The sequence below is a fragment of the Leptosomus discolor genome, chromosome 9, assembly GCF_034619465.1.
Source record: "Leptosomus discolor isolate bLepDis1 chromosome 9, bLepDis1.hap2, whole genome shotgun sequence".
In the NCBI taxonomy this organism is placed as follows: Eukaryota; Metazoa; Chordata; class Aves; order Leptosomiformes; family Leptosomidae; genus Leptosomus; species Leptosomus discolor.
This window is the reverse complement of record NC_141399.1, coordinates 48,090,319-48,159,351: the sequence shown is the minus strand read 5'-3', so window position 1 is coordinate 48,159,351 and position 69,033 is coordinate 48,090,319. Positions and strand designations below refer to the sequence as shown.

The following is a 69,033-nucleotide window of genomic DNA, read 5'->3' as shown; positions in this document are numbered from 1 at the left end:
CAGATGCAGACATTTGAACTGCTGATGCCTAAAATTACAGGAGATGAATCCCACCCAGCACAGTGACTGCTTTCTGGAGAAATAACTGCTCTCCAAAATGACCTAAGGAAACTGTTAGGGAATCTTAAATCCAGAGGAACTTGAGTAAGATCAAGTTTCAAGTGCTTCCTCATCAGTCTCCGTGGTTAGAAATGCTGATTTAATGAAAATGTTTCTCTGCAGCAGGAATTAGATCTGTCAGATCAATCAACCCAGTGAGGTGGAACTGCCTTGGTCAGATATACAAGATGGTAGGAAAAGTTTAAAGTTAACAGATACAGCGGGGAACTCTCGCTGTCCACTTTGGGAAACTTTTAACTCCCTGCTTCCCTGCCCCCAAGGTCACGGCCTTTAAAACATCAGCCTGTCAACAGTTTTTGGATCGGGGATGGCTAATTCCCCAAGACCGTGGAGACAGGCATTTTGGAGCAGGTAGGAGCTTTGTAATGTCCCTGCCCTTTCTCCAAGTTTCCATACGTGTTATTCATAAGGGAAGTGGGCTCGTTTTCAGCTCATAGCTCCCGACAGAAATGCTGTGACGAGGATTTCAAATGGCACTAAGGGATTCAAAGGAAGGGCATTCAATGGAAATTTGAACTCCCTTAGGCAAAACCAAAGACCTCAGGATATCCCTCCCGACCAGGGAAGCTACACCATCATGCAAAAAAAGTCTCTTACTGTGAACAGAGGGGGTCCCATCATCATGAGGTCCTTCCCAAACATACTGTTCGCAAGAGATGCTGTTGCTCCGTAGAAGCAGATGATGCTGAAGATGCTTAGCATCACAACTGGAAAAGAAAAAAACCAACAACCCAGAGAGTCAAAGGCAGGAAGGGCGATGACAAAGTTTTATTTTCTTCTATGTCTCATGACTTCCCAGCATTGCAAGCTTACTTCAGCCTTTCCTGTCACACAACATTTGCGCTCCAGCATATTTGTGGGTCTAGAAATTCAAGGCATTTCCAGGCTTGCCTACCTGTGCATCTTTTGCCATATGGCTGCTTTTTTTCTTTTTTTTTTTTTTTTTTTCTTGGTGGAAAAGCTTCTACAAAGCATCTTGCTAAAGCTCTTTGCCGTTACAAAACTCTGTGTAATTACAAGTAAAATTGTCACTTGCAGCAAAGCCGAAGCTTCAGCAGAACTACAGCCATTCACCCCGGTGGCACGTTTAGCTCATCCCAAATCTTAGCTCACTAAACAACTACTAGAAACTGTACTAGACCAGAAACTAGAGCTACTAGGACTGTACAGAACCTCAGGAGGTTGTCTTGATCCAACAGGATCAGCCACACCTAAATGCTGACTAGGAAGCTCGAGGACCTGGGGGTGATGTGAGGAAAGATTTCCTCCTCCAGTCACGGAGCCGAAAGGCTCAGCGTCTGCAGCTTGCACACGCACCAGTCTTCTAGGGAAAGACGACACACTCCTCTACTTGCTTTTTTCCATACTGAGCTTCTGCAGAACATTGCTCCCCAAACAGGGACCCACTCACTGCACTCTGTGGGTGAAGGTTTGATGACCACGTTCGCCTAAAACTCACTTTCCAACGGCAAAGGGAGGTTCTCCAATGTGAAGAGCAGAAAACAAATGGTCAAGAGCTCCATTGCAAGGGTCATGCAGAGAAGCACCACGTTAAAAGAGGAAGCTGCGAAAAGAAATAGAAACAAGAGGGACCCACGTCAGAGAATGGCCCATAAAAACGTATGTGAAACTGCAGAAGTGTCCCTAAATCAGCTTAATCTTACGCGATTAAACTGAGTGGTCCGTGATCTGACTTCCCTGTTCATGGAGGAGTGGAGAGGTACAGCTATGGTTTGTTCAGCCCTCAGCTTTCAAGAGACAACCTGCCAAACCCTTAATCTGCCAGTACACTGTGCTCACATGGAAAACACTTCTTGGGCAGCCAAGAAGATTCTGATTTACAGCAGCTGGGCTGGAGGGTGACTGCGGACATATGCCAGTGGCCCAATCTGTCTAACACTTTCACCTTATTTGAACCTTTTATTTTCTTTGAAATGTTCTTCCGTACCCTTATGACTTCTTCTAAGCCCAACTCAGCTTCTGTGACTGGCTGCAGGCAAAACATTTCAGTTCTTGCTTAATCAGAGCGAGAGAGCTGAGACTCCCTCACTTGTGTGTCTCCACCGCAGATGCGATTAATGATCTGACCCCAACTCTTCCCCCAAAAAACAACCACGTAGGGTACTGAGGCTTACCTAAAACCATTAGAAAAGCATTGAGCACCAAAAAAGCGACAGAAGCAGCAGTGAATCCTTCACCGCTCCCCGCACCGATGTTCACCAGGTGGCCTGAAACAGAACCAGCAGATTTGGTTGTGAGCAAACCGTTCAGTGCAGCGTAACGGAAGAGTGACGTCACTTGCAGTTGGAATGACTGCGACTCGAATTAATTGATGTTGGCCGCTATAAAGAGCATCTACCGCATCCGAACCCGTTGCTTCTGCCATGCAAAGCATTTGAGGTATTTCTGAAGAACAGGTGATGTTTATCCAGAAAAGCTGATGATTTTACCTCCAGCTTGTAATAAACAGGCTGAAAACATTAGTAACTCCTTGCCATACCTCTTAATTAAGAGCTTTAACTTTCCCCACAGGCGCTCATTTTAACAGGAGCTGGCATGGAGGCTGTACAAACATGCTGCCCACCTGGAGCTCACTAAGGCTTTTTAAAGCCCTGGCTCATCATTCTGAGATCTTCTTTCATGGCTATGACCAACTAAGATGAATTGCTCCAGGCTTCTGAAGGATAAATCCAGAACCTGGAGCCTGCCACTGCCTAAAAAGCATCTCCTGAACTGTTATTCTGAGACAACAGCCTGGAGACAGTCTGAGTGATGTCTCACAAGTTTCACAAGGAGATCTTGACCTTTGTTGGAGCTGAAGACACAACTTAGACTCCTGTAGCTGTCAGAGTACCGAGTGACTGCAGCAATGGCAATCAATAACATGAGTACCAGCTGAGATGTTTTGGTCGTGATCTTTTTACAGGGAGGAATACTGGTATACCCAGTGTGACTGAATCCCCTGGGAGAAGGAATTACGTTAGAGAAAGCAACCTGGAATTTCCTAAAAGCATCCCTTCGAGTAAGCAAAATAGTGATCCTGACCACACGTTACCTGCAAACCGAAGCCAGGTCCACGCTCCCCAGAAAGCAGCGTAGCAGAATGGGAGAATGCAACCAAACCTTCTCCCTCCTTGAACCTGGATCCTGCAGACATACAGCTGCACTATGGCTCCTGGGATGAGCACGGAGGGTATGGAGAGTTGCTGTCTGCTGGGGTCACTGAAGGTGCCCTGGACGGCAGAGGCTGCAGCCAGGCCATTGCAGATGTAGAATAAGGCATCTGGCACTTCAGCACTGGTGCTGCTTGGGAAATTCTTGGGCCTCGTGAAGAAGGTTTTGGCAGCCATCAGCGTGGTTTGAAGAGCCGAGCTGGACATAGCCTGGCCACCAACTGGAATCAACACCTTCTCCCCAATGGAGTTGATAAGGCTGGCAAAAGTGGCGTACATCGAGAGAGCGGTGCAAAGGCTGCAGGCAGCCCCGAGGAACAGGTGAGCACCTGGCATGGGGATCTGATGGATGGAGGCGGTTGTGAGGATGACGAACGAGGCATTTTGCAGCATCTCCAGGGTATCTTTGTGGGTTGACATCAGAAAGAGCATGCAGGCAACGGCCAGGAAGAACCACCCTCCAAACATTCCCAGCCTGCTCTCCTGAGCCTTGGACAGCCCAAGGAAGGTGGTGAGCGTCAACTCTTCCCAAGACATCACTAGCCAGTAGAGGCTGTGGACCCCAAACTTGGTGGTGTAGTAGACATCACCCCTCAGATAACTGTAGAAGCTGGACAGCAGCTGGCAGCTGGAGATGATGGACACCCACGCCACTCCAACACAGAAGTTCTTCATGTACCCGAAGAAGTAAAAGGCAAATAAAAAGGGAGAGACGGTATCGCAGATGTTGCCCAGGGCCATTGGCTCGGCGTACTTTGTGTTCTTTTTCTTTTCCTCCCCAATGGCCCTGGAAGAGCTCTTCTGCGCTGACCCCAGTAGCAAGACATTGAAGAGAGGGTGCCCAAAGCCCGGGAGGACGTACCGTTGTGTGATGCCCTTGAACAGGAGAGCCACCGCGCCGTACAACCCGCACGTGACGATGATGAGCTCAATGACACCTGACACTACCAGGGCCCACTGGCCAAACAGTGCCACCGCTTCAAACACCAGGGCAAGCGCGATGGCCCCGAATATGAAGGGCATGATGTAGTTTACTGTGGCTGAGCAGAAGGAGAGGATAAAGGAGATGGCAATGTAGGCCACCAGCCCGGCCACCGCACTTTGGCTGGCAGAGAGGTGGGCCATGCTGGTGGGCAGGAGGTGGCTGGCATTCCCTGAGGGCAGCGTTGCATTCTGCAAGGAGGGGTAAGTGGCCGCAATGATGCGTGTAGCCCCGTAGCTGCTCCACAGGGCGGAGAAGGTGAGAAAGGCTGCGCCTCCCAGGTGGTCGTACTTCCGGAAGGCAAGAAATCCTGCCAGGATCTGGACAAAGCCTCCGATTAGGATGAGGTGGACACCTGAGAGACAGGTAGGAAGGAAGCCACAAAAAGGCTTGAGTTGCGGGAAGCAGTGCTGCTTCTCCAAGCTCTGGGGGGACACCCCACTGCAGGTCCCACAGCTTTCTTGTGACCAGCCCTACGGCCTCTGTCTTCCCCTCTCTTCCCACCTTTATGACAAATTTCTGTGCTGAGCCTTGGTGTGTGGCCACTGAGCCCCTTGGTTTGCTCAAGATGGTGAGCAGGTCCAGCAGAGGTTGGGATCTATGCAGGTAAAGGAGTGGCACATGAAAGGTTTGGACCAGATTCCCAGCAGAGTTGTTGGGGAAGGAGGAGCAGCCATCCCAGGGGGCACACAGACCTTCTGTACGTTGGAGAAAGCCCCAATTTCCCCACCCATCCCACCAATGCTGTCCGTTGGCCCATGGGGAGGATGACTCTCAAAGAGTCCGTCCCACCTGGCGCTCTCGGGGGAAGTTCACCTCCGACCAGCAGCCCCAGCGTCCCCCATGAGCAGCATCACCCACCTGCGAGGATGTCCTCCGCTCCCTGTGGCCTGAGGCTGGTGTGCACCACGGCGAAGTTCTGCAGGCAGAGGAGGAAGGCGCTGACCACGTTCGCGAGGAGCCCCAGCACCGCCGGCTCGCTGTAGAAGACGGCCGCAAAACCCGCCGCGCTCGCCATGGCCCTTCCAGACAAAACAAGAATGTCGGCGGTCGCCCCCACAACCTCACCGTCGTCGTCGTCGTCTAGACCAGCGCTGCTGTGGCTCGGGCGCTCGGCCAGCCTTCAGAGCCATGCCCCTGCTCCAAGGAGGGAGAAACTGGTGACAGGCTCAGGTGTTTCCATGGTGCCTCCCCGCTCATTGCTCCAGACAAAGGCTCGATTCAAAGCAGAACTTTAGGTGCCTACTTTCCAGAGTCCTATCCAGAAAAAACACACACAACCTATTTAGGCTACAAGGATTTCTGGCAAAAACATGTTTAGGTGCCCCAAAGCGCTGCAGGTGGTGGTGATGGTTCCTGCCCCCTCTTCTCCGGGCTGTTGGAGATGGAGAGGAATGAATAGCCTAACACACATGAACAAACATTCAGACAAAACCCACAAGGTATTTTTGAGCCATTCCAGGACATTTCTTATCCACTGTTACAGACAAACAGGCAGGCACGACGCACACATACACAGTCTCCCTTCCAGATGGAATTTTCCAGCTCCATCCCTTTCTTGAAACCCTAGTGACTAAATAGTCTATTTTCAAACCCTTCATATTTCTACCATTAACTCGTCTATTTGCAGGCAGCCCCCACATTTCCATTCCTCTGCACTCCTGGGTACCATGAGCTGGAGTTTGTCCTCTGGAGGTTTTTGTTAGGAAACAAAGATGAAAATAAAACAGCAATGTTCTTGTTATTTTGGTATTTTTAGAACATTCTATGACCTAAAGGAGCTGGAAAAGGAGAAGGTGATGTATTATGTTCTCAGCCATTCCAAAAAGCCTTTTTGGAAAGAAAGGAAAGCAGGCGGCACTGCTGTTGATATGGGAAGTGAGGAGGAGTGAGGGAGCACCATCCAAACTAGAAATAAGTTTGTGAATATTAATGAACCTAAATCCCAGTGTCTGCTCTTGAACACACAGTATTCCTGGGCAGACGTACACATTTTGCAAACATCAGTGGCCTCTGGACTCTTTTGTTCCACTGAAAAACCATGTTTGCCTTCTTTCTGTTTATTCTAAAGGGTGTAATTTGCACCAAAATGAAGGATGAAGGATAAATTGACTCCTAACCACTCTGAACTGATGCAGCAACTTAAACTCTCATGAAATGCGGAAAGGGTAAAAACTTTCAAGTGAACCTTGGGGGACAATCAATTCATTCGATTATTTGGTTGTGCTGAAGGTCAGGGGTTTTGGTTCAGAGAGAGATGCGCCAAATCGCCATTCTGCAGGAGGAACACTCTCGCATCAAGCACGTCTGTAAACTACTGACTTGAAGGAGGCCCTAAGAAACGATGCACCCTTAGGAATTGCTGAGCAGCTACCTGTGGAGTCCGTGACGTTGTCTTTTTTTCTTTGAAATGACGTTCAGCTATAAATAAGCAGTTTGGTTTAAATGGTTATACTTGGAGGTGGGCCACAATATTAAGTTCCTCCAGATGTTTCGCTCTGAAATAGCCCAGGCAGCGGCTTTCTAGGCACGCTGCAACAAGACCCTGTTTTGAGTTGGTTTCTGGAGGAGGATGAGATGGGTTTTCTGGAGGAGGATGGGCTGGCCAGGTGACTGCTTGGCTCGCAGAAGCAGGTTTACGATTTGCCAAGGCTCACTTTGTCGGCGGTTCCTGCGTAACTAGCCGAGCTAGCGGTTGTAGAGCCTGTGACACACAGCTGGGGTTTGTGAAGGATGCAGAGACACGACTAATAGGGCTGGTTCCCTCTGCTTGCAGTGCGGTCCTTCATAGGACGTCTGAGAAGTGTGTGGGGATGGAAATACCAGAATATGCCATACTGGGCTCCAGAGGTGTAAAGGGAAAGGATGTGTGAGAGGATTTAGACCAAAATGAGGAAAAGGAGGAGGATGAAGGAGTTTCCCTTGGGAAGAGGAGGTTTTGGGGTTGGAAACAGCTGCAGACCTGCTCTGCTTTCGCCTACCCACAACATCCCCCCTGCACTGCAAATGCAGGCTGGTGCTCCCTGTCCTAAGAGCATTTCAGCATTTGGGCATTGCCTCCCCTCCTCTATTTCATGCAACACAAGGACGTGTCAAATAACTAATCCCCTCCTGTTCCTCTCTCAGGAGCAGCAGCACCAGTAAAGCTGTGGGCTGCGCCGAGACGTGGAGAAACAAGGGTCTGCGTGGAAACCCTCAGAGCTGTTTTGCTGTTCAAATCATGCCCAAGCCTCGTCTGTCCCTGGGATAAAACCGCTCACCGCCGCTGTCGCGATCCGTTTCATGCAGCTGCTGCCCCTGGCACGGCGCAAGGACCCGTCTCTCTGCGTGAGCTACAGAAAACTGGTGACATGGCACCTCTGCGCCCCGCTCCGTGCAGCACAGCGAGGAGGCGTCTCCCACCAAGGCTTTCCTTTGGGCTGAAGCCTGCAAGTTGGGCCTCCTCGGCTGGGACTGAGGCAAAGTGGCTCTTTGGGGAGAGATTGAGCAGGCGATGCAGGGCAGCGCGGAGGCAGAGGAGCAAATGAGAAGTCCCTTTCTTACTCTGTGGGGTTAGCAGCTCTCTGTACACACGGGGTACCAGCCAGCACAGCCACCAGGAAACCACGAGGATGGAGAGTTCCCCACAGTGAGGAGGCACCCGGAGACCTGGGGCGCTGCCAGGCCTTTCAGAGAGCCAAAGCCAACCCCTCGGTCACCCAACCTCCTCCGTCTGCTTTCCTTTTCCTGCTCTCCCTTGACGTTCTTCAGCCTGGGGTTTGCAGACATGGCTGGCGAGGTCCACCCTCCGTCCTGGCTCTTCTCCCCTCAGCATGACCTCTGAGCCATGCCCACGTGGCAGCTGGGCTGCAACCTCTGAACACCTTTTCCTCGACTTGCCGCCTTGCCCACAATAATTTCCCTTCACCCCCTCCAGAAAGGGTAATTCCCCTCTGCACCCCCTTTGCTGTTGTTCCTGGGCTTTGCAGACACCACTGTGTGCGTTTGCTTTGCACTGACATCTGCTGCCTGTGCTTCTATGCCTGGACTAATATTAATGGCTTCTCCTTGACTAATATTAATGGGAATATGCTGGTGTGTGGACATTGCCTCCACAGGAGGTTGGAGCAAGGCTTAACACGTCATGGGACATGTATATAAGTACCAAAATGTTAAATTTTCAGACATTCCCCAGTGGCATTTTGCGATTAGTTTTCCATCCCACGTTATTAATGATAACAAATGTTTACACAGCTCTGAGAAAACACTGCGTCTCTCAAGATAAACATGCTAAGAAAATGAAATGCCATTATTTTTTGGATAAGCACGCAGCAAGCTTAACAGTGCACAACAACGCTACGCAGCTGGATTAAATACCGCAACCCTGACTCTCCTCTGGTGAAAACCAGCACGAAGTTGCCTGAGATGCATTGCTGCAGTCACCGTGATCAAGGGTCTGCCTGGGGTTTAGTAGAAAATTCAGGCTGGTTTTAAATGCAAGGTCCCTCACACCAGGCTGTTGCTCTGTACAAAATACTACGCAGCATGTCAAATGTCCCCAGGCTTCACTGCTGGACAAAGCAAAAAGCCATGGCATTCCCCCAAAAGTCCAAACATTCATTCGGGAACGAAGGTCCCCAATGTCTCCTGGAAGCAACAGAGTTCACGTCTGCACTAATGTTTGAATGAACCAGCAGCACATGGCAGGCAACATCGCAGAGCTGGATATTTAGGAGGAGAGCTATGAAAAGACTCAGCCAAATGACAGAACACCGAATGTATTCAAGAAAAGCATCAAAGAAAAACACCAATGCCACGCTTCTCCCTCTGCAGCTTGGATTACCTGGTTTGGTGACACTTCAGCTCAATGGGAGGATGCTCTTGTCCCTCTCATTTCCTGGTTAGTACCAGTTTTATAGTCCTCCTCTGTGGGAGGAGCCCCGGGGCCAGTTGCTTCATGCATTGGCACCTGCGGCATTTTGGAGGCAGGAATTTCCTTGAACTTTGTCAGTTATTGTCCTGAATCTTTTTTTTATTTCCTGAAACCAGGGGGGGTTTCCCTTCCGTTCAGCAGAGAAAAACCACCCCTCCTCATCTATTCCCCCCACCCTCTCCGTCCCCAGAGGCTGATGTCATCACACTTGAAATTCAGTTGCAAAAAAAAAAAAAAACCAAAACAAAAAGCAAATTGCCTTTCAGAAGCATATATAAACCCTGACACCAAAGCACCTTTCAGACAGACACCTCTCCCATCCCTCGAATAGAGCAGTGCAGAGCTGGGGATTAAGCAGCCACCAAGCATGGTCTACTTATCCTTACAGGTAACTGCTATTCCTTGTACCAAACCTCTCCATCTCTGATCTTTCCTTTTTCCCTTTAAGGAGGTAATGTCGTTTGCCGGGCGGTTCCTCAACTGGTCAAAACTGTCGTGACATTAAATGGGAACCTGCCCCAAGACTAACAAAACCAGATGGTTTTCACAGACGCTTTGTTCATAGTTACTAACCTGTTCCTTCCATGCCTCTTCCTTCTCCGTGTCCCAAACGTGTTCTGTACGGTGCCAGGGCAGGGGGGTGTTGGTGTGGGGATGTGCTGGGTGGTTTTTTCCTCCTCGCATCCACTCTGAGCTGGTCGTGCTCGCAGCCGTAAGAGGATTTCATGGTAGGTCTGGAAAGGCTGTGCTGCCCCTTCTACTGTACCGCCTGCTTTCCCTGGCTATTCTTGGCACCCTTGCTGGACTGAGCTTTGGAAATTTTTTTTTTTTTTTCTCCTTTAAATGTGTAGTTAGTTTTGTCTGCTCGTTTGATCTGTGAGTGACTTGCAATGCCATGTTAGAGGCACAACCGGTAAAACGGCTCTGAAAAAGTTCAGGCAGCTCAGGCGACAAATGCTCTTTCTCTGTCTTTACTCTAGACAACCCAGAAGTTCTTGGCAAGCTCCCGGCAAGTTCACAAAACTGCTGCTCACGGTTCGTATCTCTCTGCAGAACAGCGTTCCCTATCTGTTTTTAAAGAGCATCCCAAAATAATCATGTCATTATTTAAAAAAAAAAAAAAAAAAAAAGCGCTGGGCAGAGCGCACTGAGATAAATTGCTCAAATTCTTGGAAGACAAAGCGTGCGTGGGGGGTCTTGTGGTGGTTATCACTCTTGGTTGGTAAAGAACAAGGAGAAAAGTAACAAGTGGTAAAAATGTTGATTGCCAGTCCTGCGCTAAACCAGAAACTTTAACTGGTTTAGAACCAGGCTTTCCGAATTCTTACTCTTTGACCATAAATGTGAGATATTTAAATTGTAGCTGTGTCGGATTGCTCAGATCCTTAACTCCTCTGTTTGTCATCACTTCTGTATTACACCTGATCTTGCTGTTCGCAGCGCTGGAAGTGATTCACGGATCGTCCTCCGTGTCTCACAGCCAGCCTGCTGTCTTCTCCAGCCCTGCACCTCTGCAGCTTCTCTGCTTCAGACAAATTCAGCACAACTTTGTTGTGTAGCTGGTTCATCTATTATGTCTATTGATTTGTTTTAAAATGTGTTATTAACACAATAAATGCAATGAACGTTACTTAATGAACAATCGGGAACAAGAGAAATCATAATAATCCGTGCTGATCTATTGGGTCGTGGACAGAGTCCTTTATTTTCAACCGCAGCGCAGCTGCCACACGAGGACAAAAACACCGGAGTCATGAAATGCTTTTAACCGAAGGGTTAAAAAATATCGCTGACTACCGCAGTGACAAAGAGCATTTGGTGACGGGAAGGAAGCAATCAGGATTTTATGGGTGCGGAGTGATTCGAGCAGATTTTCCTCCAGCCTCTCCAATCTGGTTTGATTCGCTGTTCCCTTCTCCGGGAGGGCGTCGGTGCTTGTGTTTGTGGGATACTGGAGATGCTCGCAGGGTACGCAGCGAGGACACAGATTTTTGTCAGCAGAAGGTTTCCAAACTGCTGAGTGTTACAGATTCCTATAGCAAGATATTTCATAGAGCCGCTGCAAGGGGGGAATTTTATTTCAGTGAGTCACGGCGGTGATGACATTCTCAGCTGTGTTTACAAGTGGTTTTTAGACTCCTAGGCTCGAGGTGAGCCCAAATACATCTGCAAGCAAACTGTGAGTCAGTAGACATGACATTTCAGAATGAATACAAGCTAGTGAAATTAGGGAATGGTCATTTTTTTTAATTGGGATATTTTCTGTTTAAAAAATAAAGTGTCATACGTACCTGCTGATTTTGATGAAGTTTCTGGCAAGATGTTGAAGCAAAGTATTTTTATTTTCTTGCTTCACTCCTCTTGACCTTTTCATGTGCTTTAATCACATCTTTTCATGGCATCATGGACATTAATGCCATCTTTTTTCTGTGTGCATGTGTGTGTGTGTACTCCCCCCATACCTGTACAGGTGTATATATATATATATATACATATATACGGATTCACAGTCAGGCAAATGTTAGCTATATGGAATTTTATAGTTTTCCTACTCTCACGTGCACCCTCAAAATTATATTATAAATTGAGATGGATCATAATAATTATAATTCTATGTATTCTAAATTCATCAAAGCAAAGCAATTTGTCACTGAATTTAAAAGTACAATGGCCCCAAGTTGGATATTTTTCACAGAATTATAGCACCTCCAAAGATTTGGAAATGGTGACTTCCAAATCCATCAGTGCCAGCAGTCTGTGCTGCCTGCCCTGCTCTACCTTAAAGGTCATAAATTCAGGCACCGATTTTGCGTGTTGCCTGGCAAAGGTGTTTTCAGAGACAGGAAAAACTTTTCTTCAAACACCAAGCTCAGGTGATCTCCTGGTGTAATCTCCTTCTGAAGCATAGCCTGAATCCTCTGATAGGCTGAGCTCAACTATGAAAGAATACACAACAGGCTTTTTTTTTTTTAAGTGCTGAAATTTTCTTGAGTGCATAGGGCTCAAGAGCTTTGCTGGCTAAGTCAAGACACCTCAGTGCCTTGTAGGACCAAACCTCTGGATAAATCCAGGCTTTGGGTCTAGTCCCACTTGCCAAAAAACGATGGAAGCTATGGGAAGTGTTGTTTTTATGCGATCCACTCCCAACAGGGCACCACTGGCAATGGAGCAAGGCACCAGCTCTCCCTTTTCTCCAGATAAAGGGACATAATTTGTGTTGATCCCCCAAAGGATGGTTTCTTGAAACCCAGGGTGGGGGGAGCCCTGGAGCTGCTTCACTTGAACCTTCTTGAAGCCATGCCAGGAGGCTTCACAGCACGTGAAGGCAGGAGGAGAAAGGACGTGCTGTAGACCCTTGAAAACCCATGGAGAGGGACAAGATTCCCACCAACCTGGTTGCCTTGAGCTCCTTGTGCGGCAATGAGGGAGAAATGGCACCTCCCCTCAGAGGAGATGCCAGTCCCCTCTCCAGGAACACCTCTCCGCTGTCTGTAGAGGGAGCCTGGAGCAATGGTGCTCCTCTCCTGGACTTCGCCACGTGCCTGAAGCCACAGAAGGTGACTCTGGGCCCAAATGGCATCCTCAGGATGAGGCTCCCAGCCTGGGACAGCACGGGGAAGCTGTATGTAGTGTCCCAGATCTGCAGGGCTGTATGCAGCCAAGTGACCGGCAGGACATGCCGGGGAGATCCTGCACTCTCCAGCTGCCTTTGCCCTTCGATAAATTCAGTGAGACCAGAGAGTGAAGACCCGTGAGCTGTCAGCACAAGGCCCACGTGTGTCTTTACCCCCTCCCCTCTCTCTTGGTGCTTCAGTGGTGGCCAGGAGTGCTCCAGAGGAGACTGTGACCAGCAGCTTTGCCTCCTTCATCCACGCGGTGCGACCTGAGCACTTGTCCAAGACCGTCCGTCACAGAAGCAAGAGGATGATCCTCGATAGCATCGGCGTTGGCCTCGTGGGCAGCACAACGCACGTGTTCGACATCGCTCTGCAGTACTGCCGGGTAGGAACAGCCCCGTGTTACCCTGTAGTTACGTGGTGCCCACCCTGACGCCACCCCCGCAGCCAAGGCCTTACTTCACGGCTGACGTAGGAGTAGAGGGGTGTTCTGGCATCGCACAACCGCTGCTTCCCTCAAGGTCCTCACCTGAATTTCCCTCCCTTTCACAGGAGCTGTACTCCTCAGTTGCCGTGAGCTCTGTCTATGGCAAGCCAGGCATAAAGCTCTCCCCCACCCTGGCTGCGTTCACCAATGGAGTGGCGGTAAGGCAGGCTCTTCCAGGGGCAGCTCCGCTTTGCGGCGCCTTCAAAGACACTAGTTAGTGTTACAGGACACAGACTGGTGACTGGGAGGGGTAAGAAGGGGCGAGAAGTCACAGGCTCCCCTGCAGTCTTGCACACTGCTTTTAGAGGGACCAAACAGCCACCGTGGGGACCATTGGGTGACCGGGTGGATGCTGTTACAGACACAGCCTCAGCGATATCAGCAAGGACCCCTAGCTCCCTCAGCTTCCCATCTGTTTCTCCACATCTCCGTTTCTCTGGCAGACTCACTCTATGGACTTCGATGATACCTGGCACCCTGCTACTCACCCATCAGGGGCTGTTCTGCCCGCTCTCCTGGCAGCCTCCCAGATGCTACCTCCAAGCACCAAACCCAACGGCACGGATTTCCTGCTGGCATTTAATGTGGGCCTGGAAGTGCAAGGAAGGCTCATGCATTTCTCCACTGAGGCTCACAACATTCCAAAAAGGTAAACCCTCCTTTTCTTCACCGAGTAGGAAGAGGGTTGATGAGGTCTGTTAACAAGCCTTCTCAGGGTTGCAAAATGTTAGTTTAAGTTCAGCTGGACTCAGAATCAGGATAAAGCCCTGCTGAGAGCCAAATGCCAGTTCTGCCAGAGCTGATGAGACACCACATATTCATTTGGTGACCTCCAGTGATCTTGCCTCAAAAACAGCCATCAGGAGGACTACCACTGAGTCTGCAGTGTCGTCATCTAAACAAACCAGGGCAAGAGCACAGGACAGGCAGTGGCCCACAGCCATGCAGGCAGCTTAACTATGGGCACGGTCCCTGGCACTATTTTTGCCTGTGCCACCTGCCGTTCACCAGGGAGTGCCCTGGTGTGCCCCAAGGCGTAGCATCGACCCAGAACTGCTGTCCTTGGGCATGCTGGGTGAGGCCACTTTGTTTGTCTGGGGGGAGAAAGTTTGGCTGTGTGGACACAAGCCATGTCACTAACTTAGGGAAAATTAAAAATTGCTTTCTGGAGATGCTGAGCTCACTCTGTTGTCTCCAATGAAGTTTGAAGTAGACGCTCAGTTTTCCAATGGCTAAATTTTGAGCTGGGTGAATCCCACCTGCACCAGAGCCACGAGGGTTGATCTGACTTGACAGCTCATTTCCAGTCCTGCAGGCAGGTGAGGTGCTTGGGTGCTCCCTGTGCTCACACCTGCAATTTCCCCTTTAGGTTCCACCCTCCCTCGGTGGTCGGTACCATGGGCAGTGCTGCGGCCACGGCAAAACTGCTCTCTCTCAGCCCGGCCCAGTGCGCACACGCTTTGGGCATCGCGGCGTCGCTCGCAGGAGCGCCCATGGCAAATGCTGCCACCCAAGCCAAGCCATTGCATCTCGGAAATGCCACCCGCCTGGGCTTCGAAGCAGCGCTGCTGGCCGCCCGAGGGATGGAGGCTAACCCCTTGATTCTGGATGATATCCCTGGTTGCTCTGGATTCAGCGCTTTCTACGGTGTCTATCAACCCAAACCACTGTCCGCACCCAGTGACCGTCATGAGTTCCTCTTGGAGAAGCAGGATATTGCTTTCAAGCGATTCCCAGCCCACCTGGGGATGCACTGGGTGGTAGATGCTGCCTTGTCTGTCCGGAACCTCTTCGTCAACTACGCAGGGTCCTTCTCTCCCTCTTTGATCCGCACCATTGTGCTGAAGATCCCAGTGTCCAAGTACATCAATCGGCCTTTCCCCAGCTCCGAACACCAGGCTAGGCACTCCTTCCAATTCAATGCCTGTGCTGCCCTGTTGGATGGTGAGGTGGGCCTCAGCTCCTTCGCAGAGAGCAACATCCACCGGCAGGAGCTGAGGGAGCTGCTGGACAAAGTGGTGGTGGAGCACCCTGAAGATAACGTGGCCAACTTTGACAAGATGTACGGAGAGGTGGCACTGCTCCTGCACAGCGGGGATGTCCTGACAGGCAAATGTGACACTTTTTATGGGCACTGGAGGAAGCCTCTGAGCGAAGAATCGCTCCTGAAGAAGTTTCGATCCAATGCCTCTCATGTGCTTCCAGAAGAAAAAATAGAAACCATCATCACGATGGTGGACAAGCTGGAGAATCTGTCAGACAGTTCCCAGCTGGCCTGCAGCCTGTGAGGGAACAGCACATGGGTTTTTGATAAGGGACTTGCCCCGGTGAAACTCAGATGCTTTTCTTCGTTGGTGCTTTACTATTGATTTCCAATGACAGGGAAGTTCGCACCCCTTGAGGTCAAAGTAGATGCTTTAATACCAAAGGAGCCCACCAGGCAGGAGGTCTGTCTGTGTCAGTAATTAGTACACAGATTAAATTTCAACTCATGTTTAACGCTGCCTGAGTAGCTGAAAGACCAACACAAATACACAAAAAAAAATCCCATGGAAATTTATGAGCATCCTGGGGTACCATCTGGAATCCGGTTCCCCAGAAGGAACTGTGTCTAGATATCTTCTAAAGCTGCATTCGAAGCTTTTTCTGTGCAGAATGCCTAACTGCTGAGCCTGGGAAGAAGGGGAAGTTCAGCTGCAAAACGTGTGCTTTTCTTAGTGCTCCTCTGGGCACTTTTCGGCCCATGGTTAGTTAGTCATTCTGGCCAGGTGAAAAATCCGTCAGTTACTGTAAACAGCCCTCCCAGGCAGAGAGGGACTTTTTTTTTCTTCTCCAGTGAAAATCTCCCGTTTCTCCAGCACTTGGGAAGTTTTGTCACTTCTCTGTGTACGAGCGATGGTTCCAGAACCCTTGAAACCTGTATGTCTTCTCTGAACGAAAGGCGATTGGTAGGTGAGGAGCCCTACATCAGTCCTACACCTACATCCTACGTCTTCTGTGAGGTGATCCCTGCCAATCCTAGGACTGTGCCACATCATCCCTCCTGGCTTTATGCCGGCACCTATTTGGAGCTGGCTCACCAGAGGTGGTCTCACCAGTCTGTGCAGAGATGGGCACCTCTGGGTGGTGACTTGGGCATATACATGCTGTGTCTCACATTGGGAAATTCCTGTTTCTGTCCCCTGAGAGGAGGGAAAGGTTACAGAGACTCAGTTCTTAACTTGTTTTTCCAGCTGGGATGGAATCAGAGCTTGTGCCCCTGCGTAGCCATTCAGTGAAAGGCTTCCTTACCCTGTGTCCTTTCTCAGCAGTGAGATGGAGAACTATGCGACGTCCCCCTGTACGTTAAACAAATACTGTGACTGCTCATCCAAAGGACTTGTTTCCCATGTGATCATGATATAGGTACAGAGTCTCTTGCAGAAGTGAGGGTTGCCTTCTGCAAGGGGGACCAAGGTGGGACTAGACGGGCAAGAAGGTATGTGGGACGGTTCCTCTTTAGCTTGCTGGTAGTGGTCTATGCAGAGAGCTTCCCATCCAGAGCCAAACTATTTGCCCACCTGTTAATCCACTCTCTCAGACTGTCTAGCATATTCACACGGAATCTTTCTGAATAAAGAACTGTACTAAATATATTTTCTGCATAAAGATTTAATGCTACGTTATGTAGATCATCGGGTTTTCAGTTTTAATCTGAACATATGCAATACGGAGGCTTTTCCCAGGAAAAGGGAAACCCAGCTAGAAGACTGGTCTGTGGCCAGTGATTTCTCCAGCCCCGCAGGCTCCTGTTTTTCCTGATAAGAACAATGACTATTAGCCAGCAAAGCCTGGCTGTGGTTAAACACGATCTCTCAACCAAGAGAAGTTACCCAGTATTTCTCTGTTAAGCAACAGATTTCGAATACTTGCTAGGTTTCCGTGACAAGCTCCTAGTTGTCCTTGGTTCAAGTCAGGTGTGAGCTCACCAAAAATGTCATTCCGTGTTTCACAACTCAATGAACTGGAAACCCACAGAGCCAGTGCCTTCCAAGTCAGCCTTTAGCTCAACATTTGTCAATAATGTGACAGAACCAAGATGGGCTTCAGTTGAGGGAACAATGTGCCTCAGTGGATTATCTGTGTCTCCAGTGTCCTAACATCTGTTCCAACGTTCTCATGTCCATGCCTTCTGCACTATGCTGCAGTGATGCCAAGTAGCAGTAAAGCTAAGCAGGAGAGGAGGGAACTAGCAGCTTTTACCTGTTGGTGCTGGAGCAGAAAAATGAGCTTTTCAGTTGGGTTTCGGGCTACATTTTTTCCCAGAGATCCAGAAACCCTTCTAAACCTCATTTATGTCTTTGCTGTCCCATCAGATGCAAAAAAACTTTCAGCAGATGATGTGTAAAATTAGGAAGGGAAGACACAGGAAGGCCGTAAGGTTCCAACTTTCCTTTTACTGGGCCCCTGATCAATGGAACCAGTGGCTTCTCCAGAGCATCTAGGAGCTAAAGGCATACCTATGATCTTTGTCATTCATGGCATTTCCTCTAAAAGCCTAGGATCCTGAAAACGCCTCCAGCATCCCAGCCCAAGAAAGTGTCTAACTCGTTATTTCCAGTTTCAAACAGCAAATGTTCCATATCCTTAACTAATTAGGAGGCCCAAACCCCTGGCAAGGGAAGCGAGGCCTTAAAAGAGCCAAGGAAAAAATTGCCTGTGAAAATTATAGACCAGCTTGTGTGATTGAGGGCGTTCAGTGATTAGTGTGGTGCCACCAAAGCCCCTAACTTCTTCTCTCAGGTGGAATAAGAAAAGAGCCACTGTCCTGCTTTCGACCACTGTTCCAAGGTAAATAACACTTAAAATTAAGAAAAGGAAACATTTCTCCACAAACATATTTACGGCAGCAAGCTCAGCGAGTGAAAGGACACTTGAGGTGCAGAGCCAGCCAGGATCCGTGTTCATAATCAACCAATAACTACAATCCCACCCCAGAAATTAATGGGGCTCTGCTGGCACATGCACTCGGTTGGGGAGGAGCCCTGACTGGTCAAGAGTGGGGGAGAGCTGAGGCTGGTGGGAGCAGGATGCTGCCATCAGCCCTCTCCCGTGGGCAGGACCCACCCGTGAAATCCCCACGAGAAGGACCCACCCATGGGGTCCCTGTGGGCAGGACCCACCCGGCAGGTCTCTGTGGGCAGGACCCACCCAGCGGGTCTCCGTGGGCAGGACCCACTCGTGAGGTCTCCATGGACAGGACCCACCCTTGGAGTCCCCATGGACAGGACCCACCCGTGGGGTCCCCGTCCCATCGCGGACCCCTCAGCACCCTGGACAGCAGCCGGCGGCTGGGACGGCGGGCTCTAGGACCGCGGGGGCTCCGCGCCCCTGGGGGTCGCTCCCTGGGGGTCCCTCCCCATTCCCGGGATGAAGGCCAGATCTCTCTGTGGCTTTGTCCCACGGCAGCTCCTGTCTCCAGTTCCCAGCCGTGGGTCAACTCGAGCTCAAAGCTCGTCCCCGACGAGCCACCAACCGGCACAAGCTGCTGATCATCTGAATTAGGGGGGGTTTAGGGCTTTGTTTTGTTGGGGTTTTTTCGCACCGTGGAGAATTTTGGATTTCCCACGAAATGCCAGCAGAAAAGAAATTAGTACAAGTCAGGGTTTGTTTCAGTTTGAGAGAGGATTTGGACTGTAGAGGTCAGAAGAGTCCTCTCTGCCTTCTGTGACGTTGCTACCGCAATGTGGCCAGCTGGGGAACTGCTCTCCTTGAAAAACCCCAAGTCCTTTTTTATGGTTTTATGCATTTTAAATAATTGAGGAATTGCTTTTTTTAAATAATTGAACAAAGAAGAACACTGAGGGCGGTCCCACAAGTATCCGGGTGCTGTCAGGCAGCGTCCGAGCGGACTCCGCTGCGGTAGATCCCTGCCCCAGCTCCGCTGACAGACCTTCCTCCTCACTGGGAAGAGCCCTGTCACCCTCCATGCCATGCAGGCAGCTCCATGCCAGAGCTCCTGAAGCAACTCTGGATGCTTCTTCTGGACAGAGGAAGGCGAGAGTGTTGGCCTTCCTCTCCCTGGTCCAGAGGCTCTCCCAAGCTCTGGACATGTTGCCATGGGGGGGGGTCAAGTTTTTGCAAGGAGGCTGATGTTCCCAAAATGAACGACTGAGACAAACAACCCATGGGAACGTGTCATGCATATGGGTGGAAAGGAGGAGCAAATCCCTCCCAGCTGCGGTATGAGGTTGCATGCTTGCCTGGACAGCCAGGATGTGCAGGCCGGACACACGCAGCTGGTGCAGGAGCCAGAGCAAAGCCCTGTTGCTGACTTACTGGGAGAGGGGCTGTAAGGGGGGGGGGCAATGTTTTCTGCCGGGTGCCAGCATCTTCTAAGCACCTGATTTCACCCTCATCCCTGCATAAACCTACGGGAACTTGCTGCCTTTAGACACCCTACCCCCACGCAGCCATCTCTCTGCTTTTTCCCATCCCGGGTGATGGGAACCCTATAAATATTTGTGCAGAGCTGAGTATGAGGCGCGGAGCTTCTGCCTCAGGAGTGCTTTGTGTGTCAGACACTGGGGCCAAGTTCCCAGCTAGGAAATGGATTTCAATGGTCCCAACTGGATTTAAACCACTGGCTTGGTGTGAAAGCTACCAGCGCCAGCCTGAGTCAAACCAAGCAGGCAGGCAGAGAGGAAGGGAGACAGAAATCTTCACCTCTGTAACAGTGACTATGAAGAGGAAAGGGATGATGGTTCTTTTGTGGACAGTGTAGAAATGAGGGGCTTCAACTGCAGCAAAAGTGGCGTCAGACATTAGGAAAAATGTCCCAACAAGAGTGGTGCAACAGCAGCAGGACAGATCTTCCAAGAAGGTCATGAAATCTCCATTGATGGTGATTTATGAAAGCAGGATTCACACCCAGGGGTGAGAGCTGAGCAGGGTGCCTTGGGAGAACTCTCAAGGTTATGGCTGGGATTTGAGACTTGTCCTGGGTTTGCAAAATAAGAGCTCGAACCTGAAAACTGGCCATCAGAAACCTGGCCCTCTGCATCCTGTCTCCTGCTGGGACACAGGCAGAGTATGGATAGTGGTTAGGGTTTGTCCTGGTTTGGCTGGGATGGAATCACAGCCCAGCCATATGGAGCAGGCTGTTAGCTGTTTTGAGCCAGCCAGGGCAGCTGACCTGAGTTAGCTACAGGTGTAGCCCATCCCATAATGCCATGGTCATTATAAAGGGGGGAAAGTTGTCTGGGTGTTTTTCTGCCTGCTTGAGGTCCTCCTGCTGCTCCTTTTTCCTTCTCCTGCTGCTCCTGAGGACTGTGATGGCTAGACTTTCCAGGCTGAGTATAACTTTATGTATTTTATTTGTTTTGCTGTTTCATTAACTCTGTCTTTGCTTCAACATTTGGGTCTCCTCTCCTTTTCCTGAGTCCCCTTCTCAACTGGGGTAGGGTCATCGGGTGATAGAATCACTGCTGTAGTTTAGCCCCAGGTACAGGCTAAACAAAGACAGGTTTCCCTTCGTTGGCTGCAGTCGTGTCTGTGCAGTACCTGGAAACCTCGATCAGGTTCTCATCAGGGTCTCGGAAGTAGATGGATGTTATTGGACCCATGGCACCAGTTCTGGCTACGGGACCTTCTTCAATAATCACCCCACAGGCCTGGGAGGAGACATAAGAACAGGGGTTTAATGCTTAAGGTAGTCTTATCAGGGTGTTGTGTGCTCCTCCCTCAGCCTTGAAAACACGAGCTGTTGGATGAGACAATTCTGACCTTCTTTAAGACACAGAAAGTGTCATTTGGAAGCTCTGGCTTTGTGCCTCTTGGGGTCACACTGCCCTATGGACACTTTATGCCTTCCTCACCTTCAGATGATCCAGCAGCTGGTCCAGGGGTGCCTGTGTGATAAGGCAGATATCTGCAGAGCCAGGGACCGGGCACCGAGCCTTGGGTTCAAACTCCTTTCCAGCCTCGTGCAGGTTAAACTTCTGGTTGCCAAAATGTAAAGCTTTGCGATTTCCCTGTCCCCAAAGGAAAGAATCAAAGTGCAGTGAGATTTACTGGGCTGGAAGCCTTCAGCATCCAAAACAGGCCAAGTGGCCTGAAGCTTGGGCAGGAGATGAGTTGGGGCTGTTCTGAAAATGGTAACCATCTTTCCCTCTCTTTGCCAATGGAAGCATCAAAATAAGAGCCTGACAGGCCTCTTTAGAGGATGTGTGGGTTTGAGAGTTCTCCTCCTTCAGTCCTAGAAATTGTTTTTCAAAGAATGGGGATTTTTTGTTTGTTTGTCATATTGACTCCTTCTGCAGCGTAGTTTGGATTTTCCTCTGCCTGAGCTTGACTCTGTTGAAACACAAAGCTTGATGGCCTGCAGCTTGTGCTGGTCCTACCATCCCCACCCCAAGGAGGTGCCCCAGAGAACCTATCAGAGATCCACAAGGACGAGCCACTGTCCCAGAACTGAAGCTCCAGGTCCCCTAGACCTGAGCTGAGCCTGTGCCCTATGTTACCTTGAAAGTCACCACCTCCATGCCCAGGACTTTGGAATAAAAGGCCACAGTTTCATCAATGCTCTTCACAGTCAACACGAGGTGGTCCAGGCGCTGGATGAAACATGAGGGTGGATTCATACACTTCTCCTTCCAGGACATCATCTTGGGGCGTGCAAAAAACACAGAACATGAAGGTTAGGAGCACCCAGCTGCTCTGGGAAATGGTCCAGGCGGCTGTGGACTGGACCGTGAATGGAGATCAAACAGGTTTTCTTTTGGCCTGCAGGTGGCACAAGTACAGAAGCAATAAATCCTCCTCCCTGGAAGGGCCTCAGACCCCCTCTTTGCTCTGGTGGGACCTGAGCATGCCAGAGCCCCTGGCTGGGGCTGGATCTGGAGGACAAGCTGGGTGACCTTGCTGAGGGCCGATGTCGCCAAGATGCTGAGCTCCCAATGCACAAAAACCCATGTGCTCCAAGGATGGACCATGTGCATGACCCTTCCATCCAACTCCCTCTGGTGTCCTCCCAACTTCCTTCGTGTCCAGGGGTGGGTGCTCATCCAGGTGGAGCAAAGACAGAGAGTGAAGACAAGCTGGGCCCTGGCAGTGCAGTAGGAAATGTCTCTGGGGGAAGAATGTTCGTGGGAGAAGAGGCCACCAGGGCTGAAGCAGCTGCTTGGTGTCCCCATGGGCTGTGTCATTATCTTACAGTAAGGGGACAGAATCCCTTCTGGTGCCCATATAGTGTAGATATCAAACAGAAGATAGGGACTGTGGCCCTGACCAGTGCCAAGAGGATGGGAATTTGCCACCAACGTGACTGCCCTGTGGGACAGAGCCTGAGGGACGGATGGCTGAGGGCTCTGGGACCGTGACACGGTGGCTTGGGAGGGGAAAACCAGTTTTAGGAAAACTAAGAATGCTGCAAATACTTCAGTGACCTACTTGTCGTGTCACTGATTCACTTCAGCCCCATCCATCCCAGAGCAGGATCCCTGATGGTCCAGTTCTAATAATCCTGATTCTGATGAACCCCTGATCATCAAACCGTGTTTAAAGCAGGCTGAGGCTGCTTAACCCAGTGGCAGCAGATCTTCCTGCTCTTCCCCAGAGCCTGGGATCACCTTTGCACCAAGCTGTGAAAAGGAAGTGGGTTTGGCCCCAATAGCCTGAATGATCATTTTGGGAGGCCGTGAAGTTCTCATTTCATTTTGGGCTTGGTTGATTTTACCTTCAGAAAACCTGACTGTGGAAAATAGGATGGCTGTGACAAGCCCCTCAATGAAATGGAGTCAAGTTTCCTTCAAATCAGTAACAGCTCTCTACTGGAGTACATCTACTTCTCACTCTTAAAAAGCCCTGAATCCTGATACAAAAGACAATTCGCTCTTCTGAGACTCTCAACAGTTTCTCCACTGACACCTCTGTGCAAGGGAAGCTTGACACTCCTGCTGCCTCTTGGAGGGGAAAAAAAAAAACTCCAGGTGGAAAATAAACCCTCTCAACAATTAATGCAGCACAATATGGCACAAATCAGGACAACAGCCCACAACACCAACCACTATTTGCTTTCAAACTGCTGGACATCAGCAGCAGGCAGAGGGTGAGGCTGGTGGCAGAGGTTCAAGGAGGTGGAGTGTGAGGGTATGGGGGACTCAGCAGCCTGGGTTTACAGTGGTTCTTGGTGTTTTGCCTTATGTTAGGTTCCTGTCCTCTGGCATTGCCCTTCTGCATCAGAGTGTGGGAAACGGCTGGCAAGGAGAGATCTCAAAGCCCCGCTGAGACAGGAGCGAGGTCAGCATAAAACCAGGCACAGTTTCACCAGGGCATCTGCTCACTGCAGACGGAGGAGCTTGCAGGAGCAGGAGCCTGTTGTCCTCAGCCTGGGGACTGCAGCATGGCCTGGATGGTGCCCGATGATTGCACCAGTTATGGGGGGGAAGCTGTTAACAGAGGCAGTGGAAAGTCACCGCTCCTCCTTGCTGCAGATGGCGTTTGGTGTTTAACAACCTCCCCTCCGCGCAACGCCGGGCTCGGTCCTTCCGCAAAGTCCTTTCCACCCAGGAAGTCCTCCTGAGCGCTCCCAAGTTGCGGAGCCCTCGTGTCACGGCCTGCAGGTCCCAGCTCCTGCCTAGCCAACCTTGCCGATGCCACCCTCCCTTCCCACGTGAGCCCCTCGGCGAACAACCGCGAGGAAATGGAGCTGCAAAAATTGGCTGAGTACCTGCGGGAGAGGACGAGCAGCCGGGCAAGCTGGTGCCGGGCGGTTCCCTTACGCTTTATTCCCTCCCTTATTCCCAGAGCTGAGCTGTGCAAGCAGCAACGTCACTGGGGAATGGGAGGGGGGGAACCCGGTGAGATTAGAAACAGGAGCTCTGAGCCCTGCTCCCCGCAGAGGCGTACCTTGACCCAAGGGAGCTAAAAGTCCAACGTCATAATTTGCTTGAAAAACACTGGGAAAAGAGTATAGATGTTTTAGCCGCGTATCTTTTGCTTGGTAAGGGAAAGGTGGGTCGATGTGCTGCACTAAAGTTCACAGTTGAACTTGGTGCTCAGACTGGGGTGACTCATGGTGGTGTCCCTTAAGAGCCCTCCAGTGGGGGGGCTGCTACTGGTCTCAATGCAAAGCCACAGAAAAGAAGGTGCCAACACTCTGAATGGGGAAAGAGGCTCATAAATCTGCCCTGAGGGTAATTACGGAAAAGAGATGCCGTTTATTTTGAAAACACAAGTGACAGACCACTCCTGGAGGCTCTGCAGCAGCCTTGTGCCAGCTGGCCCAGAGCGGGGCAAGCAGGACAGAGCGTGCTGCTCGGCTCCTGCTGCAGCCTCGCTGTCGACACCTCTTCCCTCTGTCAGCCCCTGATTTTCACAAGACCTGCAGGAGCTGTCTCTGTGATTTCAGCTGTCCTGCCTACTCCACATCAAGTGGTTCAATAGCCACGCAGGGGGGCTGGCAGACAGAGGGGCAAGCAGGTGGACCTCCCAAACCTCATTTTCTTGGGAAAAATCCTACTAGCTTCTCTTTACTGACAAAGTTGTTCCCACAGGTGCTAGTGACAGTGACACCTGACAGAGCTCTGAGGGTGCTAATTGGGCTTAACATCCCTCACCAGCCTCACCTGGGGGCTTCCACCTACATCCATGGGTCCTGGAGCATATTTGAGCTCTTCTCGGGGCCTTCACTTCATGCCTGGGTTTTGGCGCAGGGGGGCTGGTCTCTAGCCTAGCCCTAGGTGTGTCTCTACCTGGCCAATGACCCTGCTGGTCTGGACTTCAGCTTATAGACTGATATCCTGGTCCTTGACCCTGTGTTATCACTGTGGACCTGATTGGTATTTTGTACTGAACCAAAGAGTTCAGGATCTTCAGCTTTTTAGAGAGAAGGTTCTAATGGACAGCATGTTAGACTGATGACTATCATCACAAGATAGAGGCTGTATTTTCAGCAACAAAAATATATTAGCGAGTTGTGATGTTGCTACAGGATGCTTCATTAGAAAATGGGGTAAGAACAGCCAGCTCCTTGAGAGACCAGTTTGGTTCTCCAGAACTGGAGCATTTGCTCCACTCCAGTTTACATGCAACTAAATCCTTTCTCAGCTAAAAGCATTAACACTTTTTATATCAACAACTCTGAACTTTCCTCTCTCTCTGAAGAGCTGGTAGAGCAATGCTGCGTGTTCTGATGCCTGGATATACATCTGGGTGTCTCAGTGTGTTGTAACCCTCTTGTTTTAGCACAGGTTCACTGTGAAATCTGAGGGCAGACAAAAAGGAGAGAGTTCCTGGAGAGAAGATGCCTTTCACTGTTCTGCTGCATTGGGAAGTGGTCTGCCGATGCGGTACAGCACCAGTGCTCCGGTAAAAAGTTTGATGTTTGGGAAGATTTCTTGCTAGCTGCATAATGGTTTCTTGGGGTGGGGAAGCTGTAGTTTGGGTCTGAGAACTCCACTTCCCCAAGGGAGGTCTAGCCTAAGGCCGACAAGTGAGAGGCACTTTGGCATTAGTCTTAGGATGGGACCACCATATATCAAACTTCAGCTTGGGAAGGGTTTTGAGTTTAGCTCCTTAAAGGTGTAGCTGCAGACAAGGGTTCCTGAGCTGCTCCCAACAGACATCCAACAGCTATCCGTTGCATCTACGTGTTGGACAGAGTGATGGAGTTGAAGTAGCTCAGCAAGTCCTCCATGGTGAAGTCCATGGCAATCCCTGATCCCGCATAACAGCGTTGGATCAGATGCTCAAACTCTCGGTACTGACGTATGAACTCCTGCTCCATGGCGTGCCACACCACCTAGGGGAAAACAGACTGTCAGCTCCCTTCATCAGCCCGTGACAGCCACACATGCTTTGCAGTCCTGAACCCCCCCAAAACATCAGTGTTACACCCAGATCACACTCCAATTACCGGCAAAAGATTTTCCTCTGGGGAGAGATACTTGTGGATTTTCCTGTAGAGGGTCTCAAGGGCTCTTTTTACTTCTTTGCCAGGGTATTTCTCAATGACCTTCCTCAGCTCTTGCTTGCTGTAGGCCAGCTGAAAGCTGACCTCCTCTTCTTTCACCCCTTGAGCCACACGGGCTTTCACCCCTTCGAAGAAGTGCTGGCAAGGCAAGGAGACATTCACTGATGAGCTGCCCTGAGGTGGACTCTTGCATCAGGGCTGAAACCTGACTGCTTTCCTCAATTCCCTTCCCACGTCTAATTGAGGGGAAATGAAGTATTGGAGGCTGTTTGTCCTCCAGGAAAGCAGGGCATAGGGAATTTCATCAGTTCTATTCCCTCCCTGCTCAGCAAGCAGCATCTCTAAGGGTTGCAGTGCCATGGAGCAATGGGACTGCTGGAAGAATCACTCGTGTTCCTTGGTGCTTCGTATGGCTTTGCTCACTACAGAGATTTTGGAGCCAAAGGTGGGGTTGGGGGCTCCTAGAACCTGCAGAAGTATAAAGCAAAACTCAAGCTTTCTCAGTTCTTCCAGGATATCAAATGAAAGCAGGAAAGGCTGTTCTGTAGGGATGAGTTTCAAAAGGAGCACATGTCCCACCCCTTGAGAGCCCAGAGCTATGCCAGCCCCAAGGGATACAGTCCTAGCTTTCAGAAAAGTACCACGAGCACTGTAGCTCCACAAAAAGCTCAGTGCTGACAAATATTTTTTTTCTGCACAAGCTTTTCAGACACAGAATCTGTCAGGCTGGAAGGGACCTCGGGAGGTCTCTAGTCCAACCTCCTGTTTAAAGCAGGTTCGACTTTGAATTCAAAGGAGGGTACCTGAAGCATTTCTCAAGGTAGGTCTTGAAACCCTTCGAGGATAGAGGCTGTGCAGCCTCTCTGGACAGACTGCTTCAGTGCTTTATTATCCTTATTGTCATCTTTTCCTTCTATCCAGCTGGAACCTTCCTTTTTCATTTCCTGTCTGTTTTGTCTCATCCTGCTGTGCACCTCAGTAATCTTCTAGGGAAGGTGGCTACTAGATATGCCTGAACTTGTTTCTTCTCCAAGCTAAGTCTAGCTCCTTCAGCCTCTCCCCACCATGTTGGTGGCCCTCCAGTGGCCTTGCTCCAGTTCAGCAACACCTCTTGTCACAGGAGGGTGTGACGTACATCTCTATCTCTGCCACAGCCAGACGTGGTATTCCACATCTGGTCTGATGAAAGGTGAGAAAAGGGAGTAATCACCTCTTTCAACCTACTGTCTAATCTCATGTTCTTACAGCCCGATAATCTGTTTGCTGTCTTGGGTATTTCCACTGCGATTCTGCTGTGGAGAAACACCCTAAATCCTAAGGATTTTCAGAGGGAAAGAGGTTCCTAAATGTATAAGGAGTTTTCAGAAACAGAAGTGGGCTCCCACATTACTTAGGCCCCTTAGCAACTTCTCTTGATGTTAGTGAATCGCGCTCAAACCTGAAGAGCTATGCGGTCTGCTAGGGAAGGCCATGTCAGGACTCCAGAAATCCCTGAGCTGAACACAATCCAAGTATGTTACTCGCTTTGCTTTGTTGTGAGCAATGAAATGATACTTTCCCTCGCAGAGGAAAGATTTGAAGCCATTACCATAGCAGGGCTGCAGGTAGCATGAGGCACGGAGTTGATCTTCCAGCCAAACCTACAAGATGTTTGACAGCAAAGACTGGAAACAAATCGAAAGTAACAGGCCCTGTAAATAATTCAAGCTGATCTCGGCCTGTGAGACATTTTAGGCCAGTGAGAAGCGAGAAGGAGCAGGGTGAGGAGGGGTCTCGGGAGCAGCCATTGTCTCTGGGAGGCAGGGGGATGTCTGTTTGAGTTAGCAAAGCCAGATGCTTTTAGCTCAGTTAACAAAGCAGCCGCTTGGGAGGCATAAAGCTGTGTTAGGCTTATTAGCCCAGGCAGCCGTGCAGAAAAGGGACCAGCATCCGCCAGGCGCAGGCACGCAACCCGGAGCGGGGTCTGAGCAGGTCCTGACGCTGCTGCACGGGGGCTGAGTTGCAGAGCTGGTACCAGCGTCTGATGCGGCTGAGCCCTGCTTGTGATGGGGCTGTGCTGCACGGGGAAACCCGGCGGTGGGTGGTCAGAAAAGGTGTGGGAACACTGGGGATGTGACAACAAATATAATCCCAGACTGGATTTGGCAAGGGGTGATTTGGACACCGGTTAGTTCATCATTTTGGGGAATGCCGTTGCCTTTTGGGACCCAGGCAAGGGTCAGTTTATCTTGTACTCACATTGAGCTTCTCCAGGGGCTGGCCCAGGTACTTGATGACATATTTCTCCATGTGCTCGCTATACTTTTGCTTGGCTTCTCTCTTCTTGCCCTCCAGGCAGTGGATCTTCTTTTGGCACAGGAAGCAGTGAATGTGGTGGAAATTTTCCATCATGACCATATCTGTGTTCACCTTCAGGTTTGCTGAGGACAGACTGTTGACTTGAAAGAAAGGAGCAAATCAGTTATGGAGAGAAGACTCTGCAGGCTGGGTCAGGAGGAACATGAGATGCAGATGCTGTCAGGTTTTGGTCACCAGTGGAGAGTTTAACCAAGAGCTCAGGTGAGCATCATCCCAGGCTGTCCAGCTCTGCAGCCACCTGGCCTTGCAGAGCCTTGGGGTCATGACATTTAACAACTGCTTACCCAGAAGGGTGCAGAGAACATCTCTGCTTCTGCTCCAGGTTCACAGCACTAGAGAAAGGACCATGGGATGGCTTGCAGCACAGGCACCAGCCCTGTCCAAATAGGTTTGTGACCTGGGCGCTAGAGCAGCATGCCCAGCCCGCCGAGCGGAGGCACGGCTCACCACGCTGCCAGCCACTCGCCAGCTGGTCTGGAGAGGACGAGAGCTTGAGTAGCTCATTGTGCATCCAGAACAGAGGGGGCCCTTCTCGCTTATGGCAGTAAACATGTCATTAGGCTGTCTCATTTGAGCCATCTGACTTCACCCCGTACCGGAGGGAGTAACTATTCACAACACAAATACTGATCCCTATTCATGAGCTTGATTCCCTGTCCCACCTGCTTCGCTGTAAACATTGCTGGTGCCTGGAAGAGGCTGCGTTCATGGATTTATGAGCTGCTATTCAGTGGGTCACCCCAGGCTCATCTGCAAGGGGGGGGGGAGATGCCTCCCTACACCACCTCGTGATCTGTGGTTTGGAGGCTTGGAGTTGTTACTCCTGCAGCCCCTCAGGTCCTCTTCAGGCTAGGGAGCAGGGTATCTCCATGGACAAACAGCTGTGAGCACCATCTGGGACAACACAGGGATCTGCTGAAAGCTACCTGCCTTGCACTGCCCACCCCTCTCTCCCTACCAATACCCCTTGGTGTTTTGGTGGGAGCTGCTCTTTGGCTGCTGCTGCTCCCAAGACCTCTGAGCTTGTCAGAGGGGTCTGATCTGTAGTGAGGAGCTACTCCCACCGTAGTGGGAAAGGAGGGGCTGACATCAGATTCACAGCTAAGCATGTGCATCTCCAGTCCTGTCACACCAGGGACCATCCCGGTGTGGCAAACACCATGCACCTGGCACGCCACCCTCGTTGAATTTGTCTGATGCCCCCAGACTCTTGCTCAGTGAAGGCAGTTTCAGCTTCAAGCAGTGCCCAGGAGGAGGCAGGTAGCCTGCACATACCCTGCTCTTGTGGCTCAGCTGATTGCTAGTAACTCCCAAAGCTGCAGCTATACATTTGCCTGACTGATGCATCCAGCCACCACCAGCCTTTGTACTCACTGCTGCTGAAGACGCTGCCGGCCAGCCTGAGGTGTGCTTTGTCCAGCTCCCCTCTCCGCCGAGCTGTCCTGAACACCTCCTCTGAGAAGTTCACGAACTCCTCAAAGCGGCTCACGGAGGGCAGGATCCCGCCTTTCATCTTGCTGGGCATCTTGGCCTCCTCGATCTCTTTGCACAAGGTCCCCTGGCAACAAGACACAAGACGCGGCGCTCTCGGATCTGACATGGCCCCAGCCTCGTTTTACGGCACACGAAGGCACAGGCCAGAAAACAAGCAATCCGTTGTGTGTACCAGTTTATCCATTTACAGTATCTTCTGTGGGAAGATACGTGAGCTTCCTTGCTTGAGCCTGGAGGTGAGGCTGTGCTAGCTGCACTCCTGGAGCTCACATACCTGGTCTCCCAGGCTATGTGGATCCTTGCTCAGACACAGTGCTGCAATCTCCCTGTGCAGAAGACACCCACAGCTGCTAGGGCAGGGGTGTTCACCTCCATGCACTTCTCAGCTGGTTTATGAGCAGACTTGCTGCTCCAGGTCTTGGCACAAACACAGTTGATGTCAGTGTGTGGCTTCCCTTGACCTCAGTGGACTCAGGGCCAGGTTCCTTGGCCAGTTCTGGTGGGCTTTCGACCCACGCTCCCCTCCCTGCTGCTTGGTCCTGGAGTATGTCCTGCTGTGCCAGCAGAGGAGCAGAGGAGCTTGGCTGCAGCCATCTGACATGCTGCCATCACTCCCACAGCCTCTCAGTACTCTGTATGGGGGAAACCACTTTGGTTTGAGCACCCTGGTAAGAGGAGGCACAGATCGCGCTTACGTTTACTTTGTCCCTCTCACGGACAAAATCATTGATGCAATGAGGGTCTAGTCCTCCCAAAACCAGAGGGTCAGATCCCTGCCTGCTATAAACCAGTACTGTCTTCAATAGAGGTCATGTTAGAAGTTTAGCAGATTCTGCAGGAGGTCAAACATCACTCGGGTCTACTTGGGCTTACTCCTACTGACACTCACAATGCATCTGTTGAAGCTGCTCTTGGCCAGGAGCAGCATGTTTCCCAGGACAGTGTTGAGGAAGGACGAGGGGGAAGATGAGGAAGAGCCCCACATCTCAAAGATGGAGTCATTCAAAGTCACCAGGACCCGCAAGCAGCCAAATGGGTGGACCTTATTGCAGACATCTAGAAATCCTCTCAGCTCTGGTTCCAGGCAACTGAAGATCTCGCTCAGCAGCCGGGTTGTAGGTTCTTCTAGCCTTTAAAAAGAAAAAAAAAAAAAAGGTGAGCAGTTAACTGGGGAGGGGCAGTGGCCCTGCAGCCAGCTGCAGAGGCAAGAGCAAAGCTAAAGAAAGAATCAAAGCCTTCTGTTTCTCAGTAGAGCCTGTTTAGGCTTGGGTCATCCTTCAACTCTTCATGTGGGAGGACATGTAGATGTCCTGCTTTTCCAGTCAAATGAAAAATTTCAGTGTTTTTATGCTGACGTTTTCGGTAAGATTTCTGTATATTTTCACTTTATGGCCTTGCTAATAAGGAAATAAAACTCATCAAAACGTCGGGTTTTCCATGAAACATAAATCTCACTTTCTGCTCTACCCTGAAGCACAGCCACTGAGCTGCGAGGAGTCAGGACCAGCAGGGTCTGCTCAGCCTCTCTGCATGCCCAGCTATGATGCCTCCTGGGTTTTTTTGCTATCCAGGCTGCAAACCTGAGACCGCTTAGTAGACACCAGAATGGCCAAGAGTGGGGAAAAAAAAAAAAATCCCTCCATCAGTTCCTCAGGCAGTTCCTGTAGGACACTCCAGACCACGTCCCTGTCAGAGCAGCCAGCTCTATCTCATCACCCACGTACTGGCTTCGAGGCTTGGGGCAAGGAGGGTCCGCTGGAGATGCCATGCTTTCTCCTCCCTTAGTGGCGGATGCCTGAAAAAAAAGAATGGAATGGAAATTATGATTTTTCTGCCCACCCTCAGAGAGGAAAGCTTGAGATCTGGGTTTCATTTCTGCTGCCTCATGTTGGAGTCGTGTGTCTGATGCTTAGAGATCCTGTGATTTTGCTGGAGCTATCAATTAAGTTCGGTTCAGCTCTTCCCCCATCATCAGGAGGGCTTCGTCTTCCCCGCTGCTGACACCACTGACAGTTACTAGAGGACAAGAGCCCAGGAGAGCTCAGGTATCTGATAGAGCTCAGCAGCCATCCCACTGTGCCTGCTGAGGCTTGTATCAAGCTGGAGGGAGGGACTGGCTAATGGGATAACGGGACTGGAGAGGACATAGTCCTCATGCTTACCTCCAGGTCTGCGGCGTGGCAGCTTAGCTGGAAGAATTTCTCAATGAACTGCTGCTCCGCGGTGCAAAGGGGTTGCAGCTCTCCCAGCACCTGCTCCAACATCTGCTTAGAAACCATCGGGGACATTAGAAAACCCTTCTAACACACACTGGGGACACCGGAGTAGGTGTCCATGTCCACCTGAAGTGACAACTAAGCCAGGTAAGCAGTATAGAACATCTCTGCTGCTGCTCCAGGTACACATCACTAGAGTAAGGACCGTGGGATGGGTTGCAGCGCTGGCACAGCCCCTGTAGGACACGTGAACCCTTTAGAAAACCCCAGCTCCTTACCTTGATGCTGTTGCCTTTGTCCGGTGCATCCTCCTGGCCTTCTCTGCTTCCAGGGAGACTCCACCGAGACTGCTGCCTGCTCCCCATCGCCGTTGGCTTCTCTAAGCTTTCCTGAAGACCTGCATGGTATGTTGGTAGGTGGTTAGACATCTCCATCCCTCTTGGCCTCTCCAGCTCCTTTGATCATTTTAACAGGTTTAAATGTCACTTTTTATGTCTGATCTCATGCGTGAATTGGCTTTTTCCTGTTGGATTCAGATCTACAGGGGATGCAGGCTTTGCTCTCTTTTTTTTAATCTTTCTTCTCCTCTCTCTCTTTTTCATTACTCTTTCATTTCATTGCCTGTGATGCTTACCCCTTTGCTGTTTGGTGCTTAGTACCAACGCTTGAGGACTGGGGAGTGAAAAATCCTGGGTGATAAGAGCATAGATCAACAGAAACGCCTGCAAGAGTTTCAGGAAAAATGTTTGTGGCTTAGTTTCGATGGGAAATTGCCATAAACCAATACCCAGGCAGGGGGGAGGGTTGGTTTTTTTCAAAAATTAGCCTTTTAAAATCATAAACATTCACCTGGAAATTAATACAGTTTTTTAACATTAGCAGTTTTTACTGCAGTGTTTTCACTGGGTGCTTGGCTTAAGTGGAAAAGTTGAAAGATTCCTTTGAAATGTGCATTAAAAAAAGTAGTATTATACTCTCTGAAAGAAATTGGTAGGGAAACATCCATATTATTTTCTAATTAATTCTAAAAATGGGTATCATTCCACTAGCCCCAGAGGTCTTGGGTGAGTCAGGCCAGGTCTTCATTTCTCATAACATCCAAAATATCCTTGTTTGAGCCACTACCTGCAGGGCTTTTACCTTTGAAAAGGATTTGTCAGATGCCCTACACGCTGAGCAGGGATGAGAGATGACAGACAGCCCTGACCGTGACCTCAGCCTTGCTAAAACCATGGAGAAAATTAATGAGCTGCTTCATAATCTTTTCCCTCACCCTTACGCAATGGGTGATGATCATTTCTCTTGCTGGGAAGCCGCAAAACCAGGAAAAATGTATCTCCCTGCATCAAACAGGACAGAACTTTATGAGCCTGTAAATTTTAGTGTGGAAAAAGGAATGGGAAAACGAGGAGAAAAGACTTAATTATTGGCTCACAGAAAAGACTTAATTATTGGCTCACAATTAGTTACAAACAGTTCAGGGTTTGCCTTCTAAATTCTCCCATAATACTGAAACAAGGCAATAAATTGTCAGGTGGTCTATTTAGAAGCGATTGACATAAATAATCCTTTTTGAGGGCAGGGAATCAACCCTAAAAATTCACTGCCACGGTAATCAGTAGAAAGAAAGAGGCACGGAGAGCTGGAGCAAGGCTGGGGTATTCTGAAGCAGGGATGAGGGATGTTATCAGGCAAGTGTCCTTGCAGCCTGGGCTTTCATCCATGCAGCGGCTCACCCCAACGAGCAGCTGAGCAGGGGAAATGTCAGGAAAGACCTTGGATGAGGTTCCCGCAGAACTTCATCAAAGCCAAACAGCCCGAGACCAACGGATTTCGCAGAAAATATTTCAGCAGGAGTCTCTGAAGGTCCCCGGGACCTGGGAGAGACCGTGCTTGCTTTCAGTGCCCGTTGCTGCCAAGCTCCTTCAGCAGAAGGACACGCGCACGCGTTGCCAGGCTCCTGCCGACCCTGCGGTACGTCCTTGAGCCAAGAAGAGGTCAGCTTCACCAGGGAGAGGTGTCGCGGGAGGAGACGCGATGCTCTCCCTCCTCCTTTGTCCCCAGGGTCTCCAGCGGTGGGCAGGCAGCTCTCCGTTGGTGGCACCACAAGCCGGGGGGAAGGTGCCTTTCTGCGCCATGGCTGGCAGAAACTCTGCGGATACAACTTTCTAAAAATTCTCCCTGCCACTAATCGCTCTCCGCAGCGACACGGTGGCTGTCGTTTCGATGTGCTGCCTCACGTTAATGAGGGGTTGAGCATCCCCAACCCAGCCTGGGGCTTCCTACCTGTCCCAGACCTCATCTCACCCCAGGGAGCAAAGCGCGGTGCCAGCCCACCCCAGCACCGGCAAAGCTCGGCTCATCTCGTCCTGCCTGCGGGAGCAACACCAGCAACGGGCAGACACATTTGGGTCACGTATAACGGGGCAGTAACAGGCTTGTAGCCATCAAGGTGTCCTTCTGTCGCTGCGGTGGGTTTCACAGGCACTGGAATGTCTCCTGGGATTTTAATGACTCCCTTTTTATGGGACTCACATAGGCATTAAAGGTAGACAAAGTACTGGAAAGAAATCACTGGTTTGACATTTACCAAAAGGGCTGCAACACATGCCACACACTATCTTTTTTTTTTCTTTTTTTTTTTTTTAAATTTATTTAACAAGCCCATTTTCATAAAGGGCCTCTTTAACAGCCACCTCTGGCCCTGCAACGTCGCCCATTTTAATGGCTTTCTGAGCAGACCCAGCTGTGCTCTGGGAGGAGACAAACTTGGGTGTTTTTGTTTTCTATCACCCAGCAAGTCCCTTGGTCAGAGCCCATCCATCACTTTGCAAATAGGAACCGGGGCCTCTCTATCCTATACACAATCTTTGTTATTTCCTTCTGTTTAAATGAAAGCAATCACCCTGCTTCAGGAAACGGTGCTTGATCACGTTATCTTATAAACCACAGATCGGAGTTTGCTTCCCCACTGCTAATTCCCCAGGCTTGCTTGCTGCCAGTACATTCATTACCTCTTATCAGGAATTCCTATTTTTAAGCAAGAAAGAGCATGTTTCCCCAGGAAAAGCTGTGTCCAGGCACTCAGGACAGGGGTGTGTGTGAGGAACATTATATTTTTTACCCATTTGTTTTACCCAGTGCGGCAGGAGAGGCAAACCATATGCCCCTCTCCACCGGGCTGAGTTCAGGAGCCCTGTGGCGAGCTGGTCCCAGTACGAGCAAGGCATGAAAGAACTGGAAGCTGGAAGCAAATGGATCCCGACTAGAATATCTCATCACAACGACTGCTTTAGTGGTGCATGCACCCCTTCTTCCAAGTAGGGTGGGCATCCATAAGGACAAGATCTCATGCTTGATGTGTGGCAAAAACCAAGCAAGCCATGGAGAGCCACATGAACTGTCCCAGTATGTTATTGCCAGTCCTGACAGTTGCACTGGGGAGAGCTTTCCCCAGGCATTGCATCTCTGATGAGCTGGAAAGGAAGCCTGGGAAGGGTGGCCTGTTCTGCTCAGGGCCCTCCACCTGGGCCAGTACATCCTCACGAGGTGTCATCACCAGCCCATCACCGTCGGCGTGAATGTAGGTGTCCTCCCTGGTGTCCAGATCACAGCAGCGGGGACTGCCAAACTGATTGAAGGGTGGCTACCCCAGATCCAACAAGTGATGCAACCGGTGCTCCAGCACTGCTGGGTCTCTGGCACCTCCGAGGAGGGAGGAGGACACTCAGGGTGACACAGGGTGTTGTAACAGCCCCGTAGGAGAAGTGTCTGCCTTTACAGTCCTTATGAAACGCTATCCTTTTTCAGAAAGTCCTTATCTCAGTATTATCCTTGGATTATTATTACTACACCATTTTGTTTTCCTGTTATCTGCTTGCTATAGGCTTTCCTGAGTCCTCCAGCATCCGTGACAGCTTGTAGCCACAAGTACTGGTTTACGGCATCATGGACAAATCATTTCCTATCACAAATAATTTCCTGTCACCACTTCTCAGCATGTCCCTTTCATTTAAGTGCCTGTTACCTTGTTTTTAAATTGCAAGGGGAGTAATAATGTTGACTTTCCTTACACAACTTATTTTTTGACCCTTTTTATCACGTCACTGCTTTTCTGCTGGAACTAGCAGAGAGGTTTTGATCCCCATTTTTCCCTCTCTTGGCTGCATAGTTTGGCAAATCATTCTGGCATGGAAAAATAGTTTCCTGGTGACTATAAAAATATTTCCTGGAGGTGTTCTCTCTCTCCATTTCTAGCAAGATTTCAAAAAGGAACATTTTAATTAAGGATTAGTATCTGAGCTTCTACTGTCTCTTCCTTTAAAGGGGATAAATTTTTGAAAATGACAAGTAGTGGGGAGAAAAAGCCGAAGTGTTTTTCCTTTTCCCCTTCTCTTATTTCCAGCGGCTAAAGTCTATTGAGGTGAAATTCTCCTTCTTTCTTTTCACGACTTGTGTGCTCTGCTGCAGGTACATGTACACGGCCAGTGCTGCCCATCCTGGTTTGGTCTTGAGGTGCCCTGTTTTCCTGGTACGTGTGGCTGAGTGTCTTTCCCAGGGGAACTGGCACTGGGCAGGGAGGAGCTGGAAGGGGTGCTGGGTACATTGAGATACGGCCATGATGCACACCCAAAAACAGGAGCCGAGAAGCGCTCCTCTCTTCAGACACAGCCACCAGCATCTGGGCGTTGCAGCCTGCTGCTGTTGGCTCACCCTGGACTGGGACTGACTGGGGCAGTACTGGGAATGCAGCAAGGGGGTGAGCAGACCCAGCACTCAGGTCCACTCATGCCTCTCGGTGCTGTGCCCCTTCGCCTCTGCGAGGTGGGAGGTGATGCAGAACAAAGCGATGCCGAGTGCTCCCACCTGGCGGGATGCAGTCGTCAGCCCAAAGCTTGGGATGTGGAAGAGGCTTCTTCTATCACCCCAGCATGGGAAACACAGCCAGCAGAAGCACCGTCCTGTCCCTGCTCGTGTGCAAGTTGCTGCCAGCACGGGCTCTCTCCGTCCCTGCCTGAGACGCACCAGGTTCTTCATGGATCCACAGAGCAGGGAGGAGGTTACAGCAAGACACCCAGATATTCGCCCTTCCCTTTATGGCCAGTTCTGAAACCGAGAGAAAGGGCCCTGGAGGGCTACAGAGGTGGAAATCACGTGCAATGGTCTGATCCTGCAGCCTCGTGAGCTTCAGGTAGCTCCCTCCGGATGCCCATGGCCCAGGCTCCCTGACCATCCCTTGTACCCCACAAGAACATCATGGACTTCACCGCAGAAGACAAAAGATGGGCAAATATCAGGGCAGTTGGGTGAGCGGGACAGGGGCTGTTGGTACAATCGTTGCTGCGGGGCCAGCACAGCACGTGCAGAAAGGCAAGGCCCTTCACCGGGATCCTTCAGCCACCAGCCCCGTTTTCTTCCTTGGGCCTCATCGTCTGGCTCTGGGGTCTGGACACAAGTGATGAAGTAGGTGCAGAGCTGGAAGAAGCCGAGCTAGCGCTCTGATAGACTAAACACACCATGCGAGGTGGTTTTTGACATTCAAGCTGGGCCAAGCTGGCATGGAACTTTCCATTACAGTGCTTTGTTTTGCTGAAGGAAAATGTGACTTCTGCGCAATCAAAAACTGCCAGAGGAGACAGATCAGTTTCTCTTTTTATCTTCAGAAACACCTGACTGGAATATTTTGAGTCAGATGCAGCGATTCCCATTGAAATTATCACCTTGGGACACCACAGCCCCACAGTCAGTTCACTATGAAATCGTTCTGCTCTCACAGATACTGCTACGAACACACTCGTGTCTTCAGGGACAGGCTCAGTGCCATCTCTTTACAGGGAGGAGAGTGTCTGAGGAGTCTGTGTCCCACTCTGCTTGCATGAAATATGGACCAGGCATTAGCCAGGCAGTCCCACGTCTCCCTCTCTTACAGCTCCTCAGGACACGGTCTCAGCCACCCCATGCATCGTTCTGAGTCTGCAAAGGGAAGGTGAACACAAGCTGCAGCTCTGAGCAGCAGCCAAACAAACCTGGGTAATACACACAGCCGGTGCTCACACAAACACTGCCTGGTGTAAAGCAGAGTCGGCTTTGTCACGTGCTGCCAACTGCAGACCCGGTCCCTGGAGGAGAAGGTAAATTCCTGGCACAAAATCTGGGGAGGACACCTATGACAGAGGATGATTGCCGTGTTCCCTGCTTGCAAATCAATCACCGCTCGGCAGCACAAAGGTCATATTTGCAAATCACTCACTTCCTTTTCTCCTTCCTAACAAGAAGGTTTTGGCTTGTTCAAAAAAGGCTTTGATTTCCCGGTCATAGAGTCTGCTGAGGTTCTGAGCATAGACCTGGAAAGTAGAGAAATGGCCAGATGAAAGCAAAAAGCCCAGATTTTAGCATTTCATACCCTTTCCCTTCAACACAATGTCTGCCACCAAGTCCCAGACTGCTTTCTGTCAAGCACAGAGGTCCAACATCATGTGGCCAAGTTGGCCAGCACCCTTCTAGAAGGGCCAAGTGCTGGAAGCCTGTGGGTGTTACGGACTTGGTGAAACCAAGCTCTCATCATGAGTTAACCAGCTTCACTAATCTGTTCCTGGTGGACGGTTTGCAATATTCATTCGGGATTTCAGCCATACCTTGGGGAGATCACAGAACAGAACTGGGTTGACGTTCCTCAGCCAGGTCATGAGCGGGGTGTAGGGCACCAGTTCCTCGTGGTGGAGTCCATGGCTTGGTGCAGATAGCTTGTCAATGGGCTGCCCAAAAGCAGGGACCTGAGCATTACCCTAAAGCAACAGAAACGGCAGAAAGAGTCAAATAAAACATAGCCTTGAAGAGCTCTGCAAAACAATTGCTTCATAATCACCCTTGAATTTCCAGTTCTGAATATGTTTGAGAAGCAAACTTAAAGGGTGAAGCAGAGCATGCACGATCATGTTGACCTCTAGTTTTAATCTCATGTCCTGGGAACAAATCTGAGCCCAGAGGAATGAGCTGGCCCATCAGTAATACATGGGATACTCCAGCTAAGCACTCAGGAGAAGACACAGGAGGAAAGCTCATTGTTCAGGAGCATGCTGGAAATTGTCCCTCCAAGCACTGGAGGTGGGTATGCCCTGGTGGGGTGGGATGCAATGGAGAGGAGGGGTGCTGCGCACTTGCACAGCCCATCTACCAGGGCCTGGGAGTGCTGAGACACCGCACCCATAGACACAGAGTCATGTAGGTGGGATGGGAGCTCGGCAGGTTCAGAGCAGGTCCAGGTGGGGCAGGTTGCTCAGGGATGCGTCCAGTCAAGATCTGAAAATCTCCAGGCATGGAGATCCCACAACTCCCTTCCAGTTCCCTGCCAGTCACATCCCTTCCCTGAGTCAATGCTTGAAACTAAATCCTAAAGATTTAAGGAAATAACACGAAGGGGTTGGGAGTAGCTGCTTTTCTCTTCTTGAAATGAAATCTAGAAGAGTAATATTTTCCTTTCAGATTTCTGCCCACAGAGATATTGTCCACCATATCCTTTAAATTGCAAGACAACCACTTGATGTTAATCAAAGGATCAAGAGATTGGCTTTTATCCTGGGATTTTATGTTACTGACAGATGAGCAACCACCACCACCACCCCTCCCCAAAGTAAACCAAGAAAATCTAAAGCAAAAATCTTCAGGCCTAAGCGCTTTTTAACATGCCAAGAGGATTAATGACTGTCACCAGAGGGAACCTGGTGGCCTGATAAACACAGAATTGTGCTGGATTTGCATGCCTGCAAAACTAACCAGAGGAGGGCAACAGCAGGGTGAAGGTATGGGAAAGGACCTTTTTTGGGGAGACACTTTGGGAGATCAAATCTCCCAGGATTTTGAGCTGCCACGAGAAGAGTGAAGCCCACCTGCAGCTCGAAGATCCTCGTAATGTGACTGATAAAAGCGTTTTCAAAGTTCTGCTTGAGTGTTTCGAACATGATCAGCTGCTCAGCCACAGACTGCAGCTTCCGGTAACCTTGAGGAAAATAAAGAGAAGGTGTCGCGGCATTGAGCAGCACAAGCTGTCGTGGCTGCAGACCGGCGTTGCTCAGCCCACTGGCAGATAAGACAAGTCTTCAAGGAGTAGGTTCTGGGATAAATACTACCACCCAAAAGCCAACAAAGGGGAAAAGATTTGCTGCGGTACCAAGCAAATACAGACAGGGAGGGAGTTTGAAGTAGAAAAAAATAAATAATTGCGAAGCATCCAACAGTCCGACCATGGCCAAGGACAAACGCCCAGTCTCTTCAGGAGGACAACATGGGGTTTCATGCCAGGATGAAGTCCCTCTACGCCAGCAGGTCTCCAACAACACCCACAGTGAACACTGCTACTGATACAAAATTCGGAGCTTCCAAACCCGCTCGCTTTCTAACACTCCTCACCGAGGTGGGAGGCTGGGTGCAGCTGGGTGAGGATTCCGAGATGAAAACTCACTAACAACAGGGTGTTATCAAGGAGGAATTCTGTACTGCAGCACTGGGCAGCACTGGGGGTGTCCCACCATGAATGCTCCGACGGGCTAGCAAAACCCATCAGTTCCTATACACAAAAATCATACATATTCATCAGAGTCCCTGAGAAAGGCAGTCTTATGGTGATGAGTTCCCAGCATTCATAGTCTTCCTCACACTGTCCTCTAGCTGACTCCTCCTTCTTGAGCACAGGCCAGGGCCCCTTTTCTGATGCAACCTCTTGTAACAATCAGTCAGGTACTAGAGGGGTCTCCTTAATGTCTGGAGCTTTGTCTCCTTAATGTCTCCTTGATATCTGGAGGTTTGTTTCCTTGATGTCAGGCAAGATGTCAGAACAGAGATAAAACCATCCTTGTGGGGGAAGGAAAACCAAGATGCAAGCGAAACTAAACAAAAATATGCGAGTAAAGCTTTTGTGTATCACAGTGAGGCCTTAGTCAGAGGTTGTCAGGGTTTAGCTCTTTCACTACAGCGAATTATCGTTTTTCCGTGCTCAAGAAAAGGCAACTGGGTTGCCCAGAGAGACCTGAGTTTCTAAACATGGCTTCCCACCAGTTCCTTTCTGAACTATGAGGGGTGTCGTACGCAGACGGCAGACAACGATGCCTTGTGTCCAGGGATTTAGATGCTTTCCACAAGTTTGCCTCAACTCTAATGCAAACTGAACCAGTTGCTGCCTGAGTCCAGAGGGAGGCGAGGTGCCTGCAGACCTGCCCGTGGTGCGTGGATGCCCCAGCTTGGCCGTTTGCAGCATGAGTTGGATTTCTCTAAGAACGGAGCCGATCCCACACCCCACCCCACCCCACCCCAGCTACTTTTCTGCATGGGTGTTCAGAGGTAACGTTACCCCAGCCCTGCTTGACTGCGCTTCTAGGTGAAGCTAATGCAGACTCTGAAAGCTTCAGCGATATCTCCAGAAGAAAGCTGACCCTGCCAGCCTGTTTCCCCAGCTCGCAGCTCCAGGAGCACTCCAGGTAAATAGTGTTTATAGCTCTGCACCTTCCACTGCAGGTCCCCCTGGGTTAGTGCTGCTGCTTCGCTTCCCAAATACACGCCTGCCTCCTATTTCTTTTCTACTTTGCCCAGGCAGCCTGCAGGGCTGCCCAGCAAGAGTGTGAGCTGATTCCTGGGAATATCCCCTCCAGCTCCAGCGGTTCTGGGGCAGCTGCAGAGGCTGGGCAGCACAGAATGGTGCTGGGTGTGCAGCGCAGGTTGTGGATGAGCCGGTGGCTCTGCTGTCTGCAGATATAAATCTCTGCTCTCTACTCACCGGGCTGTATCTGGATGTTCATGCAGCCAGATAAAGCCTCTGCTGCAGCAATGCAGGCTTTCACTCTGCTGGGGCTGGAAAGATCTGCCTGGCTCAGAGCATCGCAGTGTTCCCTGCTGAGGTTGAGGTGGGTCTAAAAACAAAGCCAGAAGAGAACAGGTACAAGCACAGACAGTTTCTCATCCCTTCTCACCCCACCTGGAAGGCTGCTGGCTTGAAATAGCCAAGCGCTACCTTGAGGTGCCAGGCTGCCTGTGAAGACCACGCTGCTCTATCCCCACCAAAACCAAAGGTCTGTACCCTAACAACTGCAGCAGTCACCAAGGAAGCCCTGGCAGACCTCAGTGTGGGGGCCAGCACCTCTGGGATCACGACTGGCAGCGAAGCGATGGGGAGGAGAAAGAAAAAGCTAAGGAAGCGGCAGCTTAAGTTAGTCAGAAATGAAAAGGTCAACGTCATAGAGGTCACCAGAGGTAAGCAGTGGAAGTGAGGATTAGCTGTGCTATTACAGCACAGTTCTTGCATTTGTGGTATGTTATGTTTGTAAATAATTTCCTTTCCCATATTCCCAGAGCTCATCAAGAGTTTCCCCGCTGGCTGTGCTGTCCCCTGTGTCTCTGTGGCTATGAGGTACTGCAGAGAAAAGCTCCTCACTCCGCAATGGGTGCAGAGACAGGCTGATGTGCACAAAGGCCACCCCTGGTGGCAGACATTGACTTCACAGTTACCTTCAAGGGTGGGGAAAAAAAAATAAAAAGAAAGAGAAAAGAAAGAAAGCAAAGTAGAGAACAAAGGAAAGAAAAGGAATGGGGAAACTCCCATTAGTGGGAAGAGAAGCTACAGGATCCCTGGACAAACAGCCTCTCCAGGGCAACTGGAAGTCCCCAGAACACTTTTTGGATGGTAGGTGTGTAGTTTGCCTCAGTCCCCAGCGGTTTCTCTGCATGTGGGGTTACCAGCCCTTGTGGGAGCGGGCTTTGACCAGGGGTGGGTGTTGCATGCTCTGGCTCTAATTGCTCGTTAAGTACTGTCCTCACATAGCCCTGGCTTACAATTATTGGCTATTGAAATGACTGTTATCTCCTAATGAGAGCTGGTTTTCCCTAGCGCGAAGATATAAACTGAAGGCTACTGAGGAAGAAGGCAACAGTGGCAATTGCTTCCCACAAGAAGCCCCACAAACCAGACGCAGGTATGCCTGGAATCTGAAGGCACAAGGCTGGGAGGACCTCAGTGCTTTGGGTGCAAGGTACAAGCCCTGCCCCAGCGTGTAAGAAGGCTCCAAGGCCGACAGCGAAAGGCAGAGCGCAGCATCCCAAGCGAAAGGCTGCAGAGCTGCGTTTGGAAGGTCCTTGGCATCCCGTCAGGTGAGGTTCATATTGCCCGTGAAAAGGACTTTCAGTGACCCCTCTTACAACCCTGGACCCCGGTGAGGTCTGGTCTACCTGTAGTCCATCCCAGCTCTGTGGCCATCCTTCTATTATCCAGACAGCAAGTCCCTCATTTCTAGGCCAGAGAAGCTCTGTAGCCTTTGCAGACAGATAATAGTCTTCAGAGTGTTTGAGGGTTACTGAAAGTCTTTTCTAATGGATTCAACAGGCTGAAGACTTATGTCTTTGCAAATCCACGTACCGTGAGGAAGAGGATCTCATCCATCAGCCTCGTCTTGTTGGAAACGATGAGATGTAGCAAGGAGTTTTCCCGGTGGATGTGGTCCATCTGCTGCTTCACACTTCCCAGTAACTCATCATAGATCTGCAAGGTCTCCTCCACCCTGGCCACCTCTGCCAAGGCCTCATCAATGGAGCTCATCAGCTGTGTCACCTGCTTCTCAGAAGACATAATGGCTCTAAGGTTGGCCTGTGAAATGGAGAAACAGAGGGCTTCAGCACTGTGGCAGGGACTGATCACGACCATCTCAGAGTCAAATATCCTGACCTTCACCCTCCCAAGTCAAAGCAGAAGAACTGTCATTATAATGTCCAAAGTGCTGGTAGTATTGCAGCTGTCCTGCACTACTGCCTGCACAAGGTCAATGTCTTATCTTTGCACTTGGCTGAACTCTACATCAGCAACCACCTCCAAGTCCCAAACGCCAGGAAAGGAAAAAAACCCCTTCCCTGAGCAAGTTGTACCCTCAGAGTACTTTTAGCTGCCACAGGAAAGAGATTACTGTGGAGTCGCCAGGCAAATCCAACAACGAGCAGAATACAGTCTTTGTAGGTTTGGAGAAGGTACCAAGCTCTGCTGGCTTCTGCACCCCACTTTCCCCACTGTGCACTAGGAAAGTCCCAAGTGGACGCTACATGGAGTCTCCAACCCTCAATCCCCACAACTGGTGATGTCCCCTGAGGACCTGGGTGTCCATCCCACCACATTCGGAAGGAAACGTGCCAGCTTGAGGGCACTGGCCGTTTCTGTCTGGCTGCAATGCATTTATGCAGACCACAGCCATGCCAAGGCCCTGTCACAGCACGTTTAGCACAGCTCCAGGCGTTGCCACTGCTGCCAGGGTGTTACCCAACTGAGCTGCTCTGGCAGTGGAATTAATAAACAGTTAAATCATGCATGAGACGTGCTCATATATATGTCTCTAATACGGAAACCGAAGGCACAATTGGCCTAGGGAGGTCTCAGGCGTTTGTTTTGACGGGTGGTAGAAATATAACGGCGTGTTAATCGCTGCTGACAAGCTCTGCTAGAGATTAGCTGCTTCCAAATGTTAATTGTATGGTTTTCAGGGCCTATGTACCACACGGGATATCAAAGAAAACAATCAATAGACACAGGCCTGGGAGGCATGAGGCTTCCAGACTGCTATTTTTCTCTCCATTAATAAAGCTTCCAAAGAAGTTTGTCTTTTCTGATATTTCAATTATCTGACGGCTTTTTCATTAATTGAAGAAGAACAACAGAAGCATCTACACCTCCCCAGTACACCCTGTGCTCAGCTCGCTGGTGGGAAATGATAGGAGGAAAAGAAGCAAAATCTTGTCAACCCAAGTCAGGTTGTTGCAGCAATCATCAGATTTAGGATTTTAGGATACTGCTTAGTATTTTTTTTATATTGTATAATTTTCCCATCTTGGTTTGAATATCAAGAATTCTAATTAGTGGATATTAGTAGGAGAGACTAATGATTATTTTGGGAAAATAAGACTCAAATGGAATAAGTGATCAAATATAAAATAAAATTTGTATTTCCAGTGCTGCTAGCATACCCCTGTAAAGTCCCAGACCTAAGGTGTTTCCTAACTAGTAACTATTGATGATTAAAAGCAAGGCTAATATGTTATGGTCCAAGATGTCTGCTAGACAGGATTTATGATGGTACCCGTTGTGTATAATCTTTGAATCATGACCAAAGCAGGTACAAGCCAAGAGCCTGCGAGCCAAGGACTTGTTCCTTGACCATACACGGTCAATTTGAGGAGTGGCCGAGACCTCTGACTCACAGACCACTCACCCAAATTACACCCCCTACTCACAAGGGAACAACAGAAGGCTACGACAGAGGCTGCGCGCTCATTTGCATCAGAAGCGAGACAAGAAGAACTAATCATTGAGAGAATGATAATAAATATGCATCGTATAGACTGAATAGGCATGAATTTAATATATAAATATTTGTTGACTGCAACGTGCAGGCGGACATCTTTGGGAAGGAGCCCGTGTCCCCGGTGCGCACCGTTTATAAAGGACGTCTCTGCTGATCTAACTTTGAGTAGGGTTTTTCTTACCCCTGCAGGTTTGCAACGAGGTTGCAGCAGCTTGGACCTGCCCTGTGCCCCGAATTAGGGATGTGTCTGAAAGCACAGCAGATGCTGGGGCAGCCACAGTCCCTGTGCTAAGGACTTTCTCTTCCTCAAGCTCCACCTGCCTTGCTGCTGGGATACAGACGAGCTGGCAGCTCCAGCTCTAGAGGTGCCACACGCAGGACAAGGTGCTGGAGCAGCGCAGAGGTGCTGCTGGAATGTGTGAGAGCCGCTCTGCAGTACACGCCTGGACCGGGCGGCTTCGGTCTCACCGGCAAAGTGTGGACCACGCTCTGGTGTGACAAATGCAGTGCTGTTTTAGGAAAGCGTGGGAGAAAGGGCTGTGGGGACCGGCTTCACAGAGGATCTGGAAAGGTCAGAGGAATTCTGTTGAAAGAGTGAAACCCCTGACAATCCCTGACTGAGAGACATAAAAACTTTACTTGCATTTTACCTGAGTTTTCTTCCCCTGCAAGGATGGCTTTAGCTATTTGCTGAGCAAAGCTGATAAATAGACAACATCTTGCCTGACATCAAGGAGACAAAGCTCCAGCCATCAAGGAGACCCCTCTAGTACAGGACTGATTGTTCCGAAAGGCTGCATCAGAAAAGGGGCCCTGGCTTGTGCTCAAGAAGAAGGATTCAACTAGTGGACAGCGTGAGGAAGACTACGAACGCTGGGAACTCATCACCATAAGACTGCCCTTCTCAGGGAATCTGATGGATGTGTATGATTTTTGTGTACATGAACTGATGGGTTTTGCTGACCCTTTGGAGCACGGATGGAAGGAGCCATCCCCCGTGCTGCCCGGTGCTGTCATCAAGAATCCCCGCTTAATAACACTGAGTTGTTATTGAGTTTTCTTTGATTCACTGTAGAAAAGCAAAGCCTGGTATCACAGCAAACAGAGCAAAGCATCTCTATCAAAGGGAAGAGATGCAACTACCCCTCTGCAGAGTGATGCAGCTTTCCCACGGGGAGCCCGGCGATGGCAGGGCAGGCAGAGGTTTCGCTCGCTGTCGGGCTTTGCAGTCGGAGTTGAAGCAGGGCTTGCTAAAGCACGCAGATCCTCACCCCCAAAAGCACCAACGATGCTAAGCGAATGCTCCGTTCACCCGCAGCCCAACCGGCCCACGCAGGTCGGCGCGAGGGAGCAACCAGCCCCGCTCACGGACTGCTGCTTTCCAGCCGCACGCCAGGGACCCCGGCCCGCGGCCACACGCTCTGCCCGGAGCTCCACATTTTATTAAATGTCCCTAAATTACAGCCATAAACCTCCTGCAAACCTGTCCCCGCCGCGCCTTCGGATTGTCTTGTTAGGGCTGAAGAGAGCCGGGGGGGTTTGCCGAGAGCAAAGCATCACCGGTGACCCTGGCAGGGCCACTGCTGGCAGAAAGGGCTCTCCAGAGCATCGCCGCTCGCGTACGGGTAATAACTCTCCTGCCGGAGGTGGCACAAAGCTGCCAGGAGCTGCCTGCGTTTCCAGCGGGTGCTGGGATTCTGCAAGTACGCAGGAATACCAATGGCAAAATCAGAGCCTGCGCCCTCCCAGGCGCCCTGGCTGTGCTTTCCTTCCCTCCCAAGCAGAGAAGCGCTTTCTTGCTGTTGGTGCGGCGTTTCGCAATCCCCAGAAGAGATGGGTGATTAGTATCGTAAGAGGAGGACAAGGCGTTATCACTGGGATGCGGGGAAAAACATTGAAATATATGCATGCGCTAGTCTAACTTGCTGGTATTAATAGCACTTAATATCAGGGATTAAACCTTAGAAATAGAAACATCTCATTAATTAATTTATATTAGCGATAAGTGACATTTATTCATTAGAGGGCATTAAATTAATGTATGCAACAGCACCTTTCGTCTCAAAGAACTTAATAGAGATTCATCCGTTCCTCTCACAGGGTATTTTGCAGCTGGGAAACAGTCACAAAGGGCCTGTACGACTTGCTCCAGACCTCAGGAGTTTGGGCTTCCACAGGTAATAAGTCATATATAAATACAAATTGGGAATCCTGCAGCCTCTGGAGCTAAAGGAGTTTGGGTTTAGGGTTTGTGGTTTCTTGTTTGTTTTAGGATACTTGCACGTGAGATGCCTTTTGAGCTGAAGCAGCACAATACTGAGATGACTTTCTCTCAGGTAAATGCTCACAGCAAGCAGAAGAGCTGCCAATACCCAGAGACTCAGCCCAGCGCCCCAACATGCCAAGCACCGTCTTTTCGCTCGAGTCACGGCCCTCGGCCCCCTTACCTCATCCAGCACATGGAGGTCGTTGCTTAGCTGCTGTGCGAAGGCCACAGAGTTGTTCACCAGGGGCTCGTACTCCTCCATCAGCTTCAGCACGTCAGCAGCTTCCTTCGGTGTCATCTCCTGGTACGCGCTGAGCTCCTCCTGCCTCTCGGCTACCGCAGGGTCCTTCCCGTCTTCTTGGGGCCTTTGTCTCCCTGCGTGGGCAGGAGGAGATGTGGAGATGGCCAAAGCCTTCTAGCCATGCCAATTTATCAGCCCTGCTAACATTAGCCCCAGGGGTCCCACTGACTCCAAGGGACGTGAGTCCAGTGGTCTCGGTCTAGAATACAATCACGGTGTGGAGCAAAGAAAGATGTGCGTGGGACAAAGGGGCAGCTTTGCAAGAGGGTTGAAATGGAGATTTGGAATTTGATTTGAGCTCTGGTTGTGTTTTTACTTGCTCGCCTCCCTAGGACTGTGTGTTGGGGCATGTTGAGATGTTCGTTGTACAACACCGAGACAAGTTTCAGAGATGAACAGGCTGCTTCTGATCAAATGTACGGGTAGTCATGTGTTGTGGAGTGAAATCTATTTTCATAACCGTGTGTAACTGTATTGCTTGATATACTGCTGGGGAATGTCACCAGCCAGGCGGCCAGTCTCCCCCTGGCCTGACAGTACCGACACTTTACTGCTGCCTTCCCCAACCCAGAATGCAGACAGCATCTCTGGAGATAAGATAAACTGTCCCTATTTTTCTTCCCAGCCTAGCGCTGTGTTTCCACAGCAAGGGTCAGCGGATAAATCAGGTGGCTGTGCCTCCAGCTACACAAAACACGGATCCTCCTCCTCCCCGCTCACTGGTACCCACCTCAGCTTCTCCCATCATCCGCATTCGCTGTTGGAAATTCATTCACCTCCCGTTCCTAAAGCGATGATAGCGATGATGCAAAAAACCCAAGCCGCTCTGAGCGTGACAAGGAAACTAATTACCTTCCGCTGCACAGGAGGGGACATTCACAAATGTGACAGAGCTGGCGAGGAATCGGTGGTTCAGCTTCCACAAGCATCTGATAAAGGTTTTCTTCTCGTCAAAGCTGCTAGCGGTCCACTTGTAAACCTTATCGAACTGCAGATCAAAATCCAGGCTTGCCTAGATGTCAACAGTTAATTACCACACCAATTAGGCGCCGCTTGCCACACCACCAGATGCTCAGCATAGGTTTGCAGCACATTTTAATGGCAGGAACCGATGTGAAAACGCCTTGTGCTCCAGCAGGAAAAACACCTCCTGGTTGGAGGAGGGAGGGAGATACACCTCTATGCTGCAGTTTCAAGCTTTGGGGTTTTCGGTGGCCCCAGGAAGGCACATTGTGGATGGAGACTAGCGTGGGGCTTAGATGTTAGAGGAGAGAGCCCCGTCTGTGCAGGCGGCTCGGTGCTTTCAAGCAGGAGGATGATCCTGACAGAGGATCCCGACAGACCCCTGAGACCACCGAGCAAAAAGCCTGGCTGGACGTGCTGGGAAGGTGACCCCAGGGACACCAGTGCTACCAGCTACATCATGCCCACGACTAGACTGGTTTTGGTGGAGCTGTGCAGGTATAGTCTGACTCAGATCTGACGAAGGGCTAAAATGGGCTATTGCCCCCCCCCCCAGATCCCTGCAACACCCGATGTGGCGGGCACCGACTGCACCATGCCCAGGGCAGCTGCTGTCAGAAGTTTGATTTGAAGTCTTTCAGCCAATGAATTCCCTGACAAGCCCTATATTTCCAAACTGACAGCAGATGATACCTCTAGTTAACAGCAAATCCTTCTTTTTTTGCAGATACAGGCGTCTCTCCCTGGACTTGGGGCTGGGAGCAACCTGCTCTAGTGGAAGGTGTCCCTGCCCATGGCAGCGGGTTGGAACTGGATGGTCTTTCAGGTCCCTTCCAACCCAAACCATGCTGTGATTCTATGACTTCTGCTGCTATGCCAGGGCAACTGGGTAGGATTTGAGAGGTATGTTCATGGCACTTGGCAAATAATCATAGGCATGATGAATCACAGGCATGAGAATAAAAGGATACACAGCAATTCTGGCCCTGGAAGTGGACACCAGGACACTCGTAGTGAGTCAGACCAAGCCATCAACCAGTCCCAGTGTCCTGATCCAGCGCGCTGGATTTCTTTTCAGATTATATATAAATGCTTCACCTTTTACTGCAGGTTTTGGGGGACGAACGCTGATGAATTTTGACAGTGGCTGGTGGCAGATGCTTGGGAGAAAAAGCATTCAAAGGGCAAGTCTGGAGTTATATTGCCTTCAGGATTCCCTGCCAGCCTCCAGCAGCCCGTGATCTAGCAGCTCGCTGAGCCAGAGGTTGTATCCACAGCACTGTGTTTAACAGCCCTTGAAGGACCTACTGTCCCTAATTTCCTCTAATGGTTTTTGAACTTATTCGTAGCTTTGGCATCTACAGCATCCCGTGGCAATAAGCTCTGCAGTGTGATGATGTGCTGAAGGAGAAGGCTCGAACTGACTGGAGTTAAGCATTCAGGGTAAGTCCAGCACCCACCCTGCCGCCTGCTGCAGATGTTCCCCTCTGCAATCCTCACCCAACCTGAAATCTCAAACCTCTCCTCACTCAAGAGTTTGGAACACCCAGAGAAAACCCAGGCACAGGCTTCCACAAGCTCAGCCCTGAAATTCCCTCACAGCAGCACTGTGGTATCATGCAGCCTTCACCCGGCATCTCCCAGCGGCCCCATTTCTCGGGAAGGTCACCTGAGATAACAGGAGCACGGAGAAAAAAAGCACCCGTGGCACTTCCCCGTGTTGTTTTCGTCCGTGTCAGTGTCAATGTCTCTACATCTATCTATGCCCAAGGGATGTAGTCTCATGGAGGGGGAACTTCAGCCACAAGAGACTTCATTTTTGCCACTAAGCTGTATTTAGGCGGAGAGAATGAGAGAGGTTGCTGAGCTGGGAACATCCCACAGAAAGAAACTCCTTCCTGCACCATCTCATTAGCTCTGCGGCACAGCCGGATCTCATCTTCCGGAGAGCTTAGAAGCCGCACTTATAATTATTGATACTAATCATCATAAGGGACGTAGAGTTTATGAGGACTGACGCAGCCCTACGCCGCTTCAAGGGCTGCTTTCTAAACACCTTGAGGCAACAGCATCACGCCCCCGCATTGCTTTGCAGGCTCGGCAGCAGCCCCTGCAACGGCGCAGAGCGGGGATGTCTGGGGGAGGAATTTGCGGCGCACGTGGTTTATGACACGCTTTACGAGGAGCTGTTAAAGCAGGGAGGCATCCGTTAATCGCTTCATAAATATTAATACTGTTTTGGTCAAGGGAGCTGTAGCTTTAAGCGCTGCTGGACTTGCAGTGTCAGTACTTTGCTGGTGCCAGGGAGCAGAGGGCTTCCCAGCGCGCCAGAGCAGACCCGACGTCCAAGCCCTTGTGGAGGGTGCTGAATATTGACTCACTCGCTGGGGTTTGGCTGTCGGAGATACTATCTGCTAAGGACCAGAGGAGAGCTCTTGTGTGGATTTCCACAGACCTGCCAAGCCGTGCAACAGAGAGGAACCGTGTTGACTGGAGCACTGGGCTGTACTGGGGAGCTTGCCTTGTGCTGGGGTCTCCGTGGTGGGACACGGAGAGATGTCAACGCGTCCTGGCTGCAGCCTACTGCTTCAACCTCTCCCCTGCCCAAGGACCTCGTGCAGCAGCTTCAGCTGGTGAGTAGGTCCCATGTGAGGAATGATACGGACCATTCTGGCTGCCCACCTTCAAGAAAGAGAAATTCAGCCTGGAAGAGGCCAGGAAGAGGGCTCCAGGCCTGATGAAGGGAAGAGAGAAGTCAATAGAGAAGAGGTGACTGAGAGGTCAGTCCGCTTAGCCTGCCAGAAGGAAGGTTAATAGGGGAGGTGACTGTGATCTAAAAATATACCTGCAAAGGAGAAGAGCTCACTAACCTAAAGGACAGCCACGGCACGGGCGCAATCGGGGATGATGCGGGCAAGAATACAGGTTGGGAGTCATAAGAAGGCTTTAGCCGTCGGGACAACCCAGTTCCCTATTTCCCTCTCAAGTAGAAGGGGGTTCAAAAGTACACCAATACTTTAAGATGGAGTATGATCCGTTTATCTCATAGGGACGGCAAATGAGGGGGAAAGGGCTGAAAATCCCGGAGGTATCTTCTAATCCTAACTCCCCCGGAGCTGAAACAGTTTAGAAGAGTTGGTGGAGCCAGGCTCATCTGCTGGAAGAAAGCTCAGGCAGGATGAAAGCTTGTATTTCCTTGTGTACAGGAAAACGTAAGACAATGAAATATCACTTCAGTTCTACCCGTAGGATCAAGATGCCCTGCAAACCTGCAGCTGAGATTTTCCTTGCAGGCATGCTGTGCAGATGTACTTTATTTGTCCTGGATGTAGAACTGGAAAGCTGTTCTGTTTCTCATTTATTTCTATGCTTGTGAAAAAACAGGCACCTTGCCAAAGCCCCTGGAACATTCACATTAATAAAAAAACTAATTATAACAACTTTAATGACACTCTGCCAGCCCCAGAAGCAGAAAGGGAGTATCTTGCCCATGCTTTCTTTCCCAAAAACCTTAATGTCACCCTAAAAGCGCAGACTCACGCTGACTTTCTATAATCCGCCTTTCAGTAAATGCCTCCATTTAATCTTTAAATACCCTATGCAAATGTCTGTCAAGAAGCTTTGTCAACATGGATCGACAGATGGGCCTGACTGTGTTCTGCAAATGCTGGGGACCTGACAAGAGCAGTGCTTTGCAGCCCATCTCTCCAGCCTCTGAGGGTCGCTGCAAAGAGCTTCAGGAGGTCCTCTGCCCGAGGAATAAAGAGAGTTTGCCCACTGATTTTGGTGGAAGCTGTGTCTATGCAGCGGTCATCACTCACTGCTCACCCTGGGCAGGTATTTGGCCAGCCTGACACTTCCTAACCTAGAGGGGGATGACTCAGGAGGGAGGAAATCGCTCCAGCCTCAGCATTCTGGGCACCGGCGTCTCCCTGGAAGAGATGAGAAGTCCAAAAGCACTGATGTAGGATGGAGGAACCATGCAAGGGAGGGACCTCAGTTCACCGTACTGTAGTAAACAGCTCTGAGGGAGGGCAGAGGCCTTTTAAATTTTTTTTTTAATGGTGGTTGTTTCCTCAAAATTAGCATCATTCAGGGCTAGTTCGGTTTTATATTAGAAATCACACACACGCACACGCACCCCCTGCTGCTCATCCCACCATCTAAACATATGGGCTGCGCTCCATATGATCCAAATTCCCCCATGGATCCTGGCCCATGTGTCTCTAACTTCATATTCACATCTCTCCCCCACGGTCAGGTCTGCCCTTTGCCACAGAAGAAAAATCAGTCCTACCTCATTGGGAGCCTTGCCATCCACCAGCTTCAGCTCTGCTAAAGGCCACCTGTAGGCTACCTTGTACTGATCTCCTCGGTCTACCTTGACCTTCACCAGGAACGGCTGGATTGGCCTAAAGGTGTCCACTGAGGATGAGGGACAGGAAAAACAAAAAACAACCCACGATATTGTTGTTAGCCCAGTACACAGCAGTTCAGTGTGAGTGGACGGTACAGACAGACACACAGGCACTGATTTTGCATTGGAGCTGTATGGAGAGATGCTACAGGGTTTCTACTGTCTTTTCCCTTCATTGAGTATTTACTGGTGGGAAACGCTCTCCGGGGTCTTGTCCAGAGTACTTTGAAGTCTGTGGAGGGATTCTTAATAATTTCATTGAGTTTTAAACCAGCCCATTGTGAAGGCACAAGTAATATTTCAGCAAGATCCAAGCGTGACACTGGGAACAGGACACCCCAGTGCAATAAGATTTCTGACAGTTACGTACCACATTGCTGGCCCAACAACAGGGTCCAAAAGCACTGCGTTGTTTGGCTGACACCCACACTGATGTATCCCATCAAAAATCAATTCCAGTGCCAATTAGCTTGCAGGCATCTCTTGGTTCATCTGGGAGGCTATCACTGTGCATCATTCTGGTTATTACAGATTAGATCGCCCATATGAGCTAGACATCTCTGGAAAGCTGGCATGGACTGTTCCAGGGGTAACTCATGTATTTTAGATGCTATTTATAGGGTGGCTACGTCACCACTTGGAGATATTCCTCCTGCCCTCCATTGACTACAGAGGGAGTTGAAGCACATCATTTAGGTCGAACACTATAGCTAAGGCCATCAGAAATTAATCCTGTAGCAGGTGACTATGCTGTCTGGAAGCTCACTGGCAGGAAAGTTCCTCCCCTGTATCTTTGTCCAAAAAAGTCTGTCCTAACAACTTCTCAGGAGTGATGGAGCAACTACAAAAGCACAGACCAAAGGAGATGGAAAATTTCCCAAAGCACTTGCACCTACGTACTCCTGCAATATCTGGGTACCGTTAAAACTTTCACCAAAGCTATGGAGAGACAGAATGAGGCTGTAATGCTGTGTCGTGTTAGAATGGTTTGTTGCTGACCTCTAATGACAGATTGGATGCAAATGGTAGGAAAAAAAATATCTTACATTGGTGGAGGGAGCAATCCTGCACATCCCAGCTCTCTCTGGTCAGCTGAAGATCATCCTACATTCAAGAGGGAACTTGTGCTTTTGTTGCCAGTTCTTGACGTACTACACGAACATGGCACAGCTCCTATCTTTGCATTAAGATTTCCTTCGTTTAATGTTAAAACACAGCATTCCAAATAATGGTCCTATCTCTCCTCCCAAATTAGGAAAAGAGCCATCAGATACCAAACTCTCTGACTAGAGCGCCAAGAATCCTTTCCTGGGTTTGCAACCCAACCTGTCCCCTAGCCCCCCGGTGTTCTCACCCACAACACAGAGAATTGACATCTTCTTCTTCCTCCCTGCCTTCCAGACACGAACAGTTTCCAGCAGCCTCTTCTTCTGCGGGTTGAACACATCTTTTTCCAGGGAGCTCCAAAGAGAAGCCATGGCAGTACCTCAGCACGACGGCACGCGGTAGCTGCCTGCACCTCGAGGTCACCGTGGGCTGCACAGCACCTCCTGTGAAACACAAACAGGCTGGAAAGGATGAGCCACACACAAGCTCCTGGCACACCAGTAAAATACATTGCTGCCACACTGGTTTTGCCTCTGTTGTCTTGCAGACAGCACGAGGGTCAAGGAATTGTTGCAGACTTGAGGCCAGAAGGGCCTTTTATAATCAGCTGATCTGAATTCCCACCCAGTGCAAGCAGGACACACCAGTGCATCCAGCCCAATAAAGCCACAATAAAACTTTCCTAATTTCTTAAAAAACCCCCACAACCATCTCCTTTTCGGTTCCAACTCAGCTTAGCGTCTTGAGTAACAGGACTGTATCCACGGGTGGGCAAAAGAGGTTAACAGCTACAAGCAAACAATCACCTGATTGTTTTTGTTGGCCTGTGTTGTTTCAGCACTCGCAGCTCAAGAAATCACCCTCCTGGGTCACACGACGCGATGCTCAATTTGAGCCCTGCAATCAGCACGGGATGGACTTACACGACCGTGCAAGTCAGCGCTGCAAAAAAACAGCAGGGGAAGAGGGGCTGCAGGGCATCACTGCTTCCCCCTCTCCTTCTGTCTCCTGCTCCCCTCCCACGAGTCCCCCTTTGCTCTCCTGCACCCGTGCAGACCAGGGCAGATGCTTCCCCAAAACGCCTGGTTTGCCTTCTCGAGCCCCCTGCCTCGGTCCCTGGGGCTTGGACCCACGAGCAGCAGAGGGAAAGTGCCCTGCGCAGAGCGAGAAGGCGCCGGCAGGACTCGTGCACTTGCTGACTCAGTGGCAAATCAATATTAAGAGCCAGCAGCTCCTAAACTCCCAAGGAGACCCCCGCTCTCCTGCTCTTTCAAGCTTCCCTGGCTCCAAGCTAAGCAGCTAATTAAGCTGAAAGGAGCAGGGGGTGACACAGGGGGAACGGGAAGCTCAGGTGCGGTCCCAGTTCTTGGGGACGAGCCCCTCCTGCCATGTGCTGCGAGCAAGCGCTTCGTGGAAACGTGCGTGCATCCACGTCCGAATTCTCCAGCCAGACAAGTGCAAATTTTTTGGTTTCACGGTCTAAGAAGAAAACAACCCCCAAGCTCTCCTCCCCGTCGTTTTGCTCCCATAGCTGAACGTGCTTCTCCCCAGCCCGAGATGTGCGTGACTAAACGTCGCCTAAGGGAATCGCAGCGTCCAGCTCCAAACCATCGCAGCGTCTCATGAGGTTTTGCAAGAGAAACCTGGCCACCGCTTTACAGACGAGGAAGAAAGCGACCTAATCCAGAGGACCTCTCCTGGCTGCCTCCTTAAAAGCAATGCTCAACGCACCCCGGGGTCTCAGACGCCGCAGAGAGCAAGGGAGCCAGGTGACTGTGACCTCTGGAAAGCTCAGGCAAGCTCCGCTTGGTGCTGGGCTGGAATGAGACTGCTTGATTCGGTTTGAGGTATTGAAACACACCAAGTTAGGCCAAGCCAGTGCAAGAAGGAAAAGGTTTGTTTAAACCACCTTAGCAGAAGCAGTGGTTTTAGCAAGAATGTGTTGCTTGTTCACAAACCACTCCTTTTAATCCACAATTAATTCTTAATGGAAAGTTTTCACAGGTCAGACCTAAGACTCGTGGAGATATGTCTCCACTCTAAGTCAAACCCAGCACTATTGGGGAGGAGAAGGCAGCTCAAGTCCTGTATGTCATATGTAAACCAGCAGGAGCAACTGGTTCTATTACAGCCTTTGATCTGGGTGGTGAGGGAATAAGCAAAGTGGCTACAACTAAAAGGATACATTTACTGCAAATATTTTAGCAGAATTAGGGATAAATAAAAATACAGACTGGATGAAAACGATAATGTTTAGAACATGCACTTCGAATGTTTTCTAAGAGAAATTCCTTGTTAGTGAAATTTACTGGTTGCTCTGCAATGAAGTGAAACAAATGAACCCTTCAGCAGCTCCCTCCCCACAGCGATGGGGCTTTCGGCGTAGCCGCATAGTTAACGAGCTTGAAGTCACATCCGCAATTATTTAAACTTTTTCTACCACGGCTGTGACCAAAAAAAAAAAAAAGAAAAAGAAATTTGCTGCTAAAATGATGCTGTCACCATAGCATCTCTTTGAATGCCATCCCTCACCAGGTTATCTTCGTTTCTCCATCCCTGCCAGCTTTTCAGCCTCTCTAATGCGTTCATCTCCAGAGGCAGGCAGGATGGCAGCCCAGAGACCCGGCCGTCTACACCCACTGTTGCTTTCAAACTCACTAATTCGTTTATAATAGCACTTGAGCAATAGCTACAGGAAAATGATTGAAAGCCAAAGTAATAGAGGGCTCACTGCTCCCTGATAAGTTAATGCAGAAAGCACAATACTTTCCACGGGTGTAATTGAAAAGCTGTCTGTAGCAGAGCCAGTTAACCCCACCCCCACCCCTGTTTTCCAGAGACAACCTGTAAGACTTAAAGATCTCAGTGAAACCTTCCTGAAATCTTCACAGAGCTGCACATCACCCATCCAGACAGCTGACAGCAAGGAAGAGAGCGTTAGGGAAAGGAGGAGCATTCAAGGACTTTACCAGCCACGTCTTGCTGAGGATAAATCGCAGGATTTTCAGTCGCGAGAAGCCTTAGAACAGGAAACAGTTTGCTGGTAAAAATGAAAGCGTTAAGAGAAAAACAGGAAGCCTGAGGAACCTGAGCAAAGCCGCCGGCTTTTGAGGTCAGGGCAGGAAGCCCCTCGTTCAAACGCTGCAGAGCCCAGGTGCAGCTGAGAGCGAGCAGAGCGTCAGCCCAGCTGGAGGTGGAGCGGGTTTTGCCTAAAAGCAAAAAGGAAGGTAAACCTGCCCCCTCCGTTTCCTCTCTGTTCTGTTAAAGAGAGTCGAAGAGCTGAACCGAGACCAACCGTGGTTCAGCCTCTAGTCAGATGCCATCAGCCTGGTCCTCCTTCTTTAGCAAAGGGTCTCGGGAACCTCCAGGAGATGTAGGAGTCGGACAGGATGCCAATGGCATGGCACGTGCCCTCGTTTAAGCAAGATGCATAATCACGAGGCGTAATTTAGCTTGAAGCACAAAGGTGCTGTTTCCTTGCAACGCCTCGGGCTACGCTTTAGTGTTAACCAAAAGCCAGGTCCCGCTGAAGGCCAAGGCCCATGGGCATTTGGGGACAGGCGTGGGTGAGAGCGCTGTCCCGCGAGTAACTGAGGTCCGTGCTGGAGCCGAAAGCCATAATCCAGAGAGGAGCCAGGGCCAGGAGCTAGGGATGAGGATGTGGCGAGTGGCATGGAGCAGCAGGCTCGAGGTCTAGCTGCGGGGCAGCGGGGCAGTAGCTGTGAGCAATTCCTTAAGGATCACTGTCATGGCCCAGGTGGAAAGGCTGGTTCTTCCACCCAGCCTTTGTGGTCCTCAGCTGGGGAGGAAGCCTGATACACTCTTTTGGTGGAAATACTTTAGGGGAAATGAGAGCTCTGCGTTTGCCTAATCTCTGGAAGTTTCGTGGCCATGACCTGAGGAGGGAATGCTCTGGTCCCAGCTGACGTGAGCCTCAGCCTTGGCTTCAGGAGCTGTGCCAGTGCAGAAACCTCAGTCTTGGATGTACTGGGGGCTTGAACCGTTGGCGCCTTTGAAGGGTAACGAAGCTAATCTGGCTTTCAGCTGGTGCCAGGAGCTGCCTGGGAGCCCTGTGCCTGGAGTTGAATTGCGCAGGGTGACCTTATCCAGGAAGAAAGCAGACAGACCCATCTCCGGTGCACCCTGAGTGTTGCCTTCGTATTCGGCTTCAGAACCAGGTTTTGCAGCCCTGAATGTGCCCCGTTCCCATTGAGCAACCCTAATCATTCGCTGAGAAGCTCTATCCCAAACCTCTGCACCGGCTTACGTGTTTTGACGTCCCGTGGACCTGTGCCGTACTCCTCTGCTTCGGCGTGAATCTAAACTGGCAGAACAAGGGCTTAAAAAGCAACAGTCACTGGGAAGTGGCAATGGTTTAACTGAACTATTCACTTACCAGTTGCTGATGGGTACAGGGGACACTGGCAAGTCACAGACCCTAGTGAACTCTGGTCATTTCTCCTTCTCCAGCATGTTACAGCAGGGCCATGACCGAGCACTGGTGAGGTCAGTGAGGTTGTGCCGACTCCAAGTTAACGCCCTGGTGTCATGTCTGGGTGCCAAACACGGCCGAGTAAAGCTGTATTATCTACATGCTGTGCTGTGGTGCCTTGGAAAAACAACTTATTTAATTTGTGAGCTTCAAGGACATTATGTGCACTCCGGAGGGTAAATTAGATGGGGCAAGCGTTATGGAAGAGAGAGAAATACGATCGCGCCGCACAGCAGGACGGCACGAACGCAGTATCATTTACTGCGAGGCAGTAAAGATGCTATGCCGGGGCTTCCATTCATGATTTCATATTATTCCCATAAACTCAGGCTTCTTAACCTCTTCTCGCTCGCCGAGCGGGTTTTCTTCTCTTCCAGCCGGCTGCGCGCGCCTTCGTTATCAGTCATGGGTGTTACGGGGAGCGCAGGGAAATGCCTCCCTTGCACGAAGGAGAATAACTCATCCAGATGCCAGCCTGGCACAAGAGCCCCAATTCCACTGGGAGCAGGGAGGGGGTTTTTTTAAGGCCATCCCGCTGGGCTAAAAGAAAAAATCAGGAATAAAACAGGAAAGAAGGAGTTACTGTAGGATTTCTGGCTTTACTCAGGCAGTCCCGGGAGCTGGCAGAAAGCTGCTCTGTGGCACTGCAGTCTCGGGCAGCAGCGCCCAGGCAGGTCGTTCCGCTGGATTATTTCCCTTGAGCCTCACGGCTGGTGGAGACACTGAGGAATCAAAGCTTTTCTTTTAAGCAGAGGGTACGTCTGGGGAGGAAAAAGCCCAAGCAAACCTTGCAAAAGCCAGCCGTTGCTGGCACGCCTTTCCCTGCCCGCATCTGCAAACAGGATGAAGCAGCTGTAAGAGTGATGCAAAAAAACCCCGAATTAATCGCAATTGCTGCAAACTCATAATCCTAATGAATTACTTTTAAAAATACAGGGGTGTTATTAACAGTTTTCATGAAGGAGAAATTAGGAAATTGCACGAACAAGCGTGGAAATGCCATGTGCCTTGCATTAGTTTTCCCACCCAATTCCACATGCAGTAATAACGATTATTTTAACATTCAGGCTGAAGGAATCAAAACCATACACAATTTGGAGCGTCTGATTGCCGTTCCCTGGCTGAGATTAGCAATCTGCAGCAGTTTGCTTTCCTCTTCCTTCCCAAAACCGGGAACAGAAAGCTGGTTTTGCCGCAGGGCACAGCAGAGAATTTAAGCTATTAAATTTTCTGCTGCGGGGACTTGTAGTCATCATTTGATGTTGAATCTTATTTTTGGTGCTTAAACAGCCTGCATTCCCAGAATACCCAACCATTTCAGTTTTTAAGGGATGGTTTCTGCCATCACCCCTAAAAAAGAGGTGGCAACCAAGACTTCTCAGGAAGGACTTACTCTGGACCATTAGATGGACAGCACCGCTCCAGAAATGGACAGAGGATCCCAGTCCTTCTCCTTGCTCCTACTGTGGATTTTCTTCAGCCTCCTTGCTGCACAGGAGGAAAAAAAATCCCCTTTGCCTTGCACCAGCAGCAGCGTGGGATATACCCACGAGGCACATAGCTACTGCCCCATACCAGAAGGGGCAGCTGGAGCCCAGTTACAGAAGAATGGGGAATGGCTTAGTACGGGCAAACTGGGAGTTTTCCCAGTAAGTCAAGACCGAGGTAACAGTGATGGGTTAGGGCAAGGCGAATGCAAGAAAGAGGTTGCCTTGTCCTTGTCCTTATGGGGCTCCCCCCGTGTTTAACATCTGGAGGCCCTTGGGACTCATTTGGAAGGGCAAGCAGCCATGCTGATGCACGCTGGACGCTGTTTTCTGCCCTCTCCTTTTCCCAGAAAACCATTCCAGTGGGAGAACTCCTCCTCTGTGCTCAGCATGGTTGTCCTGCTCCTGCCGTGTCCCCACCGCTGGCAGTCGGAGGCTGGATCCTTCCCTCCATGAACACGACTTCCCACGCAGCAGAGAACAGGTCCTGCGGGTTGGGGTTTCTCATTCCTCTGATGCCAGGCTGTGTGCAAGCCCAAGGAGGGAGGGAAGGGGGAAAAAATGCCATGCCTCAGAGCATCCTAAGGGCTGCTGCAAATGATGTGAGCCACAGAAATCCCACGGTGAGCTCTGCACCTGCCAAAGGGGAAATCTTTAACCTCCTACTCCTTCCCCAGGTCTTCCCCTGCCCTTGCCCCCCAGCTTTCCTGCTTCAACTTATGGCTGGTGCTTTTTCTGCCTTCTTAAACAGAGACATTGGGCAGGAGGGGACTGAGTGTCAGTGGGGGCTGCTCTGACCCCACCTGGGGCCACCCTATTTTGCTTGTCAGGTGAAAACCTCAGCTGCTCTCCCCTTTCATGCTGCCCAGCAGCTCTCCAATGATGACGAGCTGCAAAGCAGACGGAGCCCGGTGGTTCCGTAGTGATTTGTCAAAAGCTTTGCAACAGTCAAATGTCTAGACTTTTCTGTATGGCTTTTCCTTTTCAGTTCCTTCTCCGACCCGTTCAAGGAGATTAGGGTGGACTGGATTGGCGTGGTTTACTTCTAGTTAAAGTCTCCTGGCTTCCTCTCGTCAAGCATTTCTCTTTGTCCTGTCCCATCAGCCTGTGCACGGACAGTCCCTGCTCCCTGGGACCAGAATTACCCCAGTTGCAGCGAAGTGTCTGCCTCATGCCTTCTTCTTAGCGAGTCAGACAGCAGTGGGCCAAGCAACCCTCCAAAAGCTCCTTTGATGCTAAGGAAGGTGTCCCCACGCTGCCACGTGCTCGGATGTGGCTTTTGTCAAGAGCAGCAACCGCTTCCTTAAAACAAACAAGACGGGCACGAGGCCAAGGTCATCTCCCTCCTACTTGTGTCTCATCTTCTGATCTGCTTTTGCTGCCACGTCTTAAACTCAGCGAGGTGGTCAGGCACTAACAGGGTGGGTTACCTGCGCCAAGGGACGCCTCTGCTGAAGCTCACCTTGCTCCTGAGGTCTGGCTGGGGATATGGCCCATTGCCTTGTGGTGTTGCCAGCACAGGCAGACTCTTGCCTTGACCTCTTGAGGGGACTTTCCAGAGTCCTTACACAGCTTCCCAGCTAGTTTCATGTCCCCATCAGCTCTTCTGCTTTGCTTTTCTGAAGTTCTTCAGCAACAGAACTTCTCTCTCTCGTGCGCTTTCCCCTCACTCTTGCACCAGTGCTGCTCAGCAATTTGGGAACCCAGTAGGAATATCAAGAATTTCACCCACTCTAGGATCAAATCCCAGCTGGTTTGGCCCATCTTCCTCCTTCTCAGGGAAAGCACATTGTGTTGGAAGCACCTTGTGTTGGAAGCACAGTGTGCTACAACGTGATCTTTGATGTTATGATGAAGGCTGAGAGCTGACTTATGTTGTAGAGGAAAGATGAGAGCTGAACAAAAATTTTACTTGATGACTTCCCCTTTTTTTCCCTTTCCTCTCCCCGGGATGAAACCATCAGCATTTCAAGAGATTCACATCCTTAATTTCTTCCGTAAGTCTTTCGCGGTCGCAGACGATCAGCAGTGCAACGCTGCTCCCGTCTCCGCTCGGTGCGACGATCAGCAGTGCAACGCTGCTCCCGTCTCCGCTCGGTGCTGGCGAGCGTTGCGAATGTGCCCCAGGCCATGTCTGGCTGAGGCTCTGCAAGGTACCAGCTGTCAATGGTAAAACACCAAACAAAGATATTCTCAAAGCCTCTGTCAAAACATGGGGTAGGAGGAATTAAAATTGCAGAGGCCGCTGCAGAGCTGGGCTTTCTTCTCTTTGCAGTGCTCTGTAAAGAGTAAACTCGGTAGCTATTTTGCTTCTCCACAGATTTGGAAGTGAGAGGGAGGAACAAAGGAGCTGAAGGGTCCCTTGCAAGGATACAATGCTTCAGCATCCCTGGCTCCCGTCACTTAGCCGGGAGGGACCAGCCCTGCCACACAGGAGGGTGAGCTTTGAATCTTAACACGCCGCAGACCTCCCAAGTGAACCTGGACACGATTTTTCTTTACTTCCTTGTGCCACGAAGCTCCAAGCTGCTGGGGACGGCACAGGCCTGTGCGTGTGTGCACGTGGTTTTTAGGCACCGGGACAAGACCCAGCACATGGTATCTCCGTGGCCTGAGACGAGCTGTTCGTCACCTGCCTGCTGGCCTTCGCTCCTGACCTGCCGGACTGCGGTGACTTCGGTGACTACGTCGTACAGACAGGCATGCGTGTGTCTGTCCATCCTCCGAGTAAGGCGATGCTATTTAAATATAAAATAGTGTGATTAATAAAACATAATGCCTTGGTTTTCCCCCGCTGTTTTCACCTCCTGTGCTCTCTTCTCACATTTTTGCTGGGCTGATGGTTTTCTTACATGCCCTAGATAACTCATTGAGTTTCATCTTCACTGCTCTTTCCACCTGCCTGCTCTTCTTTCATTTTTTATGAAGACTCTTTCTTGCTCTGCTAACATGCTCTTAATCTCACTGGTAAATCAAGGTGGCTGTTTGTCTTTAGCTCTCTATTTGCTTTCCTGAACACGAAGATAAATCCAGGCTCTGTGCTGGAGCTAGATCAACAAGAAAGCTGGTTTCTTCCCTCTTCCCTCCCCTTTCACAGTTGTGCACAGCTGGCAACAAGCTGCGTTTGGGATCTAAGAATTCTCCCTCTCCATTTTTGTGGGGGGAAGCTGGTAAAACAAATAGAAAGGCTGAGAAACGACCTCTCCCAGCCTCTTCTAGGTGAAACCACACTGCGGAAAGCTCTGAGATATAATGTTCCTCCAAGAGCCCAAACCGGGGTCAGTGCAAAGGCTCCCGTTAACTTCATCTGATGTTCCCAGAATTACAAACTCTGTAACTTTTCCATGTCTTTCTGCTGATCTCTCCAGCCACTGGATTAAGACCAGGACCATAAAGAGGCCCGTGCTCACGGTGTCTTCCTTGCAGCCTGGAACAGGAGATGCAGTGATAGCCTGCAGCTAGGAAGAGGGAATCAGGTCATGAACTATCTTCCCTCTGAGTCCAGCATCAGAGGAGATGAGGAATGAGGCATGGCTGTGTCTCCCTCCTATCCTATCTTGGCTCCCTGAGGTGATGGTAGCAGCATCCGAGTGGGATATGAGTACCCAGACCCAGAAAAGCAGGTCTCTGCACAGCCAGCTGCTCTGCCCAGGGCTGGCTCTGCAAACACACCCTATGCCTGGTGCAGCTTTGCCCTGTCGTCTTTCCCACAGATGAATTGCATGTGGGGTTAAAGAAAAAAAAACACAATAGAACACCACACCAGCGTTTTTGTCTGGGTTCAGAGCAGTTTCGCACGTCTGGAATGGATATAGCAGCATAATCAAGATTTATGAAAGAAAGAAAATATTTCAGAAGAGGCCGTTTGTTCTGTTCTATATCTCATAAAATCTCCAGAAGTTATTTGTCGGTCAATGTGGCAGCAACACTCAGCGCTGCGGCTTGGGAACAAAAGGCCACTCTGCGAACAAAGAGGCAAAGCATTAAAAGACACAAAGCGACATCTTTTTTTAGGCCGCGTATAATTGCCCCGGGGAACTCGCTGCCTCAGGATTCGAGTTAGACAAATGGCTCCTCAGTTTACGAAAACCAGTCTGAGTGTACCTAAAGATAACCCAGGAGGGCTGGAATCGGTGGCCACGATCCAGGCACGGGCAGCCTCTTCTCTGGAAGATCTCATCAATGTACACGCTGGTCTGGTGCAGGAAAATAAGAGATTTTGCTGCCGATGGGGAAAATAAATCAGGCCAAGCGAGGCACTGGTTTGTTATGGGGAGAAGTGGTGACGTGTTTTGCCCCACGTCCTGTAATGACAAATTCCTGGAGGTCGATTCGTCCACAGTTCTTGCTTCACAGCCAGAGGGGAAACGCGCACGGGGATGTGGGGAAGCTGCAGAATTGGGGACCTTCCATCCTGGAGGCAGTGTGGCTAATCCCCTGCTCTGCCTGGAGGGTTGGCCCTGGCCCCATCCTGGATGCTTGGGGGGCTCTTTCACCTGCATAGTAGTCCCGGGGTGCTCTGATCTGGCTCCATTTACCATCTCAGGGAGAGCAGAGGCAGAGGAGGGCTGGGGGACTCGGTTGGGGAACTTATTTTTGCTGCGTGAGTCATAGACCAGCCCATTTGGCATCTCCACCACTGTCCCTTCCCTCTCTGGACAAGGTCCTGGTGCCAAAGGGACCTTCACCTTTCAGACCTTGGTGAGTTCTTGAGTGGACCCTCAAGTCACTAGCGGGGGGAAAGGGCTGCCCATCCTCATCCTCCCTCGGCGTGTGTGCTTTCAGGGGATGCTTGTGGAGAGCCGGCCCTGGTGGAGGTCCCACTAGAGGGTGCTGCCCAACTCTGCTGGGAAATACCAAAAGGCTCTGCCAGCTCCTGGGCCTCCAGACACCTCTGTTAACTCTTGGTGCCGCCTTTCCCTTGCAAGCCCTCACCATCTTCCCTTTCCTCCGGATTTATCTCCACCACTGTATTTATCTCCAACACAACGAGCGCTGTATCGCTGCTATAGATTGTCACTGGCAGCAGGACAAATAAGCCCATCTTTAGTTTATGGACCCACTTTTTCTTTTCCCTTGAGTAAACACAAACAATAAACAGAGTAAGTCCACGCAAGGAATGGAGGTTACAGGGTGGCCATGTGCTCAGCTCACTTCGCATCCAGCAAAATGAGAGCCTGTCACTCAGCCGACATTGAGAGGTTTCCTCCCCACCTCAGTGACCTACAGCAGTACCAAAGAGCCACAGGGAGGCATTTACCCATCTCTGGACCATCTTATAAGACAGACTCATAGGTCCTAACTGTCTCCCATGATCTGCAAGACCCACCTGGACATCCTCAGGGGAACTGGGGGGAGACTGCCTTGTGTCTACCTTCCTCCCAACCTGCAGCACTTTTTTTCTCTTCCCTGAGACAGTACTGAACGCCCTTTGCTCAGGTTGCTGTCCTCTTCCCAGTAGTTATCACTGGAATAAACATCGAGTCCAGCTGTTGGCCACCGGCAGTTTTTAATCGGATGCTTGTGGAGTAGATTTGAGGCAGATCCTGCACCCAGCAGCCCAGGCACCCAGGAGCTACGCCGCGCTGAGGGACGCCTGCTCCAGCCTGACGCCACGTTAATGATAACAACAGCACCGGGGCAAGTCGAGGGATCCCAGGGACTGCTCTGGACCTGCAGGGTGTACATGTCCTGACACACGTCCTTCAGCGCTGGCTGCTTTTTGCAAAACCCCCTTCATATCGCTGCTGCATTTTAGAGACGGCTGTTCCTCTTCTTCATGCGGCAAGATGAGAGCACAGACACGCAGGTGCTGATGCAAATACTCCAGCTGCGACCCAGGGTGTTTCCCAGCTAAGCAATCACTCCTTTTGCACAGCACTGAAAGATAACACCTACCTTAAAACTACTTAATGGGAAAATGAGTTTCATGCTTACCGTTTACACGGAATATTCAACGTTTCATCCACAGAGTTTTGCTTCTGCTCATTAAGCAGGTGTTAAGCTTTGACAGAAGCTGCTTCGCCATTTGCTGACAGTAGGTCCGTGCAATGCCAGAGGGCAATAAACTGTGTCACTCTGCAGCAGGATGGCCCCTCTGTCCTTGCTTTCTAAATCCAGTTGCGGCCATCGGCATTGCCGTGGGTCGGATGCGATGCCAAGCCTTTATTGGCAGCCAGGGACGAGCTTTATGAGAGAAGAGGTAATGAAGGGTAAAGGGTGAGGGAAGGAGGAGAGTCCTGTGGCTCAGGTGGTGGCCCCGGTCCATTTTCTGAGGTGGCTGGGAGTTTTCCAAGAAAATGGAAATACTGAGTCATGGGCACCGAAACTTTTTTTTGTTGGAGCAGCAGTTTTGAGGGACATCTCCCTGGTGAAGCTGTCTTTGGCTCAGCGTGGAAGAAGTGCTCAAGAGCAGCACCTGCCACCCTTACACAGCAGGTCCCTTGGCAGTCTGGATGTGACAAAGACTCCCATACCCGCAGAAGAGCCTGGTTCACATCAAAGGCTGAAACATGCAGGCCGGGAAGTTCTTATGTTTTGTGCAAAACTCCACAACATCTTGGCTTCTGCTCAGCGCTGAACTGCACCGTTTCTGAATCCTCAGTTACGTCCTTTGCAAGACATCTCCTCCCTCGTCGTTGCCACTCCTGGTGTGACTGGGGGGAAATGGCTCGCCTCTCTGCAACCTGGGTCCTCATTTGTGGTGTGAGGACAGCGATCCTGATTGCCAATTTAGGCTGTAGTCACTCCTTAGGAGAGATTAATGTTTGTGAGGGAGGTGAGCACCGGTTTGAGGTGGGTGAGAGGAGACAAGAGCTCACAGAACAGGGAAAGAGCAAGGGTATGCCAGGAGTTAGACCACTAACAGAGCGACAACGGAGGGTAAAGCCATACGTTACAGCCAGATGTGTTGCGGGGTAATTACAGCGAGCTTCTTTAAACTCCTGCCTCCCATTTTATGTCCATTCAGCATTTTTTTTCATGCTTCCTTAGCCACAGTTTCGTAGCCCTAACAGCTGTTGTGCTTTTGGCCCAGCGCCTGACGCATTCCTCTGGAGGGGGGTGCGATCAAGCGTGTTTCTCTTCAAACTCCCTTAAATATTGCAAGTGTCAACTTGCTTCTGCCTGAATGATACCTTTTCGTGCTCAGAAGGAGGGAAGTCATAAGAAAAAGACAAAATATTATTTCCAGGGCGCGTCGCAGATGCAGGAGAGATGCTGGTAGCTTTGGTGTCCGTCTCCTGAGTCCTCCCTCACCTGCCCGTGGGATCTTTGAGAAGTTTCTTGGTCTGTAAAAGGATGACCCCACTTTCTCTTTTGCAAGGACAAAAGAGGTCATGGACCTGTGTTTGGAAAACTCTTTGACATTTTTTTGATGGAAAATGTTAAACGTGGTCATTATTGTTAGTGGATTTTTCCAGCGCTGCTAGCGTGCAGGTTGCCTAGCATTGCCATGGCATCATTTCTGGCAATAATTTAAGCTAAATACATGGCAGGGCTGACAGTTGAGCATTTCAAGCAGGTAATGTGAGGGCAAAGTCTGAGTCACGGGCTCTACTGGTAGCACGACCATCGCTGTCACCGTGCTTTCTATGGGAACACAATGGTAAGTAGTCAGGAGATGCCGGGGAACAAATGCTTTCATGTTTTCAGTGGATCACTTTGGGTTTTTTCCCAGTTCTAGTTAAATCCACTTGTGAAACAGCTCTTAAGGGGCACTTTGCTAAGGGAGGGTAAGCTAAAGTTAGGATGGGAAAAGAATGAATTAAAACAGAGATCAGGCTGAGGTGAGGTGAGGCTCTATGTTATTTACCATCTCCTGTACCCAGGCTTGCCGAGAGGGGCTGCGCTGTGGAAAACAAGACACCTCGATTCACCCACTGAAGCAGGCTGTGAGGTTTCAAGGTGGAAACCACCTTTGGGACAGAGCTGTCACCCTCGCATCCCCCCCTTTGCTCTCTGCTTGTGCCCAGGGTGGGGAGGCAGCACAGCAACCACAGACGTGGTTCATCTCCACAGGGGAGGAAAGCTGATGCAGGAGCATCCTGTGGGTGAGTCCTGCTGTCTTGGACACCCACCTCAATTAGAAAGACAGCAGTCAATTAACAAGAGCTGCCCCTAGATTTAAAAAAGGCAATCATCTCCAGCTCACTCCTCGGGATGTTTGAGTAGACAGTCACTCCAGAGGTGACAAACGCTCCCAAAGAGGACGGTGAATGAAATGTTCCCATCACACCCAGACCCTGTTCCCTGCCCACCCACAGCTCCCAAACCCATGAGCCGCCTAAAGGCAAAATGAGAAGCCGAGCCCAGGCCATACAGTCACCCTCTAGCCTGGCTCTAAAGCCAGCAGAGCGCAGGGCA

At 50.4% G+C, this 69,033-nt stretch overlaps 4 protein-coding genes across 4 annotated transcripts in view; 1 reads left to right on the top strand and 3 right to left on the bottom strand.

Moving 5' to 3' along the window:
• The window catches only part of LOC147414940 (uncharacterized), a 9,070-nt gene extending 3,777 nt beyond the window's left edge, over positions 1 to 5,293 (bottom strand). The window contains exons 1-5 of the mRNA XM_086470554.1: positions 5,137 to 5,293; positions 3,176 to 4,630; positions 2,256 to 2,348; positions 1,580 to 1,684; positions 718 to 827 (exon numbers count right to left, since the gene is read on the bottom strand). Of these exons, the coding sequence (XP_086326680.1) occupies positions 718 to 827; positions 1,580 to 1,684; positions 2,256 to 2,348; positions 3,176 to 4,630; positions 5,137 to 5,293 (1,920 nt within the window). The remainder of the gene's footprint in view (positions 1 to 717; positions 828 to 1,579; positions 1,685 to 2,255; positions 2,349 to 3,175; positions 4,631 to 5,136) is intronic.
• Positions 5,294 to 9,554: 4,261 nt separating this feature from the next.
• Positions 9,555 to 15,579, top strand: ACOD1 (aconitate decarboxylase 1). The gene is made up of 6 exons (XM_009946243.2): positions 9,555 to 9,575; positions 10,168 to 10,222; positions 13,002 to 13,189; positions 13,357 to 13,449; positions 13,735 to 13,940; positions 14,661 to 15,579. The coding sequence occupies exons 1-6, from the start codon at positions 9,555 to 9,557 to the stop codon at positions 15,577 to 15,579; spliced, it is 1,482 nt and encodes a 493-aa protein (XP_009944545.2).
• Positions 15,580 to 20,245: 4,666 nt separating this feature from the next.
• On the bottom strand, positions 20,246 to 24,921 carry GLOD5 (glyoxalase domain containing 5). The gene is made up of 6 exons (XM_009946247.2): positions 24,898 to 24,921; positions 23,916 to 23,999; positions 21,793 to 21,936; positions 21,148 to 21,303; positions 20,834 to 20,943; positions 20,246 to 20,270 (listed from the first exon to the last, which is right to left on the bottom strand). Exons 1-6 carry the CDS (start codon positions 24,919 to 24,921, stop codon positions 20,246 to 20,248), a joined length of 543 nt encoding a protein of 180 aa, XP_009944549.2.
• A 995-nt stretch (positions 24,922 to 25,916) lies between these two features.
• LOC104342600 (exocyst complex component 1-like) lies at positions 25,917 to 55,061 on the bottom strand. The gene is made up of 17 exons (XM_086470698.1): positions 54,938 to 55,061; positions 53,464 to 53,591; positions 49,056 to 49,215; positions 48,084 to 48,277; positions 43,710 to 43,937; positions 42,078 to 42,210; positions 40,198 to 40,307; positions 38,947 to 39,096; positions 38,562 to 38,655; positions 32,590 to 32,708; positions 32,258 to 32,362; positions 31,820 to 31,890; positions 30,985 to 31,225; positions 29,976 to 30,159; positions 28,482 to 28,681; positions 26,187 to 26,381; positions 25,917 to 26,072 (listed from the first exon to the last, which is right to left on the bottom strand). Exons 1-17 carry the CDS (start codon positions 55,059 to 55,061, stop codon positions 25,917 to 25,919), a joined length of 2,592 nt encoding a protein of 863 aa, XP_086326824.1.
• Positions 55,062 to 69,033: the final 13,972 nt, after the last annotated feature.

Coding starts and splice junctions, on each gene's coding strand:
- ACOD1 (XM_009946243.2), top strand. CDS start 9,555: ATGGTCTACTTATCCTTACAG. Junction 9,576..10,167: donor TGGTCTACTTATCCTTACAG/GTAACTGCTATT, acceptor TCTTTACTCTAG/ACAACCCAGAAGTTCTTGGC. Junction 13,941..14,660: donor GCTCACAACATTCCAAAAAG/GTAAACCCTCCT, acceptor TTTCCCCTTTAG/GTTCCACCCTCCCTCGGTGG.
- GLOD5 (XM_009946247.2), bottom strand. CDS start 24,921: ATGGATGTAGGTGGAAGCCCCCAG. Junction 21,937..23,915: donor GGGAGGGTGGCATCGGCAAG/GTTGGCTAGGCA, acceptor GCACGCCCCAAG/ATGATGTCCTGGAAGGAGAA. Junction 21,304..21,792: donor TGGAGGTGGTGACTTTCAAG/GTAACATAGGGC, acceptor CTTTGGGGACAG/GGAAATCGCAAAGCTTTACA.
- LOC104342600 (XM_086470698.1), bottom strand. CDS start 55,061: ATGGCTTCTCTTTGGAGCTCCCTGGAAAAAGATGTGTTCAACCCGCAG. Junction 40,308..42,077: donor GAACATCCAGATACAGCCCG/GTGAGTAGAGAG, acceptor ATTTTCCTCAAG/GTTACCGGAAGCTGCAGTCT. Junction 32,363..32,589: donor ACAAAGGCAACAGCATCAAG/GTAAGGAGCTGG, acceptor ATGGTTTCTAAG/CAGATGTTGGAGCAGGTGCT.